At 39.6% G+C, this 72,089-nt stretch overlaps 2 protein-coding genes and 1 long non-coding RNA gene across 3 annotated transcripts; all 3 read left to right on the top strand.

Annotated features, from left to right (window-relative positions):
- The first annotated feature begins 3,779 nt into the window (after positions 1–3,779).
- LOC127079162 (serpin-ZX) lies at positions 3,780–5,165 on the top strand. Its single transcript, XM_051019583.1, has 2 exons — positions 3,780–4,198; positions 4,377–5,165. The coding sequence occupies exons 1-2, from the start codon at positions 3,791–3,793 to the stop codon at positions 5,163–5,165; spliced, it is 1,197 nt and encodes a 398-aa protein (XP_050875540.1). The 5' UTR covers positions 3,780–3,790.
- Positions 5,166–11,914: 6,749 nt separating this feature from the next.
- LOC127079160 (uncharacterized mitochondrial protein AtMg00810-like) lies at positions 11,915–12,481 on the top strand. The gene has a single exon (XM_051019580.1). The coding sequence runs from the start codon at positions 11,915–11,917 to the stop codon at positions 12,479–12,481; it is 567 nt and encodes a 188-aa protein (XP_050875537.1).
- An 8,475-nt stretch (positions 12,482–20,956) lies between these two features.
- LOC127085233 (uncharacterized) lies at positions 20,957–69,167 on the top strand. Its single transcript, XR_007789035.1, has 3 exons — positions 20,957–21,019; positions 21,109–21,377; positions 69,051–69,167. It is a non-coding gene; the product is annotated as an uncharacterized LOC127085233 (long non-coding RNA).
- The last annotated feature ends 2,922 nt before the right edge of the window (positions 69,168–72,089 follow it).

The raw sequence follows: 72,089 nt of genomic DNA, 5'->3' as shown, positions 1-72,089 counted from the left end.
TACACGAAACTAAAGATAAAGAAAGACTTGGAGGTAGTGGGAATTGAATTGGGAAAATACGTCCAACTTTAGGCCCCTTCGCGATTATCTTCCCTGATTGTTGGTCCTGCACAAGACAACCATATTGTGAGAATTATACTTGACAATCATTCTCGACTAATTGACCAACAGAAATGAGATTACTAGTGAGACTAGGAGAGATAAAAACATTTGTTAGAGATGAAGAAATATCACCAGTGGTTGTGATAGGCAATTGATTTCCATCAGCAGTATGTATCTTGAGATTTCCAAAATATTTTTTGATATTAGTAAGAAATTGGGCATTGCTGGTCATGTGGTTGGAAGCCCCCGAACCAAAGTACCAAGAGGAAGAGGATTTAACTGATAATCCTAGAGCAGAGAATGTTGAAACGATAATTTGTTGAACCATTTCAGGGGTCACTATTGAAGTAGTAGTATAAGCATTTTGTTGAACCGGTGTTGGATTGGCTGAATTGTTAGGAATAGGTGAATCAACTAAGGCTGTAAAAGCTGTGACATTTCTCTTTGGTGGCCTTATTGGGCATTCCTTAAGAATATGTCCATCTTTTTTGCAATAGTTGAAAAACTATTGAGCAGTTTGAAGCATAATGTCCCAATTGCTTGCAACAAAAACATTGAAAAGTACTCGTGTCATGACTTCTTGATTTTCCTCTTGCTACATATGCCATTGGAACAGTAGATAATTTTTTATCTTAAATGCTGGACTGCGTAAGGAGACGTTGTTCTTCACGTAACAGATAATTGAAACACGCATCCAATGATGGTACAAGGTTTCTATGCATGAGATTGGACTGAATGCCTTCAAATTCAGATCTCAATTTCATAAGAAATTAATCTCGTTTAGTAGTTTCATGAACAGATCGTACAGAACATAGACTTTCAGGAGTCATGTCTGCATAAACTATATCAGTGTATTCAACCCACATATTCATGAGTTGAGAGTAAAAACCAGAGATGGAGAGATTATCCTGTTTAAAGAGAGCAATGTCGTGTTCAAGCTGAAATCTTCGAGCGGTGTTGTTCTGATTGTAGACTTTCTTCAAATAATTCCACATTGTGCCTGCTTTTTTGTAAGGTCGAAGATTCGGGACAATGTTGGGATCAATAGAACCTAGGACCCAGGATATGACTTGAGCATCTTTGACTATCCATTTGGCATGTGCAACTATATCTTTGTCTTTGCCAGGGGTTGGAGTGTTGCCATCGACATGACCCCACAAATATTTTCCTGTGACGAAAATCTCGAAATGGAATGCCCAAGCTGAGTAGTTTTTGCCATTAAGGCGAACCAATAGGACTTCATACTTTTCGATAGACATGGAGCTATGGAAATAGGAATTGAACAAGAACGAGGAATTGAACGAAAAGCACGAGAAAAAATGAGAACAAGAATAAAAGTGAAACAAGATCTTGAAAAAAAAACATACTAGGTTCTTAGATTTTAACCTAGGCTGATACCATGTTAACTCAGAAAGATTTGTTCAAAAAACTGTATGTGTTTTCCATTCTGATCTATGATATAAATAGTGTAGTTACAAGCTGTTAGGTTGAATTTCAACCCACTAAATTAGCTAAACTGTCATATGTACATTTACAGCTAATTATGTTAATTAAGAGAATAACCATTACAAATAAAAATGTACAATCTCAACAGAATTATTTCTAATAATTAGCTAATTATTACAGTAAGGAGATGTGAATGATCTCAATGGTTTAGACCAAATGTTAGCAAAAGATACTATGATGTATTATAATATTTTGGCGGAAAATGCCTTGAGGAATCATGCAAGGTGTGTAAATCAATGCATTATAAAGACAACATACTAAGGCATAAATCTATACATGAGAGGACCAAATGGGGTGATTCAAACTCTAACTTTTTTCACAAGACTATGAAGAAGTGGTTTCAAAAGAAGAGAATTTTAGGGGTTAACACAAATTCAATAAGGATAGTTCAAGTTGAAGAAGTGAAAATGGAAGTTAAGAACCACTTTTAAAACTTATTTAAATAGAAAAATCAAAAGAGGACTCTTTTGGATGGTGTGGAGTTTCAAAAGTTAACCATGGAGTATGACCTTACTTGAGGTTCCCTTCTCTATAGAGGAAGTTAAGGATGTGGTGCAGAATAATGTTGGGGATAAAGTCCAACCCAGATGGATTTAATCTCTTTTTCTTCAAAGAATTTTGGGATATTCTTATAGAAGACGTGCTTGAGTCACAATGTTTTAAGATTGAGGGAGTTTCAAGGCTTCGTGGTTAATGGTTATATATATTTTGAGTTATTGTAGTTTGTAGATGATATCGTAGTAATATGTGACGAGTCTTGGAATAATTTATGGATCTTATAGGAAATTTTGAGTGGGTTTGAAATGGTATTTGGATTGTGTGTGAACTTGTCAAAAAATAAGCTTTGCCATCAATTTGAAAGATGGATTCTTGTAAGAAACTTCTAGATTTCTATCCTGTATCATTGGTTCTATTCCATTATCCTTTTTTTATTCTTGTAGTGTAAATCCAAATAGAAATAAAACTTGGAGCCTTATATTAGGCAAGCTTCGAAGAGGATTATCCTCTTGGCAAGGACGTCATATGTCCTTGGGTGGAAGAATTGTGATGTTGAATGCAAGAAAATTTGATGTTATTCCTATGCTACATAATCCACTGCTCGCTTATCTATTGCGTGGCTCACTAATCTAGTTGAAGGAATCGGGACCTCCCCCAACTCCACTTCCTCCCGGTTATGTCGTCAATGTAAGATGTGAATTTCATTTTGGTGCCCCTAAGGTCCATTTTTTTAAGAAAATAGGTAAAATGCAATATGTGCAGATGTGTTTGAATATATTAATATTAAATATTTGAAGATATTAAAAAATTTCTACTTAAACTATCTTCCCTCCGTTTTTATTATAAGTCGTTTTTGACTTTTCACACGTATTCAGAAATGTAATAATTATGGTATGAAAAAGATAAATTATGAAGGATTTTACAAAATTATCCTTCATTAATGGTATTGGAAAGACAAATTGACATAATTGAAAAGAGAGAGAATAATAAATATTTAAGGGTATAATAGGAAAAATAACATTAATAATTCATTTGTATTATAAAACGACTTATATTGTGGTATAAAATATTTTTCCAAACTCACGTATAATAAAAAAACGGAGGTAGTATAAATATTTGGCCAATAGAAAAAAGTTGCATCGTGTGTTATTATTAATTAAATAGCATCTGCCCTTTCATCTTCAGGTACTTCAAAGTAGTTAAAGCACACATTTCTCCGAAAGCAAATTTAAATTGGAAATGAAAACTACATTTAATGTATAAGGGATTCACACAACATTTATAGATCCCTTGGTTCTCTCCTGCATAAAAACTTTTGGCGCACCATCTTTCGTAGTTGCCTCTAATTATTGTAGATTTCACACCGTGATTATGGGATACTAATGCTAACATGTGCTTTTGGGTCACAAGTTAATGATATATTTATAGAAATATTTTTTTGGAATATGTATATTTGATTTCTTAAAACTTAAAATTTTGTTTTATTCCACATAAATTTTTTAATAATAATAACCTTAACTTATGTCCTTGGAGCACATGTTAGAAAAACCCTAAATTTTATTGGAAAATGAAATGTAAAATTTGGCTCCTAATATTTTGTATAAATATATAAGGGTTTATGGTTTTGAAAGCTACTCTCTTTTATACATACCTCGCTCTCTAGGATTTTACAATCAGAATAAGAATGAATCTCCTCTCCGAATCAATCACCAACCTAACAGAGGTTTCATTGTCCATCGCCAAACATTTGTTCTCCAAACAAGAATATAAAGAAAAGAATATCGTGTTTTCGCCATTGTCACTCCAAATCGTACTCAGCATCATCGCTGTTGGCTCTGAGGGTTCCACACAACACCAGCTTCTTGAATTCCTCCGATCTGACTCTACCGACCAACTCAAAACGTTATGCTCTCAACTCGTTTCCTGTGTGCTCGCCGATAACACTCACCCCAGTGGATTTCTGTTTGGACCTCTGGTGTCTTTCGTCAATGGTGTGTGGGTTCAACGATCGTTATCTCTTCAACCTTGCTTCAAAGAAAGTGTGGCCACTGATTTCAAAGCCGCTATTGCCTCAGTTGATTTCTTAACCAAGGTATATTAATCTATCATCATACTATTTTTACCATGATCTATTATAGTATTTCTTTGTGAAATTACGTAGCACAAAAGAAAACAATTTACCTGATTTTTTTAGCACTTTATAATAATAACAAATATCAACATCTTGTAAACAATCAATTACTGATTTTATTTTTGATATTCTTTTGAAGGCTTCTAAGGTCACAAAAGAAGTGAATTTATGGGTTGAAAAAAAGACAAAAGGTCTTATAAAGAATCTACTTCCCCCTGGTTCAGTTGATAGATTTACCAACCTTATCTTTGCAAATGCACTATACTTCAAAGGAGCATGGATGACAGAGTTTGATATATCAGAAACAAAAGACTATAATTTTTACCTTCTCAGTGGCAGCTCAGTCAAAGTTCCTTTCATGACGAGTAAACAGAAACAATTTATTAATGCTTTTGATGGTTTTAAAGTCCTTCAACTTTTTTATAAGGGTAGGCATAGTTTCTCTATTTACTTTTATCTCCCTGATGCAAAAGATGGATTGTCAGCTTTGATTGAAAAGGTAGCTTCTGAACCTGAATTTTTAGAACGTACGCGTCCTAGAGAAAAGGTTCCAGTAGGTGACTTTAAAATTCCAAGATTCAATATTTCTTTTGGGCTTGAAGCTTCTAGCATGTTGAAGGATCTAGGAGTTGTTTTACCTTTCTCTGAAGTAGGTGGAGGTTTGACAAAAATGGTGGAGGACTCTCTTATAAGCGAAGAACTTTATGTTTCATGCATATGCCACAAGTCTTTTATTGAAGTAAATGAAAAAGGAACTGAAGCTACTGCTGCGACCCTTGCTGTACTTTCGGGTGGAGGTTGTGAGCCCATCAAACCACCGCCTCCTCCGATAGACTTTGTAGCTGACCATCCTTTCATGTTTTTGATTAGAGAAGATCGGTCTGGAACAATTCTCTTTATTGGACAAGTGCTCAATCCCAAGGTTTAGGAAACCATTCCGAAAGAAGTCAGTATTGAAAGAAATTGTCATTAATTCACACTACCGACTATCGATGACCGTTAGTGATCCTTGTCATTTGATTTGATCTTTACTTTTCATTCTAGAATCAGTTGATTTCTTGCTTCTTGTTGTCTATTTCAAATTGTTTCCCTCTAATTTTTTTTTCAATTGGTCCTGTCATGTGGAATCACCCTCCCTAGATTAACGGAACTTGATTTTGTTATGAATCTATTTTTACAGATGCTCATTGAATCTATTGATGTCGTTTATTTCGAAACAATTACTTTCTAACTTGACGCATCTCAAGTTGTATCATACTATTGAGTATTGATAACAACCCTATAAAAACGTTTTCGATTGTAAACTCAACTCTTATTCTTTCAATGTGTTGATCGTCTGGAGGTCTAAATGATTATTTTTAAATTTTAAAATAAATCTTGTTATCGACTTGATTTGATTTAAAATCTGATTTTTGCTTTCTAACTCAGATAGGAGTACCTCTATTTCAAAATAGGATCAATGTCTCTAAGTTTAGCGCATTTACGGTAATTAATTTCAACTTAAAACATTATAAAAATCAATCTAAAAAACGAGTCTTAATTTAATATATAATTTCTAACTTAGATGCAAATACCGTCGGAACGATAGTCCTCACATTCCGAACTACAAACGATTTAATCGGACAAATTTGACATTGTATTCATATTAAATTCACTATATGCATACCAAATAAAATTCTAAATATGATAATATAATGATGATAATGAGAAGTAGTAGTAACTAGCATGTAAATATAAGTATAATTTTTGGCACAATATGTGTAAAAGGTAAGTTCGTAAAATATTTTATGATTTGATGTGTTGTTGTTGTTCAAAATGTTTGCCTTATTGATAAAGGTTGTTGTTTGTGTTATTGTTAATGTCCTAGAATATTATTTTATTATGTTTTAGAACAATTTTTTTTATAGAGTTAGATGTGATTTTGTTCGGCCAACATGCAAGAACGAAACATTGGTAAGTCCGGATGAGTTTATTATATCGTATGTAGATTGTTTGTTTCCCTAACCCTTCAATGAGAATACATTTATATAAATTGATTTAGAACATAATAATCTGAAAATTAAGTTATATTTGAAAACCAACATAGATCAATCAATGTTTTTCGAATTGAATGCATCTCGTAATTCATCTCTCACTCTTTAACATATAAAATTTTGTTCAATGCCCCAAGTTGTTCAAAACAACGATTATTCTCTTCTAATTTATTTAGCAAATCATCAAATTTGTTGAAAAATTACGATTCATCGTCATCAATGTCATCATAATAATCATCATCATCATTTAAGATAATGATGATGATAGATGATTGTGAATCCGAATTAGTCAACAAATTGTTGCTTTTCAAAATAAATTAGAAGAGAATGAACAATTACTTTGAAGAAATTGGGACATCGAACCAAATTCTATAAGTTAAAGAGCGAGAGAAGAATTACGGGATGCATACAATTCCAAAAATAATGAATTATTTAAATTGATTTTAAAGAATAATTACATTTTTTAGATTATTATCTTCTAAATTAATTTGAAGGGTTGTTTATGTTTATTGAGGGTTATAACTGAGGTGAAATGTTAATTTCATAGGCACTTTAATTAAATTGTCGTTGTTGGGTTTCAAACCGTTGTTTAAGATAACAGTTGTCATAGGTAACACGCTACCTAGTCTATCACTATAGACACACACTCGTGATTGAAAACAACATACTTACAAACACATTCAACCTTCCTACAGTTAATCAACTATGATGTATCCCTTTATCAACCATAGTGAAATTTTTTTATGTAGTAATTAATTCTTAATAAATAGATGATATATCTAAAAGAACTCTTATTATTATGGTAATTTTTGCAACTTATGAAAATGTGTCAACCCCTTCAATCTCAATGTACCTCTCAGAAACCACCATTTCCTTATACCTCTTAATTGAGTCATTGACATTATATTTGATCTAGTATACCCACTAGCAACAAATTGAACAATTTTGTGATGGAAGATCAATAATTTTCCATGTATTATTTATATCAAGAGCATGTACCTCATTATCCATGGATTGATTCCAACAATCAACATGCGAGGCTTAGTCATTAGTTTTAGGATTAATGTGAAAATATAGATCAACAAGAGGATTTGTATGGAGGTGTGCAATGCTGGTATTATAACATATGTCAATGGTTATGCATCATTATGAGAAAATTCAATTTTAGCATTCAAAACAAAATTACAATGAAAATTTTGCAAATATCCAGGCTTTTTTTTTTATTATTCTAGTAGATGACCTTAAAGCAATTGGACAGAGACTTCAATTTTTCTAATTTTATATCTCCACTTATTGTTCGGTGTACCTTTTGTTCTTAACAAAATATACAAAATCTATTGAATGCATTAACGTCTAATTCCCTAATCAATTGATAAATTCAATAGAATTACAACCCACTAGTGGCGGTAAACCTAACCATGTTCCTACATATTAGCTAATACACACATTTTTATTCTAGGTCTTTTACATATTAAATTATTTACTAACATTTTCTAAATCAAAATATCAATTTTAGAGTTTAATAACAAAAAATACTAAGAATAAAAATGACAATATCAAAAAAATATTTCATATACCCTTCAAACCAAGAGTATTTACGAGTAAATCATAATGACTACGTCTAATCCCAAAGACACCAAAAACTTGACCATTCATTGTTGATGTAGTTTCAGAAGATGAAGATAAGATAAAATAAACATCCAAGTTTGAATTATTCTTATTAAAAGCATCCACGTCTCCTTTTGATATGCCTTTATTTTCTCCTTTTTTTTCTCTCAATTTGCTTTCTAAATAATCAAGAATTTCAGAAGGGTAGAATGAACAAAGAGTTAGAAGTCTTTAAACCCTCCTACTTCTAGTCCCTCAGACCACCCAAACAAGTAAAAAAAACAATTTCTAACACCACCATCATCATTGAAACATATGGATACGGGTTCAAATAGATTATATGGAGGTTCAACCCCGTGTTGCGAATTAACCAATGGTTTTGATGTCTTAAAGGGAAATATAAGATTTTGGAAAGCAACGAATTTAGAAGTCTCAAAAAAATCTACGAAAATGCAGTGAAAGTTGGGGTCAAAGGGGGAGGAGGAGGATAATTCTCATGTGGAGGTGATCAAATTGTTAATTGCAATTAAATTCTGTTTTTACCCTTCCAAAACTAACAGAATTTATTGGTAGAGTCACTTTAGTTGTATTTTTGAGTTGTATCATTTTATTCTCTCAATGTATAAATACTTATGTAATATTCCCAATTCAAAATTAATGCCAAAATTAATATTCATCCAATATTACTCTTTTTTTTAATTCTCTCCCAACTTCATCTTCCCCAATTTTCTTTTCTTCCACCATTGTCAAACCTTAAATTTGAGTTTTATGTTCTAACATTTGGCATCAAGAGTCTTGGTTATCGATCCTAATCCGTTGCAACAATGGCAACCGTTTCCAATGATCGAATTCCCACCAATCTCCCGATTCTTGATTCGAAGAACTATGATAAATAGGCAAAAAAATGAGGGTCTTGTTTGGTTATCAAGAGGTGCTTAAGATCGTCGTCAATGGAGTTACACAATTAGGGGCAGAGGCTACCGACATTCAAAGAGCTACACATAAAGAAGAGAAGAAGAAGGATTACAAAGCCCTATTCTTAATTCATTCGTGTGTTGATAACGACAATTTCGAGAAGGTTGACGATTGTCAATCGGCAAAGCAAGCATGGGAAATCTTGGAGAAAGCATATGACGGTGCCGTCAAAGCGAAGGTTGTAAGGTTACAAACTTACAAGCGACAATTCGAGTTAACACAAATGGAAGACAAAGAAACGATCAACGACTACATTACACGCATTGCCCGGTTAGTTAATCAAATCAAATTTTATGGGGAAACGATTCTTGAGCAGAATGTTGTATCGAAAGTATTGCGTTTGTTAACGTCGCATTTCAACAACATAATTGTGGCTATTGAAGAATCAAAGGATCTAACAACTTTGAGCAAGGATGAATTGCAAAGTTCGTTAGAGTCACATGAACAAAGGATGGATGAGAGAGGCGCCGGCAAAGCCAAAGCGGAGATTGCTTTGCAAGCGCGTTTCAATGAAAAGAATAAGAGGTCGAAAGGAAAATTTGCGGCGAGAGGTAAATCAAATTTTCAGAATTTTTGTTCAAACGATTCGCAAAATTCAAAGCATTCGACGAGTGAAAAGGGTGAAAGTAGCTCCAAGGATAGTGGTCATAGCAATGGTTTTAAGAAGCGTGATGTGAGTAAGGTGCAATGCTACAAGTGCAGAAAGTTTGGACACTTTGCAAATTTGTGTCGTGGTAAATCGAATGAGAATCACAATAATGAAGCCAAGGTTGTTAGGGAAGAGGTAGATGATGAGGACACACTTCTAGTAATGATCACGGAGGAGAGTTATGGCATTACGGATGTTCCGGGCAGCAGCTACAGTAGTGACAGTTTGCGGGACAACAACTGTACCGTTCCGGAAAATAGCGAGAAAATGCATTCGGATCGAAGTGCAATGGTTACCGTTCGTGATGGAGTCCAAGGGAGAGATGAGTGGTACTTGGATTCCGGTTGTTCAACACATATGACAGGTCGAAAAGATTGGTTTGTGCAAATCAATCAAGCGACAAAAAGTAAAGTCAAATTTGCCGACGACACCACTTTAAACGCCGAAGGGGTAGGAGATGTTTTAATCGGAAAAAGGAATGGTGGACATTCAAGGATCAAAGATGTCTTGTATATACCGGGAATTAAGTGTAATATTTTAAGCATTCGCCAATTACTTGAAAGAGGATACAAAATTCGTTTGAAGGATAAGATTTTACGCGTTTTGGATTCAAATGGTGTGTTGATTCTAAAAGCGCCGATGACTGCCAATAGAACCTTTAAGGTTGAGTTAAAGGTTATGGAGCATCGTTGTCTAGCTACCGCGGAAAGTAGAGATGAGTGGTTATGGCATTACCATCTTGGTCACCTTAATTTTAGAGATCTAAGAAAGTTGCAACAAAGTGAAATGGTAACGGGGCTGCCACACATTAGTATTCCAACTGAATTGTGTGAGGAATATGTGAAGGCTAAAAAACACAAGAACGTTTTTAGCAAAGATGCGGGTCGAAGAACCAAAGGCTTACTTGAGGTGGTATGTTTCGACGTTTGCGGACCGATGTAAGTAGAGACTTATGGTGGCAATCGATATTTTGTTACGTTCATTGACGATTTTAGTAGGAAGCTTTGGACATATCTTATCAAGAGAAAAGATGAGGTATTTGGAGTTTTCAAGAATTTCAAATCCATGGTGGAGCACCAAAGCGGTCGGAAGCTCAAAATTCTCAAAACGGATGGTGGAGGTGAGTATACCTCTAGTGAGTTTGGGAAGTTTTGTGATCTTGAGGGAATTGTACGTGAGGTGGTGCCTCCGTATACGCCTCAACAAAACGGGGCCACCGAGAGGAAAAATCGTACAATAATGAACATGCTACGTAGTATGCTTTGTGGGAAAAAATTTCCTAAGGAATTGTGGGGTGAGGCCGTGTCTACAGCCACCTACTTGTTGAATAGGTGTCCCACTAAGAAGTTGGAGAAACTCACACCGGAAGAGGCTTGGAGTGGCTTCAAACCGAATTTGAATCATTTACGCGTTTTTGGATCGATTGCATATCATCATGTACCGAACCAACTTCGGAAGAAATTGGATGATAAGGGTGAGAAGATGATATTTGTAGGATATCACTCTACTGGAGGGTACAAGTTGTTCGATGGAAAAAATCAAAAGATCGTCATAACCCGGGATGTGACTTTTGATGAATTCAAAAATGCAGAAAATGCAACAGTGACCGATTACCCTAATAGCAGTAATCGATTACTCACAGAAAAATAACAACATCAGTTTTTTGAAATCACTGATCCGGAGGCTTCCGACACCGCTGTATCAGCACCTACAGTAGCGCAAAATGATGTTGTTAATAATGGTAGACCAGTGAGGCAAAAAGCCTTGCCTCGTAGACTCCAAGATTACGAAAGATTCCAAGATAACGAAGTGAATAACGATGGTGACTTTGTTCATTTCGCGCTTGTGGTCGAATCCGAACCGGTAAATGAGGAAGAAGCCTTATGTGATCCTAAGTGGATATGTGTAATGAAAGAGGAGCTGGAATCTATTGAGAAAAATGGTACTTGGGAGTTGGTCGATTTACCACTTGGAAAGAAACCGATAGGTGTACGATGGGTCTATAAGGTTAAAGCAAATCCCGAAGGTGAAGTAATCAAGCACAAAGCTCGATTAGTGGCGAAGGGGTTCTTGCAACGAGAAGGTATAGACTATGAGGAGGTATTCGCACCGGTGGCTAGATTAGAGACTATTCGTTTGGTTGTTGGTATTGCGCATAGCAAAAATTGGATGGTTTACCAAATGGATGTCAAATATGTGTTTTTGAATGGTCCTCTTGTTGAGGAAGTCTATGTAGGACAGCCACCCGGTTTCGTGATAAAAAATCAAGAGATGAAGTATTACAAGCTACACAAGGAGTTGTATGGTTTGAAACAAGCTCCAAGAGCTTGGAACAAACATATTGACGACTTTCTTATTGACATTGGTTTCAAATGATGTGTATCCGAACATGGAGTTTATGTGAGATCGGATATGAATGATGGTGTTATTATACTTTGCTTGTATGTTGATGATCTCTTGATTACGGGCAGCCATGACAAGAGTGTTTCAAGGTTCAAAAGTGAGCTCATGAGAGAGTTTGAGATGACGGACCTTGGTGTCATGAATTACTTCCTTGGCATAGAGTTTCACAAGTCAAAAGTGGGGTTGCTTATGCACCAAAGGAGGTATGCTCTAGATATTTTGAAAAAGTGTGATATGGAGCATTGTAATGCTTCTATTACACCTTGTGAGGCTAGAGTGCAGCTGTCCAAAAGTGATGAGGAAGATGATGTCGATCCAACGCTTTACCGGAGCTTGATTGGATCATTACGGTATTTGTGCAATACGCGACTGGATTTGGCTTTTAGTGTCAGTATTGCGAGTAGATTCATAGAGAGACCGAAGGTGTCTCACTTGGCCGAGGTCAAGAGGATCCTTAGATATGTGAAAGGTACTCTTGGTTGCGGAGTTCTCTTTCCCGCATCGGACACGGGGCATAAGTGCAATTTACTTGGCTACACCGATTCTAATTGGTGCGGAGATAAAGATGACCGATAATCGACGGTGGGGTACATCTTTATGTTTGGTAGTACACCAATCTCTTGGTGTTAGAAAAAGGAACCAGTTGTAGCACTCTCTTCTTGTGAGGCCGAGTACATGGCGGCGTCGCTAGGTGCATGCCGAGCTATGTGGCTTATGAATCTATTGAAGGAATTGGGATGTGGTGATGATGCTGCCACCACACTGTTTGTAGACAGTGTTTTCGCAATAAATCTTGCGAAGAATCCGATTGCACACAGAAGGAGAAAGCATATTGAGATGCGGTTTCATTATTTGAGAGAATTGGTCGGTGATGAAAAGCTTAGCTTAAGCTATTGCCGAATCGAAGACCAAGTCGCGGATTTTTTGACAAAGGGTGTGACAAATGATGTGTTCAAGAGGCTAAAGAAGTGTTTGAGCATGGCGGACTTGGAGCAACTAAAGTGAGGTGGTGTGTTAATTGCAATTAAATTTTGTTTTTACCCTTCCAAAACTAACAGAATTTATTTGTAGAGTCACTTTAGTTATATTTTTGAGTTGTATCATTTTATTCTCTCAATGTATAAATACTTTTGTAATATTCCCAATTCAAAATTAATTCTAAAATTAATATTCATCCAATATTACTCTTTTCTCTAATTCTCTCTCAACTTCATCTTCCCCAATTTTATTTTCTTCCACCATTGTCAAACCTTCAATTTGAGTTTTATGTTCTAACACAAATGCTTGGAGAAGAAGGACCAAGTAGAAATTAAGGATCTTGAGTCAGTCAATCTCTAAGCCTTTGTTTTATGTTTGTATGCTTTAGGAAACCAAATTACAAACAATTCAGGACGAAGGGGTTTAATCTCTTTGGGTGGTAAAGAGACGGAGTGGACATCCAAAGGTTCTCAGGAAGAACAGGAAGCCTCTTAATCATGTGGAAAGCAGATATTTTTGAACTTAATCTTTGTTTATGGGACAGGGTTTTGTTGGGATTTATGTGTTATGGAGGGGTACATCTATCTACGTTGTGAGTGTATATTCTTCATGCTTCATTCATAATAAGAGAAAAAATTGGAGTGAGTTGAATGAATTTAAGAGAAAGTCCCCTAGTGGTGAATGGTGTGTGGCAGGCAACATTAATGCAATCAAGAAGGAGAATGAGAGGAAAGGTAAAAAATTACCTTAGTAAATAAAGGTGAAAATTTTGAATTTCGAGAATTTACAAAAATTATGGATCTAGTAATGTTCTTGTATCTGGAGGAAAGTTTACTTGGTTCAAGTTAGATGGTAGTGCCATGAATAGGATAAATAGATTCTTACTTTTAGAGGAGTTGTTAATAATTTGAAAGATTTATTGTCAATGTCTAAGTAGTATGGACTTATTTGATCACTACCATATATGGATCAAAGGAAATGTCTCAAACTAGGGGTCAAAACCCTTCAAAGTTTTCATTGTTGGATGGAATGCCAAGAGTTTGTTCCTTTTGTGACAAAGTTTTGGAAATCAAATGTTGTTCTAGGAAAAGCTGTTTATATTTTAAAATAAAAATTGAAAGGTTTGAAAGAGAATTTAAGAAGATGGAAAAAGGAAGTTTTGGGAACTTTAGATTTGGAGGTGTAAGGAGATGAAGATGATCTCAACGATTTAGACCAAATGTTAGCAAAAGATACTATGATGTATTATACTATTTTGGCAGGAAAATGCCAATCATGCAAGATTGTAAATCATTGCATTACAAAGACAACATACTAAGGAAGAAATCTATACATGAGAGGACCAAAGAGGGTGATTCAAACTCTAACTTTTTTCACAAGACTACGAAGAAGAGGTTTCAAAGGAAGATAACTTTAGGGGTTAACACAAATTCAAGGAGGATAGTTCAAGTTGAAGAAGTGAAAATGGAAGTTAAGAACCACTTTTAAAAATTATTTTAAAAGCAAAAGCAAAAAGGACTCTTTTGGATGGTGTGGAGTTTCAAAAGTTAACCATGGATGATATAACCTTACTTGAGCTTCCCTTCTCTGTAGAGGAAGTTAAGGATGTGGTGCGGAATAATGTTAGGGATAAAAGTCTAACCCATATGGATTTAATCTCAGTTTCTTCAAAGAACTTTGGGAGATTCCTATAGAAGACGTGCTTGAGTCACAATGTTTTAAGATTGAGGGAGTTTCAAGGCTTCGACGTTAATGGTTATATACATTTTAAGTTATTGTAGTTTGCAGATGATACCATAGTAATATGTGATGAGTCTTGGAATAACTTATGGATCTTATAGGAAATTTTGAGGGGGTTTGAAATGGTATCTAGATTGTGTGTGAACTTGTCAAAAAGTAAGATTTGGAATCAATTTGAAAGATGGGTTCTTGTAAGTAACTTCTAGATTTCTATCATGTATCATTGGTTCTATTCCAATATTCTTTTTTTTTATTCCTGTAGTGAAAATGCAAATAGAAAGAAAACTTGGAGCCTTATATTAGTCAAGTTTCGAAGAAGATTATCCTCTTGGAAAGGACGTCACATGTTCTTGGATGGAAGAATTATGATGTTGAATACAATGATATCAAACATACATGTATACTACTTTTCTTTTTACAAAGCTACTAAGGTTATATTGAGTGAGATCACAAATCTATAACGTAATTTATTGTGGTGTGGTGTGGAAAGGCAGAAGAAAATCAATTAGATTTTATGGTCAAATACTTGGAGGTCCAGGAAAGAGGGAAGACTTGGTGTAAAAGATTAAGGAAGGTTAAACATTGCTCTTCTAAGAAAATGGATTTGGAGAATTCTAATTGAACAAAACACAATATGGTATGATATGCTATCCTTTAGCTATGGAGATTCGAAGGCAGAGCTTTTTGAACCAGCAGTTCCATCAAATATAATGAAAGTCTCTTTATGGTGGAAATATATGAGGTCAATTGGGTTTTGTCATTGACTGAGATGAACTAGATTCCTAGATCCATCAATTGTAAACTTGGGAATGACAAATATGTTGGGTTTTGGAAGTTAAAATGGTTGGGACATGTTACATTATGCATACAATTCCCAAATTTTTATGTGATTTCAACTCCACCCAATGCAAAAGTTGTTGAAATGGGAAGTTGGCTTAAAAGCACGTGGACTTGAAACATTGGTGTGACCAAGGATGTTCTTAATTTTTAGATGAAGGAAGTCAAATGGAAAAATTGTTGGATATTCTTTTTTTGGTAAAGCCTGAGCCCGACATAGAAGACACCTATGTATGTTGGAAAAGAAGTTATGGTTTCTCTATCAAGAGTAGATGTGATGTCATGTATGAATTGTGAAATGAGGATACCCATATGGAAGAAGAAATGTTGGGAGGGCTGGATAAGTTATGGAGATCTAAGGTGCCAAATAAAATTCAAGTTTTTAGCTGGAGACTTTTGCTCAATCGCATACCAACTAAACATTAACCGAAAAGGAGACATGTTCTTGAAGGAAGACACAAGTTAGTGTGTCCTTTGTGTCTAGCTACAGAGAAAGATGTTATCCATTTGTTCATAGGTTACTCAACTAGAAAACTTGTTTGGAAGAAGGTGAGTGATTGGATTGACATTGTAGAAGTGGAATCCATATCATCACACTAAGATCAATTTTGTTCCTTGATCAAAATAAAATTCCATGAGAAACTTGATTTTTTTTCGGTTGTTTGTTGCGTGGTTTGGAATTAAAATTCTGGTAGATGATTTTCTTACAAGTTTTTATCCTAGCTTTAACGAGCCTTTCTTGTAATATGGGTTGAGTGTCGATCTGTTGTCGCACACGGGTCAAAAACGAGAATTAAAAATGCAGTAAAACGGAAGCGACACTCTAGTAGTATCACAAGGACTCTTGAATGTTTTAACCAAACGATTATAACAATGATGGGGGTTTAAGGTTTCGATTAAGATAACGATAAAAAGTAATTGATTACGAATAAGATAAAATGGTTAATCTACTAATTTGGGTTCCGACTTATCACTGATTATTCACTACTACGGAAAACACCCATCACAACGGAAAACATCCACCATGGTCGTGCGACCGTGATCATAATTCAAGTAGTGCACTACCTACCACAACTATTACTTTAAACAACCATTATTGTATGTTTCAACATATCACAACTGTTACTTTAAACAACCGTTGTTATATGTCTTTTAATAAAATAAAAAAATGCAACACTAGAATAACAACAAAAACAACAACAACAAAAACAAGAAAAACGAGAACTACAATAAGGAAAAAAAAACAACAACAACAACAAGAAGAACAAGAATAATAAGAACAACAACGATAACACCAATAATGACAACAAGAACAACAACAAGAACAACAATAAGAACAACACCAAGAACAATAAGAATAACAACAAGAATCAATAAGAATAACAACGACAACAACAACAATAACAAAAAGAACAACAAGAACAACAACAACTAACATTGCTAACTTGAGTCCATGTATTCCTTATCTCATTCAAGTTAGAGAAGAGGTGATGGAGTTCTGAAATTTGTTAATGAAATAAATGATGTTTTCAAGTTTTAGTTATGGAAGAAATGATGTTTTCGAGCTTGGTTTAGTGGAGAAATAGACTGTCGTAAATGGAAGAAGATATTTGGAGCTAGAAGTTGAAGTTCGTCTAAGTTAGAAGTCCATTTAAATTTTAGATTTTCCGCAGATCACTAATGGTAGTATCTTGAGCGTTGATACTCACTAAATGGACGAAAAATATTTCTTTAAGAACGGTGAAGAAACTCAATAAACACGCTTATATAAAGTGACTTAAAAATAAATAAAAACATAAATGTAGGTTCTAACCTATCACAACGGGTACTTTAAATAACCGTTGTTGTATGTCTCAATCTATCACAACGGTTGCTTTAAACAACCGTTATTGTATGTCTTTTAATAAATAAATTAAAATAAAACTTTAGGTGCTAGGACTCAAACTCATGTCTAGACGCCACTTTTCACCATAGTTGGAAGTTTCAACCGTGGTGAAAAGTGGCTTAAAAATAAATAAATAAACAAAATTGTAGGTGCTAGGATTCAAATGCATGACTAGACACCACTTTTCACCATGGTTGGTACCTATGACCGTTGTGAAATGTCTTTTAGTAAATACAACAAAAGAAAAGCGTCCAAAAAAAATTATTACCAAAGTTAACAGGAAGACCGTCGTAAAATGGGTGCTATGGAAGGTCTATTTTGTAGTAGTGATTATAATTACAATCCCTAAGCAAATTCTCTATTCCTATTCGATCACAGTTCCAATCTGTCGCACCTCGAAAAAATGGGGATACGACTACAAAGCAAAGCGCGATTGCACGCTCGCAATGATGGACTGAACAGAGTCGCCACCGAACTTTATTTATTCCTAAAAAGGAAAGGGGAAATATCGATAAAACCTCTAAAAGAAAGGATAAGATATGGTCATCGCAATCAATATCAGGGTTCGGGAGTCGATTACGCAAGGGGAAGGTATTAGCATCCCTCACGTCCGTTGTACTCAACGGGAACCATTAGGTTAGTTGTGTGTGTTAGTGTTAGTTGAAATATTAGGCTTTTCGAATTATTAGGTGGAAAAGAAAGAAAGGATGAGAAGAGAATGTTTTTGGATTTTTGACGAAGGATTAAACCTAAGTTTTTTATTAGTGGGCCTGACAAGATTTACAAATCCTGCTCCTACGTATCTCAAAAGAGAAATCAAGGCTTACGTAGTTCTGGGTAGAAAAATGTTTGTTTGTTGGTCGATTTTTAGCGAAAGCTACTTTGTGTCAAATCGACGAAAACATTGTTGGACTACCCAAAACAGGTGGAGAAACATTGCCTTGCATTGTTTTGAAACAAAGTACCTTTCGTTTGTGAAAAGGTTTAAGAGATCAATCGCACGACGGCGAAAAAAGAGTTTGATTGGTTGGATGTATTTTGAGTGATGGCGAGAACTTGGATGAGCGAGATATACATCTCGAATCCTAGCCTCAGGAGTGCACGGTATACACCATGTTCCATTTCCATCTTATTTGAAAAAGTGTTTAATAAAGATTAGGTGTTTTGGAGTTTGAAAGACGAGCACTTATGACTTGCAAGCTCTTACAGCTTGGGTCTAGTACTCGAGACTACGTCTGGACATTCCACCCAGGCAGTCTGTTTCTTTCCAATATTTTTAAGAAAATGATTCGAATATTTATGAATGTTTTGGAGGGAAGACGAATATTTATGGCTTGCAAGCTCTTACAGCTTGAGCCTAATATTCGGGATTACGACTGGATATTCCCTCCAGGTAATCTTTTTCTTCCAACTTTATTAAGAAGAGGTTTTGAATCTTGGAGTGTGAAAGAGAAGACGAATATTTATGGCTTGCAAGCTCTTACAGCTTGAGCCTAATATTCGGGATTATGACTGGATATTCCCTCCAGGATAATCTTTTTCTTCACGTTTTATTTAGAAAGTGATTTAAATATTTGAGTGTTAAAGAGAAGACGAATATTAACGGCTTGCAAGCTCTTACAGCTTGAGCCTAATATTCGGGATTACGACTGGACATTCCATCCAGGTAATCTTTTTCTTCCAACTTTATTAAGAAGAGGTTTAGATATTCATAACTATTTTGGAGAGAAGACGAATATTTATGGCTTACAAGCTCTTACAGCTTGAGCCTAATATTCGGGATTACGACTGGACATTCCATCCAGGTAATCTTTTTCTTCACGTTTTATTTAGAAAATGATTTGAATATTAAATTAAAACAATTAAAGTACCGAGGTTTGAAATTATTGAAAGTTAAGTTGATGTTGCTTAAGAGCTCATTGTAAGAAGGCCCAAGAGTAAGCCATGTGAGGTTGATGGCGATGCTTAAAAGCAATCGACTTACAAGGGTATGGAAATGGGCTCGACATTGAATCGAGAATCAGGTGATATTTATCATCATTATTTTTTGAATGGTTTTTCTTTTCATCAAGGAAAATGAGATGATTCATCATGATTGTAACATACCTCACACATAAAATCAATAATTCGTACAAATGAATGGACAAGCACAAATATAATAATTCTCATAAATCCCAAAAAAATAAATAATTACCTAAATAATATTAAAAAGATAAAATAAAAATAAGAATAAATAAAATAAATGATAAGAAAAACATGTTAATTGATTAAATAAGAAGACTATATAATTAAATATGAGTTATTAATAATAATAATAAAGATTTAATTGTTAAATAAAACTTCATTTAAATTAAATAGAATTTGTTTTTTTTTTTTGAAAGAAAAGGAAAAGAAATAATAGAATTTGATAATCACATTCTGCTGGAGGACACGTGGGGAATCAACCCCTCCAATTCCAACGGTCACATGGGGTGACCGAGAAAATGGCCATTAATACAGAAGGAAGGAGAAACAAAACGGCAGTCCTCCTTGGACAGTGGGAAAAGTGTCATCATCAATGGCCTTAAAGCCTTGATGAGATCCACATAAAACGCCAACAGACAGCGGAAGCGCTCACTTCCACCTTAAACTCACTCTTTCTCTATTTGAGACATTCGTCTCCTCCCTCACTCAAAACAACAGCAAACTCACAGAGAAAAACCTAAACCATTACTCCTAACACAAACCAAACTCAGCGCTACAGACACGCAAAGGCGAACAATCATCACCAAAATCAAAGAAAACTAAACAAACAGGGGTGACCGAGAAAACCGAAGAACAAGAAGGAACAATCACTTACAGAGAAGTGAATCAAGCATGGAAAAAAAACATTACACATACATTGTAATACATTCGGTGGCATCAACATGAATCCAAATATGACATGATAAAGAAGAGAAACATAACTACCAGCTCGAGATTCTTCAGAGGCAGATGAATAGGTATGTGTTTTCCACTCTTCTTGTTTCTTCAGATCCTATCCTTTCTGGTTTCTTTCTGGTTTTTAGCGTCTCGCCGTCAAAGGAGAGTCTTAGGGTTGTTGGCTAATGCTCTTTTTCGTATCAAAAGTTTTTAGGGTTTTTTGCTTTTGAACAGTAGCCGCTCTCTACTCTCCAAAATTAGGGTTCTCCTTCTTATAGTTGCCAACAAAATGGAGATCAAACCGTTGTCAGAAAACATGAGCTGGACTTCCCAATTCATCCCTCCATCATGGTTTGTCGTCACGCCCTTGCTTCATTGGTATTGGTGGAGCGGGTACGTACGGAAGTTGCTTTTTCCAAACCTGTGTGGTCCCTCCTCCCACTCTTCATCCTACCCTTCACCTTACCCTTTTACTGCGGGTAACAGGTAGAGTTACTGTTATAAATTGATAAACTTGAAAATCTCAAATATTGCAAGGTCCATTTGGTTATGACTTAGTCAGTTTCAGGACGGTTGCATGACTTTGTATCAATTTGACATTATTTGTTGTTATTTTGGCATGACAATTGCACGACTTTGTTGATTTCACCTGCCACTGCTACGATTAATGGGCGTTTTCTAACTGGCTTCTTTGGAGACGAAGTGTTGCAGTATTGGCGTTGTCGGGCTATTCAAATGCAGACTGGTTTAGGAACCTCATGGCACAACAGATGGTGAGCTTCTTGATCTTTTGCTCATGCCTTTCCGGTGTGTTACGGAGTTGGTGAACTTATGTAGAAATATTGTAATTGATGTTATGCAGGATTTTGAGTCGTGACATGTTCTTGTGAGCTACATCCTTAGAAACTTGTACCGTGCAACCAGTCCCTTGATGCAGATACATCAGCCACATTAACTTTTTCAGAGTCTACTCTTTGTTCTACAGAAGAATCAATATTTGTTGGCTAGATGCCGTGATCACCAGCAGTTGTTGAGGACAAATTAGACAAAAGATGCAAAGATAATAGTAGCTTGCTCAGCAGGGGGAACAATGAAACCGAAACCAAATCTGCCAGAAGGTCAACAATCTAGGTATTAAGTTATCTCTCCCTCCTTCTTTCATCTGCTCCCTTCTCTCTGGTTTTCGGTTTTGTTCACATATGCTGTAAGAATAATATATGGTCCAAAACAGGTTGGCAACAAATCGTTCTGTTTTCGTATTGGGATTTTCTTGAAGTAATCTCTGCTGAAGTCTTCAGGTACTTGTGGTATTTATTGCATCTCTCGTTGAAAGAACCCAACATTCCTGAGTTGGAAATTGGCCTGTTAGAATTATATTTTGTGACAAATCAAACTGAACCTGCATATGTTCTCGTCCTCTGTGGTGGTAACGGTCTCCTGTCATGATTGTTGAAAGGAACATTGGGAGCTACTTCTAACTTGTTGGTTATTGGAGAAGCAAACATGGTTAGAACCTCTGCTCATCCTTGACCTATCACCTTGATTCCCCTTTGAACCATAATAGCTACTTGTATTGTTTGGACAATTTCGGTTGAGTAGAAACAAAAAAACAAGCGGTTTGGGATGAACACTGGCAAGGTCCTCCTTTCTAAATTGTTTGACATTGGAAGATTTGAGGTTTAAAAGTTGTCATCCAAGTTTGTTATTTCTATTGTTTTTTTCTGTTTCAGTTGTCGGGTGTTTCCAAGAGCTAGTGGGGATGAAGAAGTCTCAGCAGAATTTGCAATGAACATTACTTTCAATCCGAAAGAATACAAAAGTCTTTACCTGCTGATTTTCCTGGTGCAACAACACTTGCTGACTATCTTGTTAAGAAGGTAAGCCACATTAATTTAGACTTCTCTCAATAAGCATCCCATCCACCTGGGTACTGTAAGTTTCCTGGAGAATACTTCTTCAATGTATCAATTGCAGGATACTGTCTTTAGATTGGTTCTTCTTGTTGTGACCATAACTTGAATTTCCAAATGCTTTCCAAAAATCATTATCCTGATCAATTTTTCGTGCAGGAATGCAAACTGCAACTGTTGTTATGCAGGATAGATTTACATCTTCGGTTGGTTCTTTGCAGGTCACGTACGCATGGAAAGAATTAGCATAAAGGCTCTCACTTGCAGTGTAAAGTTTGCTTTTATGAATTCATGCTTCATTATCGATCTCAGGTGGCGCTGTAGCAGAAATACTCCAACATGAACCTCGGGCTGCGGCGGCTGGAAGCATTGCAGAATTGGCATGGCTTTGAGATGGAGAGAATAGCATTTGGAGGAGGTTCTACATTGTGATTAGCATATAGTTTGCCAGCTTTTCTTTTATCATCATGTAAAATAACAACTTTATATAATCCTGTCATACTTACATACAAGTCAATCCATTTTTGATAGGCTTATGGTTAGAATCCTTTTGACCAATTCCGAAACACCCAAGTTTTCATTGTGATTTGGTTTTGATTGACTTATTTGCTTTAAACACTTAAAAGTCATAAGCTTTGAACCATTCTTCAATTTTCTTTTTCTACAACCAAAGCGTAAGGAACGGCCAACAAGCGTGAACCATGGCATGTGCTGTTATACCGTTCCTGTGCAGTATCAGCATCTGGACGATGAAATCCAGGAAGACCAGAATAGATTACAGTGGGCTTAGGCCTGCAAAGTTCATCTTGACGAGTCACATGTCTTGAGTTTATATTGGGGACTGACTGCAAATCATCATTAGACAAAACTTGATTGTTGTTTGCTGCTATTGGTCGGTGGTGTTCTTGTTGAGTTGAATGCAGTGATCATGTGCCTAAAGATACTGATTCTATATGCAAGCCCCAACGTGACAAGTTTCAATTGGAGCTTTTCACTACCAGGGTTGCCTAAATACTCACATCCATCTTTAGCTTCAATGGAGAAGAAGCCACAATCTTTTGGCATTTCACCATCAGGATCAATACCTCTGTCAGCACATATGAACTCATCTGCATTATTTTCTTGACAGATTGAATTCAACGATTCCTTCTCCAGGGATGCTGATTTTTTTTACTATCCATCATACAGGAACCTTCTTTGGTATGGGAACTCTCTTCTTCACAAGAAGCTGAGGTAAAAACCTTTTGGTGATTTTTGTTATCCGCACATCCAGATACATCATTTAATACCGCAAGGGTTCCAAAGTTTGCTTTTTCATGACTAATTTGCATGCAAGGATTCCATCTCCAGAGATGCTGGCTTCTTATTATGCATCAGACTTGAACCTTCCTTGGCATGAGAACTCTCTTCTTTGCAAGAAGCTGAGGACACAACATTTTGAAATTCAGATTCTTCTCCCTCTTTGCTACAGATAAATTTTGTAGCATGACTACTATCCTTGCCTTCAGAATGTTTTGGATCAATGACATTTTGCACTTCAGCCTCTGCTTTAACATCGTAACCACATTGGTTCACCAGTGTACTACAACTTTCATTGGCATCTTTATGATTACGAATTCCATTCGGCAATGGTAGTTGAAAATTTTGAGAAGCGCCAAGGTCTTCTTTGTTTTCAAAAGATGCACTCTTGTTGAAATTTGGTCGGATTAACTTTCTTTTCTTTTGTTGCAGAAACCCCAAGTTCTCACTCTTTTTACTCTCATTAGAGTTTCTCTTCAACGGTGTTCTGGTGATGAAATACCTTATCCATATGCCATGTAAATGGATGAATGACGTAATTGAAATATGAATGAATACGTGTATGGATGAATGGAAACTTTCCAATGTGAAAATAGAAATGTGAATGCAAATTTGAACATGATAAAAAAAATGTGAATGCAAATTTGAACATGATATATATATATAAAAAAATGGTATATAGATGGAAATCTCCTTGAAAGGAAAAATGATGTTCCATGAGAGACAAAACATGGATTGAATTTAGACATGAGAATGACATTCCAATTGATTCTATCTAAACGTATCAATCATCTAAAACCAAATGGAGAGGTAAAAATCTAATGATCATAGAATGGCAAGCAGTGGCAATGTCTAAACAATCCGTATAGGTGGATAGATTCGCGACCAGATGAAATGGTCACGAGGAGGAGAGAAAATGAATGATTGATGGGAAAAAAAATTCAGGACAAAAATCGGGGTATGACAGTTGCCCCTATTTAAACATCCTCCACCAGAGGAAAATGAAACGGCACTTTTCATCGGATCGCAGTGGGGGATGGTTAAATACTATGGAGACCCAGATTTTAATCCTGAAAAATGCAAATGTTAGGATATGATATGATATGCATGGGTGAAAGACTTTATTTCTGAATTTATCTGTTAGGGACACGGTGAATCCTTAACAGGAGATGCTACTTGACAGACCAATCTGTGGGGAATACTGATGGTCCACAGGGAGACAGACAAATGGTAAGAACAACTCGCTGGGGATAACAATCCTGCTGGAGAATTAGACACACACTAGAGGGTACTCGAAGTGAAATTCGATGAACGACACTTAGAATATAAGAGATTTCGGCAGTAAGTTCACACATGACTTACTAGACCCGAACAAGAAAAAAAAAATTCTACAACAGGTTCATACATGACCTGACAATGCTGGGGAATACCAAGAAAGGTTCTGACAGCAAGTTCAAACATGACTTGACAACAAACAGAAAAATTCAAAAAGAGTGTATCAACAAGTTCATGCATGACCTGACAACACTGAAATAAACATAGAGAAAGATTCTTCAAAACAGGTTCATACATGACCTGGTAATACTGGCATGAAAGCTCAACAACAGATTCATACATGACCTGACAATGTTGGGGAATATCAAGAATTTCTGACAGTAGGTTCAGACATGACCTAACAAACTCAGAAAAATTCAAAAAAGGTATATCAACAGGTTCATACATGACCTGGTGACAAACTTGAACATTTTGAGAAAATTTCCACAACAAGTTCATACATGACTTGACAATATTGGAACAAAAAGTTCAGCAACAGGTTCATACATGACCTGGTAAAACTGGAATAAAGGCTCAACAGCAACGGGTTCATACATGACCTGACAATGCTGGAGAATATCAAGAAGTTCTGACAGCAGGTTCAGACATGACCTAACAAACTCAGAAAAATTCAAAAAAGGGTATATCAACAGGTTCATACATGACCTGGTGACAAACTTGAACATTTTGAGAAAATTTCCACAACAAGTTCATACATGACTTGACGACACTGGAATAATCAAAGAGAAAGATTCTTCAAAACAGGTTCATACATGACCTGGGAATATTGGAATAAAAGCTCAACAGCAACGGGTTCATACATGACCTAACGATGCTGGAACATCCAAAGAATTTTCAACAACAGGTTCATACATGACCTGACAAAACATGAACATTCAAAGAATCTTCAACAACAGGTTCATACATGACCTGACAACACTTGACTATTCAAAGAATTTTCAACAACAGGTTCATACATGACCTGACAACACTTGACTATTCAAAGAATTTAATTAACAGGTTCATACATGACCTGACATCACTTGGGAAAAAATCAAAGGGAGTCTTACCAATAGGGTTCATACATGACCTGAGAATATTGGAAAACATACAAAGGAACATCATTGGAGCTTTCTAACACAAGGAACCTCCAAGCTTCTGGAAATTCCTCAAGATGATAAGTCATACCTGACTTTCACGGAACCATCAGGAAAGATAGGGTGATTAAACTTTCTGTACGTGCCAACAACAATTGGACTTTGACCGTAAGCAATGGATTACAACCAGATTCTTTAACGGATTTTGCCAACAACAATTGGACTTTGAAAATGACTGCGAAAATCGGGTGTTGGTTTAAGGGCACCGAAGACAAACCAGAATTAGAGATCAAAGGATATAGGATCAACAACAAGACCTAGGTCAATGCGAAATGAGCACGAAGCATATTTCGGCTATGCATGATTTGGATTTTGCATGATGTATGAATGATCATGAGATGCAAATGCTGACAATATACAGACTGAAAATTAGGGAAAGCTTTATGGAGGTACTGAATCCTCAACACCAATAACTCGACCAAAGGAGTGAGTAAATGCATTAAAGGAGGATCTATCAAGCTGAGCAGTTACAACTGGCCCAATAATCCTTCCAGAGAATGATAAATTTGTGCTCTCTGGAGATAGATGTTGATCATTCCAAGGGGAGTCTTGCAACTTGAGACTTGCGGGGAAAGACGAAAGATTTCCTTTTAATATTTCCACATGTCAAAGCAAAAATTGTGTTTCTCAATATGTTGAAAAATTCGTTTTTTGAGTTCAAAATTTCATTATTAACAAATAAATGACATTTTGCATAACAAAGAAAATCAGAGAAAAACAACAAATGATAGAATTTGATGGGCAAACTTGTATTTATTCAAGAATGGTAGCACGCAAATGGCGTAGCTCCATGGAATGTTACAAATTTGAAAATGGCAATAGGGAAAGGTTTACATTGAATCACAATGACTACTACTATCCCTAATAACAATGACTCCATGAGACCTCGCTTCTGAAGGGAGTAACTAGATTGATCTTTCATTTTTAGCTCTTCTGTGTTGGTCAGTGACGAACCGATGCAGTTTATGCCTCTTGTCCCTAATTTTTGCCTGGATCGCCCTTTCGGGTTTTCAATCCACCGGGACGCTCCTTTTTGCCTAAGTCGCCCTTTCAGGTTTTCGACTTAGCGAGCTACCATTTTTTTTTATCCCTAACTTTTGCCTGGACCCCCCTTTCGGGTTTTCAGTCCACCGGGATTTGTCAGGCATAGTATCTTTTGACTGCATCAGAGTTCACAGGGTGACTGAGCTCTTCGCCATCCATAGTTGTGAGAAATAGAGCACCTCCAGAGTATGCTCTCTTTACAACGTATGGGCCTTCATAGTTGGGAGTCCACTTCCCACGTGAATCTTTGTGTAATGGCAAGATCTTCTTGAGCACGAGATTTCCTTCCTTGAACTCTCGAGGACGGACCTTTTTGTCAAATGCCTTCTTGATTCGTTGCTGGTACAATTGTCCATGGCACAGAGCGGTCATACGCTTCTCATCAATGAGATTAAGTTGATCATAGTTGTTCTGGATCCATTCAGCTTCATCCAGCTTGGCCTCCATCAATATTCTCATTGAAGGTATCTCTACTTCGACTGGGAGAACTGCGTCCATCCCATACACTAAGGAGAATGGGGTTGCCCCTGTTGAAGTGCGGACTGAAGTCCGGTATCCATGCAAAGCAAAGGGTAGCATCTCGTGCAAATCCTTATAAGTTTTCACCATCTTTTGCAGGATCTTCTTGATATTTTTATTGGCAGCTTCAACAACACCGTTCATCTTTGGACGGTATGGAGAGGAATTATGGTGGTCAATCTTGAAACTCTCACATAATTTTGTCATTGTCTTATTTTTCAAGTTTGAACCGTTGTCGGTGATGATCTTGCTTGGTGTCGCATCCGCGAAAAACAACCGGCGGGCTAAAACAAAAACAAACAGAGCCGCCACCGTGCGTTATTTATCCCAAAAGAGGGAAAGGAAAGGCTCGAAGTAAACCTGGAAAAGACATGGTCTCGCGACCAAAGAGATGGGATCGGGAGTCGGTTATGCGAAGGGAAGGTATTAGCACCCCTACGCATCCGTCGTACTCGACGGGATCCACGCTTAAAAGAATAGAAGAAAGGTTGCTAAAATGCTGCTCAAAAGAATGCACACACACACACATTGGAAACAACACAGGTGGGAGAAGAGGGGAGAGGGCTCGCTAGGACATCGCATCCTATGCCTACGTATCTCATCTGGAATGAGAATCAGAGCTACCGTAGTTCGGCTCACGCACGCCGAAACAAAACACACGCACAGGAAACCGACTGCCAATCGCTGGACTTACGTCAGACTCCACACAAACAGCAAACATGGAAACCGAATGCCAATCGCTGGACTTACATCAGACTCCGTACCAACAAACACACACAGGAAACCAAATGCCAATTGCTGGACTTACATCGGAGTCCAAGCACACAACAATAGGATACGGAATGCCAATCGCTGGTCTTACATCCATCTCCTACACACACAAGAAGGATGATAAACAACAATTTAATAGGGAATCTGGAACTCGAGCCTAATAACTGTCAAGCAAACACACACAAAAAGAAAAAAAAGGTGCCCGGAGAGATCTCGCACGATCCCCTGCCTACGTACCTCATCTGGTATGAGGATCAGGGCAACGTAGTTCCCCTTAACAGGGGAGAAACTTTCTCCTAACCAGAGACTGGGAAATGACAAACTAGAAGGGAGACTGACTCGAGCCTAATAGTTATCATGTATTCCACAATGGTCCTAGGTTGAGGTTTCTATCTAACTTGCACAGGCAGCAAGCTATCCTAAACAGCACAATCAAAACATAGCAAACATACACACAATCAGCACACACTATAAACAAAGTGGGCTCACACAAGGTTAGGCTATGAAACACAAGCCAACTGGAATCGGGTGATGTTAGCTCTTAACCCTAACATTGAGAGTTAGGGTGAAGCAGATGAAATGGGAAGTGAGGGTAAGACCTCACAGCTCTTATCCCTGGCCTGGGAGAGCCTCAGACAAATGAAAGTGTGGGAGTTCAGAAAGTTGGAACTCTTCTCCATAGATGACTGACTCAACAAAGATCTTGGGTTAATATCCACAATGCATCAACACAAGGTGTGTGAGCAAAGGGATGACTTAACTGAATAGCAGGAGATGGATTGCACATCTCTTTTATCTGCCAATTGCCTCATAGAGGTCTTTTCCTGCTTGGCACAAAGATAAACAAACACAAGCATTGCCTCTTAAGGAGGGCTTCAGACAGGTGCCTGCCCAAGTAACAGGACAGGTCTTCCAGACTACATGAAGTCAGAGAAATTATACCTCAATGCTTAAGCAACCAAGCAAAGCAAAAGCAAGTTCAAAATGAACTTAAGCAACTAATGTACCTGAAAACAATCTAACTCAGTCAGTATACAACTCAAAAAGTCAAACAGACAGTTAATAACCAATGGTCAACAGACACAGTCAAACAAGCAAGTGCAAGCTACAATGTGCAAGGCACAAGCTCAACTCAAATGAGCTAAATCACCTACAAAACAACTCAATGTTAATCAACATCAACCAAACAGGCAACTCAAGCCAATGAATCAATTCCTCAAGGCCATATGCTTCTTGTCCTGAAAACAAAACTCAAACATAAGCACAAACCACTAGGACAAGGCCTAGGGTCAAAGGTGGAGAAATAATCCAAAACAGAACATGAAAATTGACATGAATCAAGTTAAACCAAATAAGAACACAATCCAAAAGGTCTCATGTCAATATCATCAACCAATTTCATTTCACAAAGCAACTAAGGCAAGGTATGCAAGTTGGAACCACATTGATACAACAGAATGAATAAATCCACATCAATTCAAAAATGGCTCAATAAATCCCAAGAAAAAGCATGGTTAAACAGAACTCATCACATGATTAACATACCAAAAATCAAGGCATTTGGACAAGTCTAAGCATATCAATCAAATTCCATAACGCAAGGTAAGCACAAACAATCTCAATTGAGGCACAATTTGATACATCAAGTTCACACAAGCCTAAAACAGAATCCAAACATGATAAAGACATCAAACAAATGCCACAACAAACTTCAAAGTGTCTATAAACAATGCGCAAAATTTCAAGTCCATATGATAAACATCAAGCATTTCACAAATCATCTAAGTTCATGACTATCCAAAAGTCCACAAATGGTCAACCAGCAAGAAAAATACCAAACAAATTAGAAATCAATCCAAAAATTCCATAAAAATTCATGATCATTCCTAACATCCACAAGTGGCATCATGTAAAAAATAACATCAATTGGCGTTCATTTGGCATGGTAAAGAAATTCCTCAAGTTGAGCAAGCAAAGGTGTGACACACATTGTCACACCTACATTAACCAGATCATATCTCAACAATGGAATGTGATAAAAATACAAACTCAACACCAAAAAATCAATCAAAGTGTCTAGTTTAAGCATGTCAAGTTTCAAAGGCATTGGATTAAAATCCATCATTTCACAAATCAAATGGCAAGGTATGTCAAGGAAACACACATGTGAACAATCCCTAGCCAAAATTAAAATCCATGCGTGCACAATTTCTGGAAAAACTCTCATAAAATACTAGACATGATGAGGAGAAGAATGCAAAAATTCCCAGGTCATTTGGATCATTAATCATGGAGTTATGAATTTTCTAAGTGAATGAAAAATAAAAAAAAACATGTTGAAAGCATAGTATGAACATGGTTGAAATAATATGGATAAAAGGCAATGGCATTTGGAAAGGTGCTAATACTGGGAATCGAACTGTGTATATATTTGAAAGTGGCGCGTTTCATCATGAAACTCACTGTTTCATTAAGTACATGTGGCAATGAGAATCATTCGTATCCAACCAAAATGCCAAGTAATCACCACGTGGTCCAGTACATGGAGAGAAACACAAAAACACATGCACAGCACGCTCATGAAGATCAAATACGATCTGGAAACATAAAACCCTAGGTGTTCATCAACCTTCATACGTGTTCTTAAGCTCAAGAACAAAATCATCCAGAAATTCAAAACAATCACACCATTGGACAGATCTTCTAACGTACATCATGGATCAAGGCTTGGTTTACTCTAATTCAAACTATATCAAAAGAATCGAGGCCAAGAACATTTACATGCTAAACTTAAAATCAACAGAACTAAGTCATTTCTTCATGGAATTTCATGGAACAAAGCTCAGATTAATCACCTAAGAAAGATCTACAACATGCATACATCAATTTCACGAATTATGAAAATCGAATCCTAACCTTCAAGAAGCTACAGAAGTGAAATCGATGCTTTCAGGCTTGGTAATGTAGAAACAGATGCTCCTCAACTCTTGGATGAATGAATGGATGAAGAATTGGATGTTAATCTTGCACGATCTAGCCAAAAAATCCAACTGCCATTGATGGAGGTATGCTTCAAGAGTCCTCAATTATGCATGAAAACCTTCGAATCTTGCTTCAATCCAGCTCAATTATGCTTGTGGATGATGATTCAATCAAGGAAATAGCAATGTATGTGGAGAAATTTGAAGAAAAAAGTGAGAGAGAAAATTGTGAAGATTGGATCTAGATCTGAATTCTGGTGTTGTTAATCATGAAAACAGTTATGCTTTAGCTTTTATATGGTGTGCTAATGATGTTGGTTAATCACAATTAAGCAATGCCAAAGTAATTAGTGAAAACCAAGTGTAATGCCAAATTTTCAAATCACCTTATGCATGTCATGACCAATGGAACAGTGCACGTTTTTCAATTGGAATCACTTTGAAAAGCCAATTTGGAGCCAATGCAAGTGTGGGAAAGTGAAAGCAATGCATGATTTTTGAATTTAAACTTTCCCTCCAAAATTCAAATGAAAAGTCAAATATTTTTGTGATCAAAATGCATGGCTTATGATGTATGAATTGGATAGCACATGTCAAGAGAGAAATGTTGCAAAAAGAACCACTTCATTTGGCCTTATGGTTCAAAAGTTATGCACTTGTGAAGTTCAAATTTGCTTGACCATGATTGATCCATATCTTTTCAACCATACATGAGAAATTCATGTTCTTGGACTTTTTGGAAATGGGAGAACAAGATCTACAACTTTCATGTTGGACAAAATTTCATTTGAAGCTTTTTTGATGATGTAAACTTGAGGAGAAAACCTTTCCATTTTTGGCAATTTTGAATTACAAGTCACTTTCTATTTTTGGAAAGTTTTGTCCTGACTTTATTTTCTTCAATGTTGATGTTTGAAATGTCAAATGAGACTTGTTTGAACATGAATGAAGTATTTCTAACCACTTCCCACCTCCAAATCCATCAGTTGACTTTTTCCAGTTGACAGATGACTTGGTCATGCACAGACGAACTTGAGCCTCAATCTACTGATGAAATGGCTCCAAAATGAAACCCTAGCTTTCACAAGCTCCATAAAACCATGTAATGATCCCCATCTCAATGCAAACCTCATATCCTTGAAGAAACCCTGATTGGCACAATGTTTGATTAGGGTTGACCAGAGGTCAAAACCCTAATCCCAAGGAAACTTGCCAGGAATAATGAACCTCTTGGTGATGATAAGACCATGATGATGGTGATGTACCATTGCAACCAAGATAATAACCAATCTCCTTGAAGAACCAATAAACCCTAATTGAAGCACAAACCCTCAGATGATTAGTGATCAATTCATGAGACCCTCAGGCTTGAATCTTTTAACCTCTTTATCTTCTGAGAAAGACCTAGGAGGATGACTTGCTCAATGTTGCCACATGATATGCAAAGATGCAATGACTAATGTCCTAAAAGATGAAATGCAATATGCTAAGCTAGTCCCAAGAGAGGAGGGCAAATTTTGAGGTGTTACAGCTGCCCCTATTCAATCCACTGTGAACCTGTCGATATGAACAACCTCGGCTTTCAGATGATCAGGGTGAAGAGTGATTGAATACCAAGAACAGACGAACAATTTGCACTCTGATGGGAAAATAATTAACAATGCTTGTCAGAATCGGCAAAGAAGCAATCTCAAAGACGAATCCGTCTGGTACGGAGAAAATCGGCCTGAATACCGAAACAGGAATATTAGTCTGGATACCAAAATAAATGGTAACACAGGAATAACCATGGCCTGAACGCCGCTCATCAGTCTGAATACTGAACATCATAATATGCGAGTATTGATGTTGGTCTGAATACCGGGAGATTGGCCCGAATGCCCAACAACTGGCCTGAACACCTCTTCGGTCTGGATACCGGAAAATTGGCCTGAATGCCACAAGCTGCATCGATCTGAACTTCGGAAGCTTCTTCGATCTGAATATCGGAACTTGGTCTGAACACCCACCTCGGTCTGAGCACCGGAAGACTGGCCTGAGTGCCACAAGTTCTTCGACCTGAACGTCGGAAACTTCTTCGATCTGAAAATCGGAAATTGGCCTGAGTGCCATAAGTTCTTCGACCTAAACGTCGGAAACTTCTTCGATCTGAAAATCGGAAATTGGCCTGAGTGCCACCTCGGTCTGATCACCGGGAAACTGGCCTGAATGCCACAAGTACGTCAACCTGATCGTCGGAAACTTCTTCGATCTGAAAATCGGAACTGGCCATGCCGGTCAGCATCGGCAAAGATAAAAACAGTGGTAAGTGAGGAGGCACGCGTGCCAACGACCCATGTTGGGGATAACAAGCCACGAATCGGCTATCCTCTATTCAACCCTAGCCAACGAACACTTTGCGCTTAGCTGGGGATTATTCTTTCTCTTTTCTTTACTTTTTTGAACCCCGAAACTTTCTGGATTATCATTCCATCTCCTCCCGACAGAAGCCCTTCCTCCAATATCGCACTACTGAGGAATACTGTTGATTCAAAATCACGATGCAAAACTCTGTAGAATAACACCTTCACCCTCTGGCGAAACCACCTCTCAAACAATAACTACGGTCTGAGACTAGCTTATGCTTGCAATGCTGATGCATGACTTTTTTCAGCGTAATGCTCCATAATCATGGAAATGCTACGCGATTTATTATGAAATATGCTATGCTTATCTACATGATGAATGCATAAAAGGGTATCCCCCTCAAGGGACTCCTGGGGAGCTCAAGGCACCCTGCTGAGAAACTCGACAACACTCCACCCTGCTGGGGAATAACACTGCTGCTGGGAAATAGGCCACCCTTACTAGGGATACCCTCCTCTGCACCCGATCCACTTGGGGACTTCGCTGGGGAAAGAACCACCACGCACTCTGTGGGGAAACAACGGTCTCTGACTTGCTGGGGATACAACACTCCCGACTCTGCTTGGAGAGACCACTACCAATAGATACATCCGCTGGGGAAATAGCAACCTTCGGGCCTGGCTGTTGAGGAAATACCGATCTCAAACTTGCTGGGGAGATAACCATCCCGACCCTGCTAGGGGAAGCACAAACCTTGAATCTGCTGAGGAGGTAACAATCCCCACTCTGCTTGGGGAATCCAGGAAATTCTGGCACTGAACACCCGTCGACTCGTCGAACCATGGCATTCACCGTCTAGATCCACTGTCAGCTTTCCAATTTTGAGAACTCCCAGACTCGTCTGGACTTTTCTGATTCATCACCTTGTATTCCCGACTTCTCCGTACTCCACGGCGATCGAACTCCTTGGATTTATACAGACTTTTCAATCTTCAGACTTTGAAGAGTCTTCTTGATTAATATCCAGGATCATCGTACGTCTCTCGTCGTCTTATCACCATTCTTTAATTCATTCGTTCGTCCCTGATTGGACTCCACGGGGATCCTTTGTCAAAAGCTTCCACATCACAACCTACAAGTGAATGAAAGAATATCTAACAGCACCTGCAAAAGAGATCGTTAGAAAAAACCGTGCCCCAGGCATGTCAAGATTTCAACACTTGGGTCACTCAACCTTCCGAATAAGATTTCAAACTTTCAATCTTACAAACATGCATTAGAAGGGACCTGTATGTCTTAAAATGCAAAGATTCTTTATCACAAATAATTGGATGTTTTTGCAATCAAAGCGGTAATGAAAACAAAAACAAAATTATTTGACTGAATATGCATTTTATTGATTGAAAAAGTGTGGCTCAAATCGAACGATACAAAGGAAGCAATTCCTGAAAAGAGGTAATTGCGCACAAAAGGAAAAATCTATCCTAATGGCAATGTGAAATCGCGATCTCATCGAGTTCCAACTCGATTACACCCCATATGTCCTCAGACTCTCTGTGCTTTCTGCCTTCTGAACAAGACGTTTCCGATTAATCCCTACCGGGGATTATCCATGTCATATCCAAAGTACAAATGATCATGCCAGACGCAGTTGTTCATTTCAATCCCTCTTTTGCCTGGACCGCCCTTTCGGGTTTTCAGTCCACCAGGATACCCTTTTTTGCCCAAGCCGCCTTTTCAGGTTTTCGACTTGCCGGGTGTACAATTTTTCATTTTTATCCCTAATTTTGCCCGAACCTTTTTATTTTTCTTTTCGGTTCGCCGGGATGCCCATTTTTGCCTGGACTATTTTATTCTTTTCGTCCAGCGGGTCTCTTTATACGAAGTATTTTTTAACTGCGTCCGCATTCACAGGGGATGGAAAATCCTCGCCATCCATGGTCGTCAACAACAAGGCTCCGCCAGAGAAAACCTTCTTGACCACGAATGGACCTTCATAATTGGGTGTCCATTTGCCCCTACAATCGTTTTGAGGAGGAAGGATCCTTTTCAGCACCATATCTCCCACATGATACACACGAGGTCGCACCTTTCGATCGAAAGCACGCTTCATCCTCTGCTGGTACAACTGCCCATGACAGATGGCCGCCAGCCTCTTTTCCTCAATCAGGCTCAACTCCTCGTACCGGGTCCTTACCCATTCAGCCTCTTGCAATTTCACGTCCATCAGGACTCTCAAAGAGGGAATTTGAACCTCAACCGGTAGCACCGCTTCCATTCCATACACCAACGAGAAAGGCGTTGCCCCAATAGACGTACGCACCGAAGTTCGATACCCATGCAAGGCAAATGGCAACATCTCATGCCAGTCTTTATAGGTCACAACCATCTTCTGCACAATCTTCTTAATATTCTTATTGGCTGCCTCAACCGCCCCATTCATCTTCGGACGATAAGGAGAAGAATTATGATGCTCGATCTTGAATTCCCGGCACAGTTCTGCCATCATCTTGTTATTCAAATTAGAACCATTATCAGTAATGATTCTCTTGGGAACCCCATATCTGCAAATGATGTCCCTCTTCAGGAATCTGGCGACGACCTGCTTCGTCACATTTGTATAAGAGGCTGCTTCCACCCACTTGGTGAAGTAATCAATAGCCACTAATATGAACCGGTGCCCATTCGAAGCCGTAGGCTCAATCTTTCCAATCATATCAATGCCCCACATAGCAAACGGCCACGGAGACGACATTAAACTCAACGGATTTGGAGGCACGTGCACCTTATCAGCATAAATCTGGCATTTATGACACTTCCGCACAAAATTGAAACATTGGGCCTCCATTGTCATCCAATAGTAACCTGCCCTCAGCAGCTTCTTTACCATTGCATTCCCACTGGCATGGGTACCGAACGACCCCTCATGAACCTCTTTCATCAACTGGCTTGCTTCTTTGTCATCAACACATCTGAGCAAGACCCAATCAAAATTTCTCTTGTACAAAACCCCATCCTTATTCAAGTAGAACATCATGGCCAACCTCCGGAGAGTCTTCCGGTCCTTTTTAGATGATCCCACAGGATACTCTTGGGTCTCCAGATAGCGCTTGATATCGTAATACCACGGCTTCTCATCATCAAGCGTTGTGTCAACAGCAAACACATAAGCCGGCCTATCCAGACGTCCCACCTCAACACTGGGGAACTGATTCCACCACTGCATCTTAATCAAGGCAGCCAGAGTAGCCAAAGCATCTGCCAACGAATTCTCTTCTCTGGGCACATGATGCAAAACCACCCTGGTGAAAAACGTCAATAATCTCCTCGTATAATCCCGGTATGGAACCTAATGAGACTGATGCGTATACCATTTTCCGTTAACCTGGTTCACAACCAAAGCCGAATCTCCATATATAACAAGGTTCTTGATCCTCAAATCAATCGCCTCTTCAATCCTCAATATACAAGCTTCGTATTCAGCCACGTTGTTGGTGCACTCAAATGTTAGCCTGGCAGCAAAAGGAATGTGGGATCCTTTCGGCGTAACCAAAACAGCACCAACACCGCTACCATTCACGTTAACGGCCCCATCAAACATCAAAATCCATTCGCATTCCGGGTCAGGCCCCTCCTCCGGGATCGGTTCCTCGCAATCTTTCGATTTGAGAAACATGATGTCCTCATCAGGGAATTCAAACTTCATCGGTTGATAATCCTCAATGGGTTGCTGAGCGAGGTAATCATACAATACACTCCCCTTGATCGCTTTCTGAGAGGTATACTGTATATCATATTCTGTCAAAATCATTTGCCACCTCGCAACCCGTCCAGTCAATGCTGGCTTCTCAAAAATGTACTTGATTGGATCCATCTTGGAAATCAATAAAGTGGTATGAACCAGCATATACTGCCTTAGTCGGCGAGCAGCCCAGACCAAAGCACAACAAGTTTTCTCGAGCAGTGAATATCTTGTTTCACAGTCGGTAAACTTTTTGCTAAGGTAGTATATGGCATGCTCTTTTCGACCAGACTCGTCATGCTGCCCCAACACACACCCCATAGACCCCTCGAGGACCGTCAAGTATAGAATTAACGGTCGTCCCTCCACAGGAGGCATCAGAATCGGAGGCTCTTGCAAATACTCTTTTATTTTTTCAAATGCCGCTTGGCAATCATTATTCCACCTGACCGTTTGATCTTTTCTTAACAACTTGAATATCGGTTCGCACGTGGCTGTTAGATGAGATATGAACCGTGAAATGTAGTTCAATCTACCTAAGAAACCACGAACCTCCTTCTCCGTTCTCGATTCAGGCATTTCTCTTATTGCTTTTACTTTAGCAGGATCAACCTCGATTCCTTTTTCACTCACAATGAACCCCAGCAATTTACCGGACCGCACTCCGAAAGTGCACTTATTCGGATTCAACCTCAGTCTGAACTGTCTCAGCCGGTCAAACAACTTGGCCAGATCTACCAAATGCCCCTCTTCTGTCTGGGACTTTTCTATCATGTCATCAACATAGCATTCAATTTCATGATGAATCATATCATGAAACAAAGTCACCATGGCCCTCTGATAAGTAGCACCGGCGTTCTTGAGACCGAATGGCATCACCTTGTAACAAAAAGTGCCCCACGGTGTAATGAACGTTGTTTTCTCCATATCATCTGGCGACATTTTGATTTGATTATAGCCGGAAAAGCCATCCATGAAGGAAAACACCGAGAACTGAGCTGTATTATCTACCAACACATCAATGTGAGGTAATGGGAAATCATCCTTCGAGCTAGCTCTGTTCAGATCCCGGTAATCCACACACATTCTCACCTTTCCATCTTTCTTCGGGACTGGCACAATGTTTGCGACCCAAGGTGGATAATTAGTGACAGCAAGGAAACCAGCATCCCACTGCTTCTGCACTTCTTCTTTAATTTTCATCGCCATCTCGGGTCGAGTTCTGCGCAGCTTCTGCTTTACTGGAGGACAATCTGCTCTCAACGGTAGCTTGTGCACAACGATATCGGTATCCAACCCTGGCATATCCTGATAAGACCAGGCAAAGATGTCGACATACTCTTTCAACAATGCCACCATTCTGCTCTTGACACTCGCCTCCAAAGCAGCCCCAATTTTCACTTCTTTCCTGACCTCGTCGGTACCCAGATTCACAACCTCAACCCGCTCCTCATGCGGCTGAATCACCTTCTCCTCTTGTTTCAATAACCTGGCTAATTCCCCCGACAGTTCACAATCTTCCTCGCCTTCTTCTTCGGCATGATAGATCGGATTGTCGAAGTCATACGAGGGTGTAATAGGATTGTTATCAATGAGATCCGGCGAATGATCGCATCTGCATGAATGTTGATTCATGCATTGCTTTAGAACCGGAGCGAGACAAATTGAAAAGGAAAATGAAAACATTGCCATTTTTATTTTTTTGTTTTTAAACTGCAAAAATAAATGAAAAACAGGGAACACCGCTTTTAATTGAAAAACATCCTTTTATTTATGATGCAAATTTGCAAAATGAAACATGAGGTGGCCCTTACAATGAACCATTACGTTTCGGGCAAAACGTATGGCTTCCATGCAAATAAAATTGAAAACAAAAACATTACTCTTCAAGTAGAGTGACAGTGATGATCTTTTCAGCCTTCCAGTTCTGGACTCCCATCCCTGGCGCGCACGGCTTAATCCGTCGATCAATTTCACAGTCACTGTCGACTTCTTCATCCACCATACAGATGTGATCTGGATCTAGCATTCCAGCACTGGTGAATGTGACTGACGGACGAAGTCCTCTACCTTGTCCAGACGAGCCTCTGCCCGGCTGATAACCTACTCCGAATCGGTCTTTCTTGGCGGGGATGTCCATCATCTTCCCCCAACCTAGAGCTTCTCCACTCTTCACCACCTCAGTGGCCTGCTTATACGAAGATATGGACGGTTTCTCCTCCTCTTTAGCAAAAAGAGCATTCTCCACCTTAACGGTTTCAAATGCTTGACTCGGTGTTTCCCATATCTCACCGTCCATTTCCACGTACTTGAACGAGGACAAGTGGCTGACAAAGATGTCCTCCTCTCCGCAAACTGTGACGACCTGCCCGTCCCAGATATACTTCAGCTTCTGGTGCAAAGTCGAAGTCACTGCTCCTACAGCATGGATCCATGGGCGACCCAACAGGCAACTGTATGCCGTCTGAATATCCATGACATAGAATACCGACTTGAACACCTCAGGTCCAATCTTCACCGGGAGCTCAACCTTTCCGAATACCGCCCGCTTTGAACCATCAAAAGCCCTCACTATCAGGTCGGTAGGCGTCAGGATCAATCCTTCATAGTTCAACTTCGCCAAGGCTTTCTTAGGCAACACATTTAATGAGGAGCCGGTGTCAACCAACACATGCGAAAGCACGGCTCCTTTACACTCCATCGCAATGTGTAAAGCCCTATTATGATTCCTCCCATCCACAGTCAGATCCATATCGGTGAAACCCAGCCCGTGGCTGGCATGAACATTAGACACCACCATCTCCAACTGATTAATCATTATCTCTTGAGGAACATAGGCTCTCTTCAGAATTTTCAATAAAGCCTCTCTATGCCCCTCAGAGCTCAGCAATAATGACAAGATCGAGATCTTGGATGGGGTCTGCTGCAGATGGTCAACAAGTTTGTACTCTGACTTCTTGATGATTCTTAAAAACTCTTCCGCTTCATCATCAAATTCTTTCTCCGACCCACCAGGCGCCGGTGTCATCACAGGAGTACCCTCATTGACTACTTGTTTTCCTCTTGCCCTGGCTAAAGCCTCGGCCTTTTCTTTCTTTTCTTTTTTTCCTTCCCCACTTCTCAAAGCATCCGGGGCAAATAACCTCCCATTACGAGTGAAACCACTGGGTCCGGCATTATCCACCTTTGAAACGGTGGCTTCACTAGCAGCTTGATCCTCTACCTTCTCTCCATTACAATACACTTCCCCACCATAATGCCACGGCACGACATCATCTTTGTCATAAGGAATTGGTCCAGGTACCGTGATAGTAACTGGAGCCGCATCGGCCAACGTTGACAAATCAACCGGGTCGAAGTAGATAGTTATGGTGGAGACATCTTCCTTCACCAAATCAGCCTTCTCGAACCTGAGGCTTCCCCCGTCCATCAGCCTCTAGACAGCCTCCCTCAATGATATACACCCATCAGGAGTAACAGTGCACGCAGCACAACACACATCACAGGCCGGAAAGACCCCATTCTTCAACAATTGTCGCTTGACCTCAGCCAACGGAGTCTTCAACTGATCTATACTCAATAGCCCTATTCTGTCCTCCTCAGAGATAGCATTCACCCCCATTTGGCCATGCGCAGGCATGGGATTAACATTCACATTGGGAGATGGAGCAAAGTTGATTGCTTTGGAATCCACCAAGTCCTGAACCACATGCTTAAAAGCTTTCCAGTTTTCTACATTATGCCCAGGAGCACCTGAGTGAAATTCACATTTAGCATTCTCATCGAAACTGGCTGGCCTCTGATCAGGTCTCAAAGGAGCCAAAGTTCTCAGTTGTACCAACCCCAAATCCTTCAGCTTTTTCAACAGGAATGAATAGGTCACAGGTGGCCTATCAAATTGTCGATCATTCATTCTTCCGCGCACCTGATACCCAGCCCTCTGCGGTCTCTGCTGAAATGGTTGTCTCTGTTGTTGCGGTTGTTGTTGTTGTTGTTGCTGTTGTGCAGGCTGATTATCAGCAGGAATAGTTACCGCAGCAGTGTGCTGAAAGTAACGATCCCTACTTTGTCCTCTTTGGGAATATACGGCACTGGTATCACCCTCTTTCTTCCTCTGGCCATTTCCAAAGGGCTTCTTCGACCCAGATGACGAAGCATTACCACCCTGGATTTTCCCCAACTTCAACCAACTCTCAATTCTCTCCCCAGCCACCACTATGTCAGCGAAATTGGTAACCGGGCATCCAACCATCCTCTCAGCAAATGTCCCCTGCAGGGTACCCATGAACAAATCCGACATCTCTCTATCCACCAATGGAGGTTGAACTCTGGCAGCCAACTCCCTCCACCTTTGCGCATACTCCTTAAACCCCTCATTGGGCTTCTGAGACATACCCTGCAGCTGGGTACGACTAGGAGCCATATCAGCGTTAAACTGGTACTGTTTAAAGAACGCGTCACCAAGATCCTACCAGCTCTTGATGTCAGAAGACTTCAGCTTGGTGTACCATTCCAGGGATCCTCCGGACAGACTGTCCTGGAAGAAGTACATCCACAACTTCTGATCCATCGTATACGCAGAAATCTTGCGGACAAAAGCTTGAAGGTGAGTCTCTGGGCAGGAACTCCCATTATACTTATCAAATGCGGGCGCCTTGAACTTCTGTGGGATCACAATCCCCTCTACCAGCCCCATATTTGACATATTCACAACCCCTGGAGTGGCATAGCTTTCCAGAGCCCTGATTTTCTCTGCCAGCAACTGAATCTCTTTGTTCGGTGGCTGGACACCGTATTGACCAAACGGCTCATTATGCATGGAGAATTGATCGGCTTCTCTGTCTTCTTCCCTATCATCCTCAACCCCAAAGAACGGAGGAAACAGACTATCCTTCATATTATTACCCATCTGTCCGGGTCCACCACCTGTGGCAGCACCAAAACCACCGGCATTATTATTCACTACACCCACAGTTGTTCTCTTTCCACCGTCCCTAGAACCACCCAGACCATGATTAGAGACACCATCCAGATTGACACCACTGTTGGCAGCTGAAGCCCGCTCGAGCTTCTCTACTTTATCAGCCAGTGCCTTCTGCCCGACTGCAAACCCTTGCATAATGTTAATCAGCTCATTCATCTTCTCTTTCAGCTCAAGAACATCTGTATTTGGTAGATCCATCATGTAGCACCTCAAATTTGCACCTATCATTATACATACATTGTCATTATTAGGTCATAACATAACATGGTCCACTGCATAACATTGCATTGTCCCCTTTGCCCCAGGTGCAAGTCATCAGAAGAATTAGGTCAAACTGATCAGGAGATCAGTCAGTCAAGCAAGCAAGTGTGTTTCTCATTGAGCCAAGGCCCTAGGGTTGGTCCAACATGTTCACATGACTTGGGGATCCATTTGAAGTGTTTTGGTCAAGGATTGGATGCTCAGAGGTCATCAGTCAATGCACAGTCAGTCAGAAACCCTAAAAAGTCAAACTTGGTCAACTGTGATTGATTTTATGGTTTTGATGATGGGATTTGGTTTGAGAGAGCTTATTCATGTCCAAATGGGCCTCATATATCATGTCAAACATCATCATGGAAGAATTTGAAGCCAGATCAGAAATTTCCAAAAATAGAAATTGGACCTGTAATTGAAACCTGCCAAAAATGGAAAGTCCTGATCCTCAAACTTACATCATGATACAAGCTTCAAATGAATTTTTGCCCAACATGAAAGTTGAAGATCTTGTTCTCCCATTTCCAAAAAGTCCAAGAACACTCAATTCCCATGTATGGTTGGCAAGTTACGATCAAATCATTTTCAGAAATTTTTGAACTTCAAAAGGCCATATCTCTCAAACCATTTGGCCAAATTTGGTGAGGTTTTTTCCAACAAGTCACATTTGACCTCCTCTTTCCAAAAATGTAACCATCACTCACCAAAACATCATAGATCAAAATGGCATTTTTTGACTTACTTGAATTAATTTCAAGTGAAGTAAAATTTTGACCTTTTAAAATAACCATTTGTAATCACTTTGGCCATTGGAATATGTTCAGAAATGACATTTGAGACTTGTTGGAGGCCCATTTTCGTGCAGTACACACACCCATCCCCAACTTGCTTGAAAATTGGCAAAAAGTACACTTTTCACCAACTCCATTCCACATTTTCATGAACCTTGATCAGTACCATTAAACAGAGTATATATTCATCATTTTCCTGCTGAAGGAAACCCTAGCAGCCACTCAAAACCAACAAAAAACTCATCTCTCTAAAAAATCCATTTTTCCCCCATCTTGAGAAATCTGCAAAAACTTCAAGAGAACTCGACCTTGCCTTTGTTGTTTCACCATCCAAACATCATTGTGAGCTCATTGCAACATTGTTTCACCAACTGTAACCATCATTTGCTCGACTGTTTTTCAAAGTTTCATCAATGGCAAAGTTTGGTTGAAGCCCTTTCAAGCTATCTCAAGCCAAGCCAACTTCACCATTCACCTTGTGGAGCTTGGACCTTCACCTGTTTTGAGCATTTGCAAGCAAACAACATCAAAATCTCAGCTGCTCCTCACTCTTGGTAAATTTTCGAATCTCTCATTTTCCAAAACCATGTTATGCATCATGTAGATCTTTCCATGCTGGTTGTATTGTGCTTTGAATCGTGAAAAACCATTGAGAAATGAGAGAGAACGAGGGTTTTGAAGTTTCATGTTCATGATTAGATTCATTCGATTCGTGTTTGATATGTTGTTGTTTGATGAAATAATGGTTGTTTATTGATGCCTGTCGATGGATGTACACGATGCAATGCCTGTTTTCCATTTCTGAAACTTTTCATTTTTTTCTAGAAATCTCGATTGGAGGTGGCAAAGCGCAGCTTGCTGTTCTTTGTTGCTGGAGAATTTCCTGCGGATTCTCCTGCAACCTTCATAGCCCTATCCGCGCTATTTCCTGCGGATTTCACATATTAGGGTTTGCATGAGCTTTCCACTATTCCCTCGTGCTGGCCAATGAAAACATTTCATTCCGTGGCCCAAAACGCAGCCGTTCTGTTTATGTGACCACATAATTTCAAAAATGCCATTCGTGGCACATGGTTTATTGAAAATAAGTTATTTCTCTTCCATTTTAATTTCATTTGATCATCAAACTTTGAAAAATCACATCTCCATCATTTTAAATCCATTTCCCATGGGAATTTTTGCTAAATCTTCATCATGACCTCTACTTTTTTATCATAATTTTTCCAGAATTTTGTGATCATTGGTTTTTGTTTGGCATTAGGATTTGTAACATGTATCCTTTCCTTGTACATTTTGCCAATTCATTTGTGAAATGGTCATGACTCATCCAATGGACTTGAAATTTTTTGTGCTTAAACTAGACACATTCATGGTGATTTTGGTTTAGAGTTTGTGAATTTATCTTATCTGGTTGTTGAGTTATGATTTTTTTGAATTAGGGTGTGACAATTTGTGTCACACCAATGATGTGCAACTTGATGATTTTCATTACCATGCCTCTTGACCTCAAATTGATGTGAATTTTTGAATGAACCTACTCTTGTATGTCTAGTTTACATATGAATTTTCTTGGAATTATTTGTGGCATTTCCTAATTGTTTGAGATTTTCTCCCCTGTTTAGTCATATGTTGACTTTTTGTGACACATGTTCCCATTTCATTTGTGAAATTCTCATACTTTATTGGATGGACATGAAATTTTACATGAGATAACTAGACATCCTCATCTTTGCCATGGTTTTAGTCCCATTCATTTATCATACACCATCTCTGATTTATGATTTTTCTAAGTTGATGCATGTTTGGTTGACTTCATTGAGCATGTTCTAAATTGCTTTGACTTTCTGATTTTCATTGACTGCTTTCCACTTGTCCAAATGTGATGAAATTTGACATGCTTACCTTGCTGTGGGTTGTGATTGATCATGATTTATTTGATGATTTTTGGAAATGTTTGAGATTGGTTTTGATGCAAGTCTTGCTGTTGACTTCTATGAGCTCCTAAATGCCATGTTTTGACTTAATTTGTTCATGAAATGATGATGATGATTGATATGAATGTGAACCCAATTGGTTTTGTTTCTTGATTGTTTGAACATGATTTTGGATACTTGCCCTTTGCTGTTTTAACTTTTTCATTCTCTTTTGACCCTAGGCTTGCCCTAGTGGTCTTGTTACTTACATTTGAGCTCATGTTTTCAGGTTGACCAACAAATGACCAATGAGACCAATTCTTTTGATTGAACTTGCTTGAATATCATTGTTTAACTTGTTTGTTTTGTAGGTGGCTTGGCTCACATGCCTTAAGCCTTGTGCCTTGCACATCCATTTGCCTCTAATTAACTGTTGATGTCTGTTTCTTTTTGCTTTGTTTGAAGTTGTATACTAATGTCTGCTTGACTATTTCAGGTGCTTTTAGTTGCTCAGTTCCTCGTGAACTTTTGATTTGCTTTGCTTATATAAGCAATTTGCATTGAGGTATATTTCTAATCTTCATGTAGTCTGGAAGACCTGGCCTGTTACTTGGCCAGGCAACTGTCTGAAGTCCTCCTTAAGAGGCAATGTTTGTGTATGTTTAAATCTTGTCCCTGTACATATCCAAAGTCCTCCTAAGTGAAGAGGCAATTGGCAGAACCCAAGGGATAAGCAACCTATCCCCTGCTATTCTGTGTGTCATCTGCTTTGCTCACACCACTGTGTTGATGCATTGCAGATACAAACCCAAGATCTTGTACAATTGTACAGTTGAGTCAGTATCAAATGTGTAGAAGGGTTCCCACTTTCTGAACCCACACATTCTTGTCTTAAGCTCTCCCAGGCCAGGGATAAGAGCTGTGAAGTCTCATCTTCACTCACCCTTCATCTGCTTCACCTTGGCTCTCAATGTCAAGGTTAAGAGCAACATCTACCCAGTTCCAGAGGTTTGTTTGTTGAGGTTGATATGACCCCTCGACTAAAACCTAACCCTTGTGTGAGCCCTTGTTTGTATATAGTGTGTGCTACCTGTGCTTGTATGTTTGTTTGACTTGCTTCCTGTGCAAGTTAGGTTTAGTTTAGACTTGCTTCCTGTGCAAGTTAGGTTTTGCTTGGCTTGCTCCCTGTGCAAGTTAAATGTGTGTGTGGCTTGCTTCCTGTGCAAGTCATGATTAGGATAGGCTGGCTCCCTGTGCCAGTTAGCTAGAAACCTTAACTTAGGGATGATTTTGCATGATAACATCTAGGCTCGAGTCGTAGTCTCCCTAGTTGTGTCTCCCTCTGTTATCTGGTTAGGCTAGTCCTGTATCCCTCCGTAGGGGAACTACGTCGCCCTGATCCTCATACCAGATGAGGTACGTAGGCAGGAGATGAGCAGATCTCTCCGGGCGCCTGTGTCTTTGTTTTGTCTTGTTGTGTGCTTGGAAGCTGATGTAAGTCCATCGAGTGGCATTTGGGTTCCAGTGTGGGTTGGTTGGTTCGGATGCTGATGTAAGTCCAGTGATTGGCATTCAGGCTCCACGTTTGCCCCTTGATGTGTGTTTGGTTCGGATGCTGATGTAAGTCCAGTGATTGGCATTCAGGCTCCACGTTTGCCTTTGCCAGTGTTTGTTTGTGCGTGTGTCAGCCGAGCTACGAATGCTCTGATTCTTCTCTCGTCCGAGGAGATACGTATGCATAGGATGCGATATCCTAGCGAGCATGTGTCGTTTCCCCAGTCCGAACTACTTCGACTCTGATGTCTATGCCTGATAGACTAAGTAGGCCCAGGATGCGATATTCTGCCGAGTCAGTCTTGTTTGTTTTCTTGTGTCTCTTTCAGCCAGTGTGTGTGAGTTTGAGCAGTGTTTAGCAACCATTTTCCTTTCTATTGTGCGTGGATCCCGTCGAGTACGACGGATGCGTAGGGGTGCTAATACCTTCCCTTCGCATAACCGACTCCCGATCCCATTCTCTTTGGTCGCGAGACCATGCTTTTTCCAGGTTTACTTCGAGCGTTTCCTTTCCCTCTTTTGGGATAAATAACGCAGGGTGGCAGCTCTGTTGTTCTTGTTTTCCCGCCGGTTTTTCGCGTGATGCGACAGATCAGCCTGGGTGTGTTGCGTCTGGTGAAATATCGGTGTGGACGTGTTGAGTGCAAAGGTATAACTCTACGAGCACGAGCAATGATTCCTGAAACAATCAAGCACGTTAGAACTGATACCTGCAAAATAAAAAACAAGTTATTATGATCATGCATGAATGCAATATCTATCCACATGAGGAACACTCTGTCTTTCGATCCTGGCTTCATCGAGACAGATAATAATCCGGCAGCAATATTTCGACATTCACCATTTGATTTCATCGTACAGATCAGAGATATATGATTTAGAAAAATACCACCCAACCATGTGTGTGCTGTGTGAGTGCATACAGGAAAGCAAATAAAGCTTGAAGATCGATCACTGAATGAAAATAACCATCACATATCAAAAGTGCACAATAAATGCAATAGTCATACATCAAAGCTGATACAAGTCAGATACAATTCTCCAGAATCAGAGAGGAAATACAAGCAAGTGAATTCCGTCAACAGGCCTGACGGTAATCCACACAAATGATAGAAAAAGACTACACTGAAGGAGGTCCTACAGACGGCTCTGCATCATCTACCATCTTGGTAAATTTCACCGCGAACCTAAGCTCAGTGTTCTCCTGCTGCAATCTCCCTATCTCCTTCTGGTGAATCTTCGTCTGTCTGAAGTAATGATCTCTCTCGGCGATATAATGATCTCTCTCAGCAATGATCTTCACGTTCTCTGCTTCCTTGGTCTTCATCTTTGCTTCCCACTCAACGACGAGGATTCTGACTCTGTCTTCCCTCTGATCCCTCACAAGGATTTGCCTTTTCTTCTAATCTTCAATGACCTTTGAAGCTCTAGACAATCTCTCCTTAATGATGTCGTGCTCCCTTGTAGACGACTCCAACGCTTGGCTGATCTTCCGATAATAGGCAGTGTCCATCCCAAATCGCTTCACTTCCAAGGAATGTTTCTTATCCTGATCTTCCATCCTCACTCTGATCTCTTGATTAGCCATCTGAATCCGAGCAACACTCATCTCTAATTCAGTCTTCTCCGCCTGTAACTGATCTCTGGCTTTCTTCATCTCGAGAAATTCTTCCATACTGACAGAAGAACACGGACCCTCAATCAAAGGACACCAAGGATCACCCCCAGGAAATGGTAGATGTGTAAGCTCGATTCTCTTCCTAAGCCAATCATCAAATGGAGGAAAAGACCTGCTATTAACCTTACCAAAAGGAACCTTACCCTTTCTCTGAATGCTACGCCACTCATCAGACACTTGCCTCAACCTGGCCTGATTTCCCTCAATTGGGAAGTATAAAGACTCCTGAATCTCTCGACCGAGAGGAGGACCCTCCACAGCAAACCCCATTTGTCTCCTAAGAAGCACCGGGTTGTAATTAATGCAACCTTGAACTCCTATGAGAGGCACATTGGGAAGACTCCCACAACTGCAAATAAAATCTCGTCCCGCCATACCGTTGTGAGTCCAAGCTATATCCTGAGCCCGCAAACCCATCAACCTGACTGACCACTTGACAGTAGAATCAAGAAAGGCAAAGGCACCTCTGGAAGGCAAGTACCCCATGAACCACTTATGCAACAACTGAGCACAACACCGGATCAATCCCCCACGCCGCTTCTCGTTCCGATTATGGACCGAGTAATAGACATCTCCAACCAGAGTAGGAATAGGATTCTTCTGCATGAACAATCTGATAGCATTAAGGTCCACAAAGTTCTTCTGATTAGGAAACAAGACAGTCCCATAAATGCTCACAGCAATCAAGGCACAGACAGTCTTCCAATTACCCGCAGCAGCATGTTCCTTGGCTTTAGCCTCCAAGAAACTCAGATGAAAACCAGGTAGCTTTCCCTTCTCCTTCGAACCCCCCTTGGTCAACTCCGGGCTCAAATAAAGAGCACGAGAAATCTCAGTGATATCAGGCTCCCCCTTAGTGGCGACGAAAGGAATCTGATCTCGGATCTGAATACCCAGGATACTGGCATAATCCTCCATCAAGGGCCCCAACAAATAATCTGGGAAGACAAAGCACCTCAAGCCCGGGTCATAAAACTGGAGAAGAGTATAGATGGCGCTCCTATCACTGTCTGTGAGCCTGAAAACCAACTTCAGAATACCACCGTATGCCTCTCGGAACATCCCCACATGGTCAGGTGTAATCAATGCTATCATATCTCTCAGCACACCAATCTCTGGGTCGAAGAAACTGTAGACAACATCATCTTTCAAACCGGTCCTCATGTCTAGAACAAAGAAGTCTCTCCACCAGGATCTCAATCAAAAATGTCCCTGCATATGGATAAACATGAGTTAGATGCAGATAAATGCAAAATGTGAATGATGCTGATGTATGAATGCAATGCATTGTGCCATCCTCCAAGTCATCTGATCAACCACTGCACTGAGTTACGGCCTCTGAACTGATCACAACCATCTGAAGGAATATGTAACCACAAATCCGACTCAGGGTTCCGAAATAAACGGAACTGAAAGATACATCACCATCATCACCAGAGATTCTCTGAACAGATAACCACAAAATCATCTGAACCAGCCCAGGGAATCCTGAAATAAACGGATCCCCACTGATAAATACCACGGACAGCACTCCGGCGTCTCGGAAATAAATCCATAAATCCGACTTATAAACAAAACTCTGATCAACGGAACCATTAGTCACCATCAAAGTCACCATCAGAACATGCATCTGTAAGGATCAACCCTCCCCTCACAGGTGAATTCTAATCAGGTCATCCTAAGGCAGATAATGGTCTCGACAATCGGGCAAAGATACTCAACGGGTTTGCCCTTTCGGGTGTGCCGTTGTAGCTCTCTTAAGATCGTCTAAACTTAAGATCCGGGAAAGATCGGTTACCGAAGTCAATAGCTCATATGGAGTGACTCAACCAAAGTGGAATACCCCACAAAGGAAGAGCACTCTCGAATGAACCTCGTCCGGCTTGTGGTATGTCACGTCGCCAAAAACATGTTGATCTAACATGAGAGGCAACATGAGACCACACTAATCCTAGGTGTATACTCGGGCCTGGGTTTTAGCCCCACTCAGAACATCCCCCCCCCCCCAAAACAGAGGAACCACCTGTACAGAAGACAGCACAATGATAGTATGATGCATGCAAACATTTATGCAAATATATACACAACATAATAATCATAAATGCAATAAATAAAGCAACACAAGCAACCTAAACTATCCTAGAAAGCACTAGGAGAGACTCGCTTAGGGAAGATGGACCAGCAATAGGTCAACTTCTATAATCCCCAGTAGAGTCGCCAGCTGTCGCATCCGCGAAAAACAACCGGCGGGCTAAAACAAAAACAAACAGAGCCGCCACCGTGCGTTATTTATCCCAAAAGAGGGAAAGGAAACGCTCGAAGTAAACCTGGAAAAGACATGGTCTCGCGACCAAAGAGATGGGATCGGGAGTCGGTTATGCGAAGGGAAGGTATTAGCACCCCTACGCATCCGTCGTACTCGACGGGATCCACGCTCAAAAGAATAGAAGAAAGGTTGCTAAAACGCTGCTCAAAATAATGCACACACACACATTGGAAACAACACATGTGGGAGAAGAGGGGAGAGGGCTCGCTAGGACATCGCATCCTATGCCTACGTATCTCATCTGGAATGAGAATCATAGCTACCGTAGTTCGGCTCACGCACGCCGAAACAAAACACACGCACAGGAAACCGACTGCCAATCGCTGGACTTACGTCAGACTCCACACAAACAACAAACATGGAAACCGAATGCCAATCGCTGTACTTATATCAGACTCCGAACCAACAAACACACACAGGAAACCAAATGCCAATTGCTGGACTTACATCGGACTCCAAGCACACAACAATAGGATACGGAATGCCAATCGCTGGTCTTACATCCATCTCCTACACACACAAGAAGGATGATAAACAACAATTTAATAGGGAATCTGGAACTCGAGCCTAATAACTGTCAAGCAAACACACACAAAAAGAAAAAAAAGGTGCCCGGAGAGATCTCGCACGATCCCCTGCCTACGTACCTCATCTGGTATGAGGATCAGGGCAACGTAGTTCCCCTTAACAGGGGAGAAACTTTCTCCTAACCAGAGACTGGGAAATGACAAACTAGAAGGGAGACTGACTCGAGCCTAATAGTTATCATGTATTCCACAATGGTCCTAGGTTGAGGTTTCTATCTAACTTGCACAGGCAGCAAGCTATCCTAAACAGCACAATCAAAACATAGCAAACATACACACAATCAGCACACACTATAAACAAAGTGGGCTCACACAAGGTTAGGCTATGAAACACAAGCCAACTGGAATCGGGTGATGTTAGCTCTTAACCCTAACATTGAGAGTTAGGGTGAAGCAGATGAAATGGGAAGTGAGGGTAAGACCTCACAGCTCTTATCCCTGGCCTGGGAGAGCCTCAGACAAATGAAAGTGTGGGAGTTCAGAAAGTTGGAACTCTTCTCCATAGATGACTGACTCAACAAAGATCTTGGGTTAATATCCACAATGCATCAACACAAGGTGTGTGAGCAAAGGGATGACTTAACTGAATAGCAGGAGATGGATTGCACATCTCTTTTATCTGCCAATTGCCTCATAGAGGTCTTTTCCTGCTTGGCACAAAGATAAACAAACACAAGCATTGCCTCTTAAGGAGGGCTTCAGACAGGTGCCTGCCCAAGTAACAGGACAGGTCTTCCAGACTACATGAAGTCAGAGAAATTATACCTCAATGCTTAAGCAACCAAGCAAAGCAAAAGCAAGTTCAAAATGAACTTAAGCAACTAATTTACCTGAAAACAATCTAACTCAGTCAGTATACAACTCAAAAAGTCAAACAGACAGTTAATAACCAATGGTCAACAGACACAGTCAAACAAGCAAGTGCAAGCTACAATGTGCAAGGCACAAGCTCAACTCAAATGAGCTAAATCACCTACAAAACAACTCAATGTTAATCAACATCAACCAAACAGGCAACTCAAGCCAATGAATCAATTCCTCAAGGCCATATGCTTCTTGTCCTGAAAACAAAACTCAAACATAAGCACAAACCACTAGGACAAGGCCTAGGGTCAAAGGTGGAGAAATAATCCAAAACAGAACATGAAAATTGACATGAATCAAGTTAAACCAAATAAGAACACAATCCAAAAGGTCTCATGTCAATATCATCAACCAATTTCATTTCACAAAGCAACTAAGGCAAGGTATGCAAGTTGGAACCACATTGATACAACAGAATGAATAAATCCACATCAATTCAAAAATGGCTCAATAAATCCCAAGAAAAAGCATGGTTAAACAGAACTCATCACATGATTAACATACCAAAAATCAAGGCATTTGGACAAGTCTAAGCATATCAATCAAATTCCATAACGCAAGGTAAGCACAAACAATCTCAATTGAGGCACAATTTGATACATCAAGTTCACACAAGCCTAAAACAGAATCCAAACATGATAAAGACATCAAACAAATGCCACAACAAACTTCAAAGTGTCTATAAACAATGCGCAAAATTTCAAGTCCATATGATAAACATCAAGCATTTCACAAATCATCTAAGTTCATGACTATCCAAAAGTCCACAAATGGTCAACCAGCAAGAAAAATACCAAACAAATTAGAAATCAATCCAAAAATTCCATAAAAATTCATGATCATTCCTAACATCCACAAGTGGCATCATGTAAAAAATAACATCAATTGGCGTTCATTTGGCATGGTAAAGAAATTCCTCAAGTTGAGCAAGCAAAGGTGTGACACACATTGTCACACCTACATTAACCAGATCATATCTCAACAATGGAATGTGATAAAAATACAAACTCAACACCAAAAAATCAATCAAAGTGCCTAGTTTAAGCATGTCAAGTTTCAAAGGCATTGGATTAAAATCCATCATTTCACAAATCAAATGGCAAGGTATGTCAAGGAAACACACATGTGAACAATCCCTAGCCAAAATTAAAATCCATGCATGCACAATTTCTGGAAAAAATCTCATAAAATACTAGACATGATGAGGAGAACAATGCGAAAATTCCCAGGTCATTTGGATCATTAATCATGGAGTTATGAATTTTCTAAGTGAATGAAAAATAAAAAAAAACATGTTGAAAGCATAGTATGAACATGGTTGAAATAATATGGATAAAAGGCAATGGCATTTGGAAAGGTGCTAACACTGGGAATCGAACTGTGTATATATTTGAAAGTGGCGCGTTTCATCATGAAACGCACCGTTTCATTAAGTACATGTGGCAATGAGAATCATTCGTATCCAACCAAAATGCCAAGTAATCACCACGTGGTCCAGTACATGGAGAGAAACACAAAAACACATGCACAGCGCGCTCATGAAGATCAAATACGATCTGGAAACATAAAACCCTAGGTGTTCATCAACCTTCATACGTGTTCTTGAGCTCAAGAACAAAATCATCCAGAAATTCAAAACAATCACACCATTGGACAGATCTTCTAACGTACATCATGGATCAAGGCTTGGTTTACTCTAATTCAAACTATATCAAAAGAATCGAGGCCAAGAACATTTACATGCTAAACTTAAAATCAACAGAACTAAGTCATTTCTTCATGGAATTTCATGGAACAAAGCTCAGATTAATCACCTAAGAAAGATCTACAACATGCATACATCAATTTCACGAATTATGAAAATCGAATCCTAACCTTCAAGAAGCTACAGTAGTGAAATCGATGCTTTCAGGCTTGGTAATGTAGAAACAGATGCTCCTCAACTCTTGGATGAATGAATGGATGAAGAATTGGATGTTAATCTTGCACGATCTAGCCAAAAAAATCCAACTGCCATTGATGGAGGTATGCTTCAAGAGTCCTCAATTATGCATGAAAACCTTCGAATCTTGCTTCAATCCAGCTCAATTATGCTTGTGGATGATGATTCAATCAAGGAAATAGCAATGTATGTGGAGAAATTTGAAGAAAAAAGTGAGAGAGAAAATTGTGAAGATTGGATCTAGATCTGAATTCTGGTGTTGTTAATCATGAAAACAGTTATGCTTTAGCTTTTATATGGTGTGCTAATGATGTTGGTTAATCACAATTAAGCAATGCCAAAGTAATTAGTGAAAACCAAGTGTAATGCCAAATTTTCAAATCACCTTATGCATGTATTGACCAATGGAACAGTGCACGTTTTTCAATTGGAATCACTTTGAAAAGCCAATTTGGAGCCAATGCAAGTGTGGGAAAGTGAAAGCAATGCATGATTTTTGAATTTAAACTTTCCCTCCAAAATTCAAATGAAAAGTCAAATATTTTTGTGATCAAAATGCATGGCTTATGATGTATGAATTGGATAGCACATGTCAAGAGAGAAATGTTGCAAAAAGAACCACTTCATTTGGCCTTATGGTTCAAAAGTTATGCACTTGTGAAGTTCAAATTTGCTTGACCATGATTGATCCATATCTTTTCAACCATACATGAGAAATTCATGTTCTTGGACTTTTTGGAAATGGGAGAACAAGATCTACAACTTTCATGTTGGACAAAATTTCATTTGAAGCTTTTTTGATGATGTAAACTTGAGGAGAAAACCTTTCCATTTTTGGCAATTTTGAATTACAAGTCACTTTCTATTTTTGGAAAGTTTTGTCCTGACTTTATTTTCTTCAATGTTGATGTTTGAAATGTCAAATGAGACTTGTTTGAACATGAATGAAGTATTTCTAACCACTTCCCACCTCCAAATCCATCAGTTGACTTTTTCCAGTTGACAGATGACTTGGTCATGCACAGACGAACTTGAGCCTCAATCTCCTGATGAAATGGCTCCAAAATGAAACCCTAGCTTTCACAAGCTCCATAAAACCATGTAATGATCCCCATCTCAATGCAAACCTCATCTCCTTGAAGAAACCCTGATTGGCACAATGTTTGATTAGGATTGACCAGAGGTCAAAACCCTAATCCCAAGGAAACTTGCCAGGAATAATGAACCTCTTGGTGATGATAAGACCATGATGATGGTGATGTACCATTGCAACCAAGATAATAACCAATCTCCTTGAAGAACCAATAAACCCTAATTGAAGCACAAACCCTCAGATGATTAGTGATCAATTCATGAGACCCTCAGGCTTGAATCTTTTAACCTCTTTATCTTCTGAGAAAGACCTAGGAGGATGACTTGCTCAATGTTGCCACATGATATGCAAAGATGCAATGACTAATGTCCTAAAAGATGAAATGTAATATGCTAAGCTAGTCCCAAGAGAGGAGGGCAAATTTTGAGGTGTTACACTTGGGATTCCATAGCGGCAGATAATCTCCTTCTTGATAAAGCGAGCAACCACATGTCTCGCCACATTGGTGTAAGAAGCAGCCTCTACCCATTTAGTAAAGTAATCAATGGCAACCAGGATGAAGCGATGACCGTTGGAAGCCTTAGGTTCTATAGCACCAATCATGTCGATGCCCCACATTGAGAAAGGCCAAGGTGATGTTAAAACATTCAACAGTGTTGGCGGTACATGCACCTTGTCAGCATAAATTTGGCATTTATGACATTTTCTTGCATAACTGAAACAATCAGACTCCATGGTCAACCAGTAATAGCCAGCTCTCAAAATTTTCTTGGCCATGGCATGTCCATTGGCATGGGTTCCAAAGGATCCTTCATGAATTTCCTTGATTAACATGTCTGCTTCATGTCTATCCACACATCTGAGCAGAACCATGTCATGGTTTCTCTTGTAAAGCACATCATTGCTCAAAAAGAATTTGGACGATAACCTCCTCAGAGTTTTCTTATCCAACAGTGTAGCATCTTCTGGATACTCTTGACTTAAAAGATATCGCTTGATATCATGAAACCAAGGTTTACCATCAGTTTCTTCTTCAATCAGCTGACAGTAGGCAGGCTCATCTCTTCGCTCGATTCGAATAAGTGGAGCTTCATTATGGAATCTGACTTGGTACATTGACGCTAATGTTGCCAAAGCGTCAGCCACTTGATTTTCTACTCTTGGGATGTGATGGAAAGTGATATCGTCGAAGTATTCTATCATCTTCACAACATGAGCGCGATACGGGATCAGCTTCGCATCACGGTCTCCCATTCACCTTTGACCTGATAGATCACTAAGGCTGAATCTCCACACACCTCAAGGATCTTGATGCGGAGATCAATTGCGGCTTCAAGACCAAGGATACAAGCTTCATATTCTGCGACATTATTCGTACAATCAAAGCACAACCTCGCTGTGAAAGGGGTAAAACCACCATTTGGATTCATCAAAACAGCTCCCACACCATGACCACTGTAATTGGAAGAACCATCGAACGCGAGCTTCCATCGAGATCCTGGTTCTAGTCCTTCATCTGGGCCTGGGATCTCACAATCCTTTATCACCATTATATCCTCATCGGGGAAATCAAACTTCAATGACTGATAGTCTTCAACTGGTTGGTGAGCAAGATATTCTGCTAACACACTTCCCTTAATTGCCTTCTGGGTTACGTACTGGATGTCATACTTTGACAAAAGCATCTGCCAACGGGCAAGTCTTCCCGTTAAGGCAGGTTTCTCAAAGATATACTTTATTGGATCCATCTTCGAGATCAACAAAGTAGTATGGCAAATCATGTACTGCCTCAAACGACGAGCGGCCCATGCTAGCGCACAACAAGTTTTCTCCAAAAGTGAATATCGACTTTCACAATCGGTAAACTTTTTACTCAGATAGTAAATAGCATGTTCTTTCCGACCAGTCTCGTCATGCTGCCCCAACACGCATCCTATTGATCCTTCAAGCACAGTCATATACATGATTAATGGCTTTCCCAGGACAGGTGGAATCAAAATAGGAGGCTCTTGCAAGTATTGACGGATCTTCTCAAAAGCATTTTGACAATCAGAATTCCATTCAACAACTTGGTCTTTTCGAAGCAATTTGAAGATAGGCTCACACGTGGCTGTCATGTGTGAGATAAACCTTGAGATGTAATTCAAACGTCCAAGGAAACCTCTGACTTCTCGCTCGGTGCGTGATGCAGGCATTTCTTGTATAGCTCGGACCTTGTCAGGGTCTACCTCAATTCCTCGTTGACTAACGATGAAGCCAAGAAACTTCCCCGAACGGACACCAAATGTGCATTTTGCAGGGTTTAATCGTAATCTAAACTTTCTGAGGCGTTCAAACAGCTTCTTCAGATGGCTCATATGATCTTCTTCATTCTGAGATTTAGCGATCATGTCGTCAACATAGACCTCTATCTCCTTGTGCATCATATCATGGAAGAGAGTGATCATAGCTCTTTGGTAAGTTGCCCCAACATTTTTGAGACCGAAAGGCATTACCTTGTAGCAAAACGTGCCCCAAGGGGTAATAAAAGTGGTCTTCTCCATGTCATCTGGAGCCATCTTAATTTGGTTGTATCCCGAAAAACCGTCCATAAAGGAGAAGACAGCAAATCTTGCAGTGTTATCTACCAGAGTGTCAATGTGTGGTAGGGGGAAATCGTCTTTTGGACTAGCTCTGTTCAGATCCCTATAGTCAACGCACATCCTCACCTTTCCATCCTTTTTGGGCACAGGTACAATATTAGCTACCCATTGTGGGTATTTCACCACTGCGAGAAAACCAGCGTCAAATTGTCGTTTGACTTCTTCACGAATTTTCAGAGCCATATCTGGTCTTATTCTTCGGAGTTTCTGTTTTACTGGCGGGCAATCTGGCTGAAGTGGGAGCTTGTGCTCAACGATGTCGGTGTCTAGACCTGGCATATCCTGGTATGACCACGCAAATACATCCACATATTCTTGTAACAACTTGACCAATCTCTCTTTGATACTTGCTTCGAGCGTGGTGCCGATTTTGACTTCTTTCTTCTCTTCCTCTGTGCCAAGGTTGATTGTTTCCACCGGTTCTTCATGTGGCTGAAGGGCTTTGGACTCGTGCTCGAGCAGCCTTGCCAGTTCGTCGGGGATGTAACAATCTTCTTCACCTTCCTCTCCCGCTTGGTAGATAGGGGAGTCAAAGTTATGAGAGGTAGTAAAGTCATTGGATTCAACGGGGTTATCATTTATTCTGCATGTTTGAATGATTGATTTCTTTTAGAAAAGTAAAAATAAAAGATGTATAAATGAAATTTTTTGTTGTTTTTGAAAAGATTGCCATTTTCTTAAGAGAAAGCGAAATAAATGAATTTTAAGAATTTAACAAAATGCCTTTCATTCATTGATAATGATTATTTGAAAATGAAAATGGGCCCTACAACATGATCCATTAGCCTTGGGCAGAGCTAAGGATTTGAAAGGAAAAATACTACAATTATTACTTTGACAAAGGAAAAATTTCGGGGATCTCAACCGCCTTCCAGTTGTTCAAAGTTGTCTCACACCGGTAAACCAAACATGGCTCATCTTCATTTGCGGTGCTATCTTCAATTGCATTGACTTGATCTCCATGGATGAATCCTGTGCTGAGGAATACTTCCTGGATGCTTTGGGTGTTGTCCTTTGTAGGGACTCGGGCTCCTTTCGCAGCGGAAGGCACATATCCCAGACCAAAGCGATCATGCTTCTCACGAATATCAATAAGTTGACCCCAACCTTCAGGGTTTCCTCCTTCGATGCTAGACTTTGCGCTTTTCAGAGAAGCGAAAGATGAACAAGCTTTCCCAACAGGGTTCTTCATTTCCACAAAAGTGGCGTTGGCTATTTCAAGAGCTTGGAAAGAAGTTTCCAAAGCGTCCTCATCAGCCTCGATATATCTGAAGGATGAAAGGTGACTGACCACAAAGTCTTCTTCTCCAGAAATGATGATTAGTTGATTGTCCACCACAAACTTCATTTTTTGATGTAAGGTGGAGGTAACTGCCCCTGCAGCATGAATCCAAGGACGTCCCAGCAAACAGCTATATGCTGGATTAATATCCATGACTTGGAAATTAATCGGGAATACATGAGGGCCAATCAATATGGGCAGTTCCACCTCTCCAATCACGGTTCTCCTGGAACCATCAAAAGCTTTCACTACCAAGGCACTAGGCTTCATAGTTGGTCCTTGATAAGATAACTTGGCGAGTGTTCTCTTTGGCATAACATTCAGAGAAGATCCGGTATCGACCAACACTCTTGCCAAAGCATCATCTTTGCATTTCACCGAGATATGGAGAGCACGGTTGTGATTTTGTCCATCCTCAGGTAATTCTTCTCCACTGAAGCTCAAAGTATTGCAGGCTGTGATATTTGCAACTACTCCATCAAATTGGTCTACTGTTATGCTTTGTGTTACATGAGCTTGAGCAAGCACCTTTAACAAAGCCTCCCTATGGGCTTGGGAGTTCAATAGCAGAGACAGAATAGAGATTTTAGATGGTGTCTGATGCAACTGGTCCACAACCTTGTAGTCACTTTTCTTGATCAACTTCAAGAATTCAACAGCATCTTCGGATTGAACCACTTCAGGTTCTTTAGTGGGAGCTACAACTGTTGATTCCTTGGTCGGCCCTTGAGGAGTCATGTTGAATTCGGGCGTATAGATTCGACCACTACGGGTCATTCTGCTCATTCCTGCAATATTGGTGACGTCTTCACTTACAGCTTCTGTCACCTCAGCGTCTGAACTTCCTTCAACAACCTTATCCACAGCAGTAATCTCATATTTCCAAGGCACGGCCTTGGTGCTCGCATATGGAAAAGGCGTGGGCATACGTATTTCGACAGGCGACGGCTTACTGTTCACCAGGACCACTCCACCACTATAATATGGGATTTCAACTGGTTCAGGTAAATTGAAACAAGGTTCAATCACCAACACTTCCTCGTTCTTCACAACACTTGATATTTGAAGCACTCCTTCATCCATCAAGTTTTGGATATTATCTCGTACCACCTGACATCCTCTTGGGTGTGTGGTACACTCTTCACAGTCGTCATGATCAACATTAACCATGCCAGCTTCCACCAATCGGGCATGGAATGCTGCCAAAGGAGTCTTAACATCCTCCACCTTATCAACCGTAACACCAACAGAAGCGTCTTCAATGGCGTTGACTCCAGGACTTTCATGGGGAGGAAGGGGATTGTTCTTCACATTCGGTCCCATGTCTTTAAAAGACAAGATCTTGCTTTCAATCAGTTCACAAACCCTATGCTTCAGAGCGTAGCAACCCTCTAGGTCATGCCCGGGGGCACCTTCATGAAAAGGACAGTGTGCATTAGGGTTATACCATGGAGGAAGACGATCAGGTGGAGGTCCCAAAGGTCTGGGAACCACCAACCCCTTTTGCAATAGGGAGGGATACAACTCAGTGTACGACATTGGAATTGGATTGAAGGTCGCCCTCTCCCCTTGCCTCCTATTTTGGTTTTGAGCATTTTGCCTTGGCGCTTGAGCTCTCGGCTGTTGATAAACAGGAGTTGCAGGTGCTTGTTGATAAGCTGGAGGAGCCGTAGCACGTTGCTGAACTGGAGCTGGTCGGTAAGCTGGAGGCGCTTGATAAACCTGAGCAGGTTGTTGATTGAATGCAGGCGTCACAGCAGCCACGTATGGTTGCGGAGCATACTGGACGGGATACATGGGTTGCTGATAGGGAATTGGTTGTTGAACATACTGCTGAGGTAGATATTGTTGTGGTCTCCTTCTTGGAGGAGCTCTTCCCTGACCAACAGTCACAGCATTTGTTTCCCCTTCCTTCTTTCTGGGAAACCCTCCAGAGAACTTCTTTTGATTAGCGTTTGAAGTTCCAGCTACAGCCGCCAGTTTTCCATTTCTTACACCATATTCAACGCGAGCTCCTATAGCCACAAGCTCCGAGAATCCCAAGGAAGCACTTCCAACCATCTTCTCATAGAATTGAGGTTGGACTGTGTCGATAAACAGTTCGGCCAATTCCTTCTCGGCTAGAGGTGGTTCGACCTGAGAAGCCAGCTCCCTCCATCTTTGAGCGTATTCCTTGAAGGACTCCTTGTCATGCTGGAACATGCTCTGCAACTGTCTTCTGTCAGGCGCCATGTCCATATTATATTTATAATGTTTTATGAACGTGTCTGATAGGTCTTGGAAACACCTGATCCTGTTCTGATCCAGACTTAGATACCATTTGGAAGGAGCCCCACTCAAACTGTCTTGAAAGCAATGGATCATCAGCTTGTCGTCTTCCACGTGCGCAGCCATTTTTCGATAATACATGATGAGATGGCTCTTTGGACAAGTATGCCCCTTGTATTTGTCGAAGTCCGGAGTTTTGAATTTGGCTGGAATCACCAAACCGGATACAAGGCACATTTCTTTGGCAGCAGATCCAAAAACATGGTCTCCTTCTAGATCTCGGAACTTCTTCTCGAGGAGCTGCATGTTCTCCTTTACTTCTCTGAAATCCTCAAACCTTACTTCGTCACCAGCAACGGTTGAGTCGACAGTCTGATACATGTGGTTTTGATCTTCATAATGAGGAACATGCCTAGCATAGGCGGCTGGTGGAACCACAGTATGGATGACTGGACGTGCGTCAGTGTAAATTGGTAATGGCACGGCTTGTTGGACAGATTGCCCCATTTCGTGCACCACCTCCGCTCGGGGGACGAAGTCATAAGGTAGCCCATACGGGGGAAGGGTTGAGGGTAACGTCCTCTGAGGTGGGACTTCTACTGCTGGGCCCGTGGTCTCTGAAATCACGGTCGCTTGTGGAATCTCGAACCTGAAGGTTAAAGCTTGCAGCATTTCTTGCATCTGGGACATGCCTCCTTTGATTTCGTCTAGTTCAGCTCTAACTCGGGCGCTCTCTTGTTCTTGTTCAGCCATTCTCTGTCTTGCTCTGGCGCGAGTATTATACTGGTGTTGAAAATTCAGCGTGAAACTGGTGGAAGAAAGGGCGGAGTGAGACTCTTTTTTTTTGAAAATGTATGAATGCATGTATGGATGCATTTGTTTGCAAAACTCTTAGTTATCTTTATTATTCATTTCAGCAATGTTAGAATATAAGAACGACACGTAATAATTGAGACCCAAAATGACAACTTCCATTAATCAAAATCAAATTCGAATACAAAAGGATTTAACTTCAAGTACACATGATTCGAATACAAAAAGATTTAAGCACCAACAATTCAAATTCAAGTACAAGTAAACTTAAGTTCTGTCTCAGCTCTTATGATCGTAGCCAGATCTGTGGTGAGCTCATTCATCATTTTCTTGATAAACTTGACGAAATTGAAAACTTGAGGAGGTGTGTTTTCTGGAAACATACACCAATCCGCTTCCTGGAGTTTTTCTGGGAGTTCCAACATATTGAGGTTAACAAACCTAGCTAAGTTGCGGAACTTGCCATTCCATTCAACATAGAGCTCTTGGAGTTTCTGGATGACCTTTTGATCTTCATCTAAGGTTGTTCTAGCCCCTCTATACAACCTCTTCCAGTACACACAATCATTCTTCAGGAGTAAGTAGGCTGTATCACCTTCTTGGCTCTCAAAAACTGCAAACCTCCTAGTAGCTTCTTCCAACTGGTACCTGAGATGGTGACAGTTTCTTTCAGCTTCTTCCTTTTGGAGGATCTCGCGAGACAAATTTTCCTCGCATTTCTTTAGAGCGCCCCTCAAGTCACGAATCTGTGCCTCAAAGTCGAGCTTGATTTCTTTTTTATCCATAAGGGATTTATCCAACAGCCTCCCTAACTCACAGATCCTATACTCGGCTTTCTTTAGCTCTTCCTTCCTGGTTCGGATCACTGATGTGGAACCCAATAGGATATGATCAAGATCATCTTTCTGGTCTTCCAATAGCCGGGCTCTCTTGTTGCTATCCTCAAGTTCTTGGGCTTTTCCCTTACGTTCCTCTTTCAAATTCTGATTTTCCAAGATAACTCAGTTCATCTGAATTCGCAATTCAGTATTCTCCAATTCGAGCTCCTCAACCTTAGTAGCGAGTTTCTCCATGTCCTCAGGGAGTATGGGCTCGGGCTCAGGATTTTTAGGAAAAGCTGGAGCCTTTAAGATAAATGGCAACTGGATTTTCTCAACTCTTTCTTTCACCCATTGCGTGTAAGGTTCTTTGGCAAGAATGTTTCTTTTTCCAAACTCTTTACCCTTTCTTACAACCTTTAACCAAGCCTTTTGTACTGCTCTTACATCAGGATTGCTTGCTTGGATGTCAGAGAGCACAAATGGCTGTAAGTCCTTTGCGTCAGGAGGACCATCCATGGAGTAACCGTGTTGTAATCGAGATAACAAAGGGTTATAGTTGATGCAACCCTTGGTACCCAACAACGGTACATTAGGAAATTCCCCACAGCTGACTATAATGTCTGGGGTTTCCCACTCTCGGATATACCATCTGATGGAACTCGCGGTGAGAGAAGCTAATTTTTTAGGAGACTTAAGTTCTTTTGCCACAAAAGGACCTTCTTCGGGCATGTGTTGCATGAACCAAGTGTAAAGCAACGGAGCACAACACAACAACACTCCACCCCTCTTTTCATGTCGAGCGTGAAGGGCATAGTAAATGTCAGCTAAGAGAAATGGTACTGGATTTCCAGAGAGAAAGACTTCTATGGCCACTTGATCCACAAATTTTTCAATATTTGGGAATAGCACAATCCCATGGATCAATAAAGCCAACACAGCATAGAATGCATTCCAATTTCCACTTTTCTTGAACTTTAGAGCTAAATCCTCCAAAAACATCGCGGCAAAACCTTTGCAACCCCCTTTTTCAACCCAATTGTCTCGAACAGTCGGGACATTGATACTTAGGGCCGAAGCTATCTTCTTTGGGCCCATATTTTCTTCGAGCTTTGGAAACGGATTAAAATCTTTCAACTTGAGACCCACGATCCTCTCAACTTCTTCCAAAGTAGGAGCTAACTGGAAATCAGCGAATGTGAAACAACGCAGATGGGGATCATAATATTGTGCCAGAGAGCCGATAATTCCATAGTCAACTTTCTTATTTAGAAGGCTCAAAATTTTCCCATAGTTTTTTCCAAACTCATCACGTCTGCTGAGAGACAAATCAGAGATCAAACCCTTCAGACTGTCCAACTTAGGTTCCTTGTACTTAAGCGTGAAAGTGTGTCTTATTGAAGTTGTCATTTTCAAGTTCTCAATTCCTGAAACAAATAAGAGACAACTAAGAGCTTGCTTTTTTATGATGTTGATGCAATGAATGAATGTAATGCATTTTTTTGTATAGGTTCAATAGGCTTAAGGCATGGATAAGTCTGATTGCTTTGTATAGAACATGGTTCTCACCAGGTATGGTCTAAGTTTTTTTAAAAGAGTTCCTAGAGTCATGGATCCATTAGACTGTTTGCTACCTGCGGCAACTTACTTGTCGGGCATCAACTCCATCTAAAGAATCTACTCTAAGTGAGGTTCTCGCATCGATCCAACGAGAAATACATCTCGCAGACCCACACTACGCAACCATCTTTCCTAGTTGGGCAAAGAACTAAGGTTCTACAAATGGTTCTCAGAGTCATGGATCCTAAAGAAAATATCGAAGCTTACGGCAACTTACTTGTCGAGCGACAACATCCTCTCAAGAATCTACTCTAAGTAAGGTTCTCGTACCGACCCAACGAGAAATACATCTCGCGGACCCGCACTACTCAACCTCGTCCTATCTTATCTTTTTACTCGAGACTCGGGTAAAAGTCTTTCCCACAAGGTTTGCAATCAGAGTATCCAAGTACCAAACCATAATCGAACCAATACAACAGATTCATATCAATATGACAATAGAGATAGTAAAAACAATAAAGAAAAGTCCATATAGGTAAACAAACAAAGGCACACAAACGACCTAACTAGGCTTGACTCACTTAGGAATCAGCATTCCCCAGCAGAGTCGCCATCTGTCGCACCTCGAAAAAATGGGGATACGACTACAAAGCAAAGCACGATTGCACGCTCGCAATGATGGACTGAACAGAGTCGCCACCGAACTTTATTTATTCCTAAAAAGGAAAGGGGAAATATCGATAAAACCTCTAAAAGAAAGGATAAGATATGGTCATCGCAACCAATATCAGGGTTCGGGAGTCGATTACGCAAGGGGAAGGTATTAGCACCCCTCACGTCCGTTGTACTCAACGGGAACCATTAGGTTAGTTGTGTGTGTTATTGTTAGTTGAAATATTAGGCTTTTCGAATTATTAGGTGGGAAAGAAAGAAAGGATGAGAAGAGAATGTTTTTGGATTTTTGACGAAGGATTAAACCTAAGTTTTTTATTAGTGGGCCTGACAAGATTTACAAATCCTGCTCCTACGTATCTCAAAAGAGAAATCAAGGCTTACGTAGTTCTGGGTAGAAAAATGTTTGTTTGTTGGTCGATTTTTAGCGAAAGCTACTTTGTGTCAAATCGACGAAAACATTGTTGGACTACCCAAAACAGGTGGAGAAACATTGCCTTGCATTGTTTTGAAACAAAGTACCTTTCGTTTGTGAAAAGGTTTAAGAGATCAATCGCACGACGGCGAAAAAAGAGTTTGATTGGTTGGATGTATTTTGAGTGATGGCGAGAACTTGGATGAGCGAGATATACATCTCGAATCCTAGCCTCAGGAGTGCACGGTATACACCATGTTCCATTTCCATCTTATTTGAAAAAGTGTTTAATAAAGATTAGGTGTTTTGGAGTTTGAAAGACGAGCACTTATGACTTGCAAGCTCTTACAGCTTGGGTCTAGTACTCGAGACTACGTCTGGACATTCCACCCAGGCAGTCTGTTTCTTTCCAATATTTTTAAGAAAATGATTCGAATATTTATGAATGTTTTGGAGGGAAGACGAATATTTATGGCTTGCAAGCTCTTACAGCTTAAGCCTAATATTCGGGATTACGACTGGATATTCCCTCCAGGTAATCTTTTTCTTCCAACTTTATTAAGAAGAGGTTTTGAATCTTGGAGTGTGAAAGAGAAGACGAATATTTATGGCTTGCAAGCTCTTACAGCTTGAGCCTAATATTCGGGATTATGACTGGATATTCCCTCCAGGATAATCTTTTTCTTCACGTTTTATTTAGAAAATGATTTGAATATTTGAGTGTTAAAGAGAAGACGAATATTAACGGCTTGCAAGCTCTTATAGCTTGAGCCTAATATTCGGGATTACGACTGGACATTCCATCCAGGTAATCTTTTTCTTCCAACTTTATTAAGAAGAGGTTTAGATATTCATAACTATTTTGGAGAGAAGACGAATATTTATGGCTTACAAGCTCTTACAGCTTGAGCCTAATATTCGGGATTACGACTGGACATTCCATCCAGGTAATCTTTTTCTTCACGTTTTATTTAGAAAATGATTTGAATATTAAATTAAAACAATTAAAGTACCGAGGTTTGAAATTATTGAAAGTTAAGTTGATGTTGCTTAAGAGCTCATTGTAAGAAGGCCCAAGAGTAAGCCATGTGAGGTTGATGGCGATGCTTAAAAGCAATCGACTTACAAGGGTATGGAAATGGGCTCGACATTGAATCGAGAATCAGGTGATATTTATCATTATTATTTTTTGAATGGTTTTTCTTTTCATCAAGGAAAATGAGATGGTTCATCATGATTGTAACATACCTCACACATAAAATCAATAATTCGTACAAATGAATGGACAAGCACAAATATAATAATTCTCATAAATCCCAAAAAAAAAAAATTGCCTAAATAATATTAAAAAGATAAAATAAAAATAAGAATAAATAAAATAAATGATAAGAAAAACATGTTAATTGATTAAATAAGAAGACTATATAATTAATATGAGTTATTAATAATAATAATAATAATAATAATAAAGATTTAATTGTTAAATAAAACTTCATTTAAATTAAATAGAATTTGTTTTTTTTTTTGAAAGAAAAGGAAAAGAAATAATAGAATTTGATAATCACATTCTGCTGGAGGACACGTGGGGAATCAACCCCTCCAATTCCAACGGTCACATGGGGTGACCGAAAAAATGGCCATTAAGGTAGAAGGAAGGAGAAACAAAACGGTAGTCCTCCTTGGACAGTGGGAAAAGTGTCATCATCAATGGCCTTAAAGCCTTGATGAGATCCACATAAAACGCCAACAGACAGCGGAAGCGCTCACTTCCACCTTAAACTCACTCTTTCTCTATTTGAGACATTCGTCTCCTCCCTCACTCAAAACAACAACAAACTCACAGAGAAAAACCTAAACCATTACTCCTAACACAAACCAAACTCAGCGCTACAGACACGCAAAGGCGAACAATCATCACCAAAATCAAAGAAAACTAAACAAACAGGGGTGACCGAGAAAACCGAAGAACAAGAAGGAACAATCACTTACAGAGAAGTGAATCAAGCATGGAAAAAAAACATTACACATACATTGTAATACATTCGGTGGCATCAACATGAATCCAAATATGACATGATAAAGAAGAGAAACAGAACTACCAGCTCGAGATTCTTCAGAGGCAGATGAATAGGTATGTGTTTTCCACTCTTCTTGTTTCTTCAGATCCTATCCTTTCTGGTTTCTTTCTGGTTTTTAGCGTCTCGCCGTCAAAGGAGAGTCTTAGGGTCTTTGGCTAATGCTCTTTTTCGTATCAAAAGTTTTTAGGGTTTTTTGCTTTTGAACAGTAGCCGCTCTCTACTCTCCAAAATTAGGGTTCTCCTTCTTATAGTTGCCAACAAAATGGAGATCAAACCGTTGTCAGAAAACATGAGCTGGACTTCCCAATTCATCCCTCCATCATGGTTTGTCGTCACGCCCTTGCTTCAATGGTATTGGTGGAGCGGGTACGTACGGAAGTTGCTTTTTCCAAACCTGTGTGGTCCCTCCTCCCACTCTTCATCCTACCCTTCACCTTACCCTTTTACTGTGGGTAACAGGTAGAGTTACTATTATAAATTGATAAGCTTGAAAATCTCAAATATTGCAAGGTCCATTTGGTTATGACTTAGTCAGTTTCAGGACGGTTGCATGACTTTGTATCAATTTGACATTATTTGTTGTTGTTTTGGCATGACAATTGCACGACTTTGTTGATTTCACCTGCCACTGCTACGGATTAATGGGCGTTTTCTAACTGGCTTGTTTGGAGACGAAGTGCTGCAGTATTGGCGTTGTCGGGCTATTCAAATGCAGACTGGTTTAGGAACCTCATGGCACAACAGATGGTGAGCTTCTTGATCTTTTGCTCATGCCTTTCCGGTGTGTTACGGAGTTGGTGAACTTATGTAGAAATATTGTAATTGATGTTATGCAGGATTTTGAGTCGTGACATGTTCTTGTGAGCTACATCCTTAGAAACTTGTACCGTGCAACCAGTCCCTTGATGCAGATACATCAGCCACATTAACTTTTTCAGAGTCTACTCTTTGTTCTACAGAAGAATCAATATTTGTTGGCTAGCTGCCGTGATCACCAGCAGTTGTTGAGGACAAATTAGACAAAAGATGCAAAGATAATAGTAGCTTGCTCAGCAGGGGGAACAATGAAACCGAAACCAAATCTGCCAGAAGGTCAACTATCTACTCCTTCTTTCATCTTCTCCCTTCTCTCTGGTTTTCGGTTTTGTTCACATATGCTGTAAGAATAATATATGGTCCAAAACAGGTTGGCAACAAATCATTCTGTTTTCGTATTGGGATTTTCTTGAAGTAATCTCTGCTGAAGTCTTCAGGTACTTGTGGTATTTATAGCATCTCTCGTTGAAAGAACCCAACATCCCTGAGTTGGAAATTGGCCTGTTAGAATTATATTTTGTGACAAATCAAATTGAACCTGCATATGTTCTCGTCCTCTGTGGTGGTAATGGTCTGTTGTCATGATTGTTGAAAGGAACATTGGGAGCTACTTCTAACTTGTTGGTTATTGGAGAAGCAAACATGGTTAGAACCTCTGCTCATCCTTGATCTATCACCTTGATTCCCCTTTGAACCATAATAGCTACTTGTATTGTTTGGACAATTTCAGTTGAGTAGAAACAAAAAAACAAGCGGTTTGGGATGAACACTGGTAAGGTCCTCCTTTCTAAATTGTTTGACATTGGAAGATTTGAGGTTTAAAAGTTGTCATCCAAGTTTGTTATTTCTATTGTTTTTTTCTGTTTCAGTTGTCAGGTGTTTCCAAGAGCTAGTGGGGATGAAGAAGTCTCAGCAGAATTTGCAATGAACATTACTTTCAATCCGAAAGAATACAAAAGTCTTTACCTGCTGATTTTCCTGGTGCAACAACACTTGCTGACTATCTTGTTAAGAAGGTAAGCCACATTAATTTAGACTTCTCTCAATAAGCATCCCATCCACCTAGGTACTGTAAGTTTCCTGGAGAATACTTCTTCAATGTATCAATTGCAGGATACTGTCTTTAGATTGGTTCTTCTTGTTGTGACCATAACTTGAATTTCCAAATGCTTTCCAAAAATCATTATCCTGATCAATTTTTCGTGCAGGAATGCAAACTGCAACTGTTGTTATGTAGGATAGATTTACATCTTCGGTTGGTTCTTTGCAGGTCACGTACGCATGGAAAGAATTAGCATAAAGGCTCTCACTTGCAGTGTAAAGTTCGCTTTTATGAATTCATGCTTCATTATCGATCTCAGGTGGCGCAGTAGCAGAAATACTCCAACATGAACTTCGGGCTGCGGCGGCTGGAAGCATTGCAGAATTGGCATGGCTTTGAGATGGAGAGAATAGCATTTGGAGGAGGTTCTACATTGTGATTAGCATATAGTTTGCCAGCTTTTCTTTTATCATCATGTAAAACAACAACTTTATATAATCCTGTCATACTTACATACAAGTCAATCCATTTTTGATAGGCTTATGGTTAGAATCCTTTTGACCAATTCAGAAACACCCAAGTTTTCATTGTGATTTGGTTTTGATTGACTTATTTGCTTTAAACACTTAAAAGTCATAAGCTTTGAACCATTCTTCAATTTTCTTTTTCTACAACCAAAGCGTAAGGAACGGCCAACAAGCGTGAACCATGGCATGTGCTGTTATACCGTTCCTGTGCAGTATCAGCATCTGGACGATGAAATCCAGGAAGACCAGAATAGATTACAGTGGGCTTAGGCCTGCAAAGTTCATCTTGACGAGTCACATGTCTTGAGTTTATATTGGGGACTGACTGCAAATCATCATTAGACAAAACTTGATTGTTGTTTGCTGCTATTGGTCGGTGGTGTTCTTGTTGAGTTGAATGCAGTGATCATGTGCCTAAAGATACTGATTCTATATGCAAGCCCCAACGTGACAAGTTTCAATTGGAGCTTTTCACTACCAGGGTTTCCTAAATACTCACATCCATCTTTAGCTTCAATGGAGAAGAAGCCACAATCTTTTGGCATTTCACCATCATGATCAATACCTCTGTCAGCACATATGAACTCATCTGCATTATTTTCTTGACAGATTGAATTCAACGATTCCTTCTCCAGGGATGCTGATTTTTTTTACTATCCATCATACATGAACCTTCTTTGGTATGGGAAATCTCTTCTTCACAAGAAGCTGAGGTAAAAACCTTTTGGTGATTTTTGTTATCCGCACATCCAGATACATCATTTAATACCGCAAGGGTTCCAAAGTTTTCTTTTTCATGACTAATTTGCATGCAAGGATTCCATCTCCAGAGATGCTGGCTTCTTATTATGCATCAGACTTGAACCTTCCTTGGCATGAGAACTCTCTTCTTTGCAAGAAGCTGAGGACACAACATTTTGAAATTCAGATTCTTCTCCCTCTTTGCTACAGATAAATTCTGTAGCATGACTACTATCCTTGCCTTCAGAATGTTTTGGATCAATGACATTTTGCACTTCAGCCTCTGCTTTAACATCGTAACCACATTGGTTCACCAGTGTACTACAACTTTCATTGGCATCTTTATGATTACGAATTCCATTCGGCAATGGTAGTTGAAAATTTTGAGAAGCGCCAAGGTCTTCTTTGTTTTCAAAAGATGCACTCTTGTTGAAATTTGGTCGGATTAACTTTCTTTTCTTTTGTTGCAGAAACCCCAAGTTCTCACTCTTTTTACTCTCATTAGAGTTTCTCTTCAACGGTGTTCTGGTGATGAAATACCTTATCCATATGCCATGTAAATGGATGAATGACGTAATTGAAATATGAATGAATACGTGTATGGATGAATGGAAACTTTCCAATGTGAAAATAGAAATGTGAATGCAAATTTGAACATGATAAAAAAAATGTGAATGCAAATTTGAACATGATATATATATATAAAAAAATGGTATATAGATGGAAATCTCCTTGAAAGGAAAAATGATGTTCCATGAGAGACAAAACATGGATTGAATTTAGACATGAGAATGACATTCCAATTGATTCTATCTAAACGTATCAATCATCTAAAACCAAATGGAGAGGTAAAAATCTAATGATCATAGAATGGCAAGCAGTGGCAATGTCTAAACAATCTGTATAGGTGGATAGATTCGCGACCAGATGAAATGGTCACGAGGAGGAGAGAAAATGAATGATTGATGGGAAAAAAAATTCAGGACAAAAATCGGGGTATGACACAATCAACAAGCGTGGACGAAACTATAAGAATTATATTCCTGATTACCATATTAAGCATATAGTTAAAGATTAAGCGAAGCTAACAAAGAAGCTA

Source organism: Lathyrus oleraceus, chromosome 5 (genome assembly GCF_024323335.1).
Source record: "Lathyrus oleraceus cultivar Zhongwan6 chromosome 5, CAAS_Psat_ZW6_1.0, whole genome shotgun sequence".
Lineage (NCBI taxonomy): Eukaryota > Viridiplantae > Streptophyta > Magnoliopsida > Fabales > Fabaceae > Lathyrus > Lathyrus oleraceus.
The sequence above is the reverse complement of the archived record's forward strand: the minus strand, read 5'-3'. Positions and strand labels throughout refer to the sequence as shown.

What these genes read in the sequence shown, in the direction of transcription:
- LOC127079162 (XM_051019583.1), top strand. Translation starts at nt 3,791, where the DNA reads ATGAATCTCCTCTCCGAATCAATCACCAACCTAACAGAGGTTTCATTG. An exon ending in CAGTTGATTTCTTAACCAAG is followed by an intron (nt 4,199 to 4,376) that starts GTATATTAATCT and finishes ATTCTTTTGAAG; the next exon opens with GCTTCTAAGGTCACAAAAGA.
- LOC127079160 (XM_051019580.1), top strand. Translation starts at nt 11,915, where the DNA reads ATGAATGATGGTGTTATTATACTTTGCTTGTATGTTGATGATCTCTTG.